The sequence below is a fragment of the Plutella xylostella genome, chromosome 17 (assembly GCF_932276165.1).
Source record: "Plutella xylostella chromosome 17, ilPluXylo3.1, whole genome shotgun sequence".
Taxonomy (NCBI): domain Eukaryota; kingdom Metazoa; phylum Arthropoda; class Insecta; order Lepidoptera; family Plutellidae; genus Plutella; species Plutella xylostella.
The window spans coordinates 8,911,175-8,983,263 of record NC_063997.1 but is presented as its reverse complement, the minus strand read 5'-3'; the positions used below and the strand labels follow the sequence as shown (position 1 = coordinate 8,983,263).

The window sequence follows — 72,089 nt, the reverse complement described above, 5'->3', positions numbered from 1 at the left end:
TGGAAAAGATAAAATGAATATTTCCATAGTGAATATTCATGCAATTTTACTTTTGAAGGTTAAATGGATATCATTGGCTATATATTATTGACTGTGACCATGACAACTTTTACATATTAAGTGATTAGTAATAATTTATTATACTTATTATTTTCCTTTAATTCTGCTAATATAAATAATTATTGATTTGGGTTTGGATAAGATGTTGATAATATTAAACAAAATTTATAATTAGGGTCATTGAGGCGATTGGCGACCATAAGAGTTTCAACTGTATTCTATTCTAAATAAAATTTACTAAGTTTTGAATAAGATAGGAAAATATTTTCATAGTACATGAGTTACTTACTACCGATAAATAAATTGAAATGACTTCTTATCAGCTTGGGTAAAGGAAAGCAGTTGCTGAACTGGATTCTTCTTACAAACTGACCAATATACATACTATATACAGGAGGAGATGATGACAGTTAGTTATTAATAAGTAATGTTGAGCTTGACTGTGATGAAGTTAATTAGAGGCAGGGAAACCACCTCGAACAACTTGTAGGTACCATGGTAGACACAAGCCAGCATCGATAAAATATTAATTGTCACATAACTCTGAGACCTACAATATAGAGATACATTTGAGTGATTGCTCTTGACACAAGCTGAAATGGGAGATAGTAATTATATTCTAATTATGTCCATTATTGGAAGACATTGTACTGTGACGATACATATGAGTAGACTCAGGAAATATCCGTGTCGAATAAATGTATAAGTAGACTCAGGGAATATCCGTGTCGAAAATACAAGAGTAGGCTCAGGAAACATCCGTGCCGAATAACTATTACACATTATGGATACATAAGATATCCGTGCCAAATAACCATTACACATTATTAAGTAGACTCAGGAAATATCCGTGTCGAATAAATGTATAAGTAGACTCAGGGAATATCCGTGTCGAAAATACAAGAGTAGGCTCAGGAAATATCCGTGCCGAATAATTATTGCATATTATGGATACAGAAGTAGGCTCAGGAACTATCCGTGCCGAATAACTATTACACATTATTGATACATTAAGTAGACTCAGGAAGTGTCCGTGTCGAATAAATGCATAAGTAGACTCAGGAAATATCCGTGTCGAATAAATACTTAAGTAGGCTCAGGAGATATCCGTGCTGAATTGTGAAGCTGAATAAAATATTATTAACATCATCCGGATCCCAATCAATAGATCCTTTCCTAGGGACTGACTGACAAAAAAAAACAGTTTGAATAGAGCCAGTGGGCTAGAGAAGGTAGATGGGTCTGGTGGACAGATCTGGTCGTCCTTCATAGGGTGTGCGAGGCGGGGCGCACCTTCTATTCAAATTAAAAACCCTTTTTTATAGATAATTTTGTATATATTTAAATTACTTTTGTTTTATTAAATCATGTATGTTTTAAGAAATAACTATTGCTTGAGCTTTGTTCTGTTGTCCTAACAAATAGATAAACTAGGGATTATGAACTAGGGTTCTAGGGATTAGTGCTAGGGTAGGGATTCTCTCAACCTCCTAAAAGAACTTGAGTTACTTCGGAAATGTAGAGTCCTAACCGCTAGACTAGACGATCACGTATTGGCCAAACGAATAATGCAAAACACGTATACCGTTACAAAACTTCTCTTCAGTTCCGTTCCAATTTATGTAGGGCGGAAAAAATACGTCTTAAATAGGTAGGTTAGAGTCTGAAGCGTCACTACAGGGGGGGGTATATTACAATTGATATGCCGTAGACCAGGATAGGGTGATCAGAATTATTAGAAACAGGATCGGGTTATTAGGAACGTTATTTTATTTGTGTTTTGCATTATTCAAAAACTTAAAAGGCTCTTAGCCTACAATTGTTGCCGTGAAACGGAAGGAGATTGAGAGAAAACGTTAATAGGAAAATCATATGTGTAGGCGTACAATAAAATAGGCATTTAGAGAAAAAAAAAACAATTAAAAAAAATATATAATGTGTACACTTAGGTAATACATTTTGTTTGAACCATTTAAAAGGTCAATAACTGGTAACTTTACCCTTTACAAAAAAAAAAAACTTAGCATAATAATTGTATACTTGTATACATTTTGCTTGAAACATTTGAAGTGCCGATATGTGGTACTTTTACCCTATTGTATACAAATTTGTTGCATTCAAACTTAGTGTGCTTAAAATACGTGTAGGTTGCCTACAAATGCATTAGTAAAACAATCAAATAGGTTATAGGTAGCGTCCTGTCATTATTATTTTGGTAAAGACATGACATTGTGATTTAGAAGCTGCGCACACTTTACATGGTTCATTTATACCGATCTTACCATGGTGCACTTGTAACTGGTAGGTTTGGCGCATGGATGTTGCGTCATTTTCTGTAATTATTTCATTAAATTAATAAAGGAAAATGGGTACCTATAGTAAAATAAAGTAGGTACCTACTAAGTAAACGAGAATAAACTAGTAAGGTCAAAGACCGTTCGAAGTTAGCGTGGTAGGTAGCTATAACTAACAGATGTTTTGGTGAATGCAAACTTTAGTAAGTACCTAAGTACTTGTTACCTATTTAATTTCTCTACGACTACGATTGTCTAGGGAATAGATTTTTTTTTATTTATACATACATATACACATATTATAGGTAGATAGTAGACACATTTTAATAAGTGTCAGTTTCACAGCGGCGGATGAGATATATCTACTCATGGCAAATTTATTTTGATTGTGTGCATCCGATTTTAGGTTTAATTCCAAGTGTACTGTCTGTCTACTGTTATTTTATACTTCTACTTACCTTTAAATAAAAGGTAAATAAGGATGCAACAGGAAAAAGTTAGCTAGCTGTATTTGATGTTCGAACCTGATTACCTGTAGATATCAATGATTAATTGCAGTTCAAGAGTTTTAACACAGGTGGCTCTGGTATACATATTAAAATATTTTGCATTGTATAATTTTCTTACTCATTTATTTAGGTAGTCCGTTATGTGGGTTTAATTAAACCATAAAGGAAGAGTGTTGTTATAGGTTTGGTGTATGTTTATATGCTGATATATTTATACTTTCAACGCTAGAGAAAGGGGTGTAATGAGAATTAGTTATGTATGACAAATAAATTTTGCCAGCATAGAAAAGATAGGATTAGTGTTGGGTCTTATGTCAAGGTGACTTTTACCCACGATAGAAGGGGATTGGTGTCATGAATTTGGTATGGATGTAGGTGAGTTCTAGGTACCTGACGTGTAGGTACCTTACGGACAAAGGAAAGGGCTGTAAGTATAAGTTTAGCGAATATTATTGTTATGAGTTTTGTGGATTTTAGTAATAGTATATTCAGCTTTCGTGGGGTTAACTGAATATGTATATAGTTACCGCATTCGTGTCGACAAAATTAAAGACTGTTTTGTACAGGTTCAATGACCTTCATGTATGTACCTATTTAATTAGGCAATGATAGGTAATGTTACGTCTTATTATAATGTCAGTGACAAACAGCTGTCCAGCTCCAGTGATTGTCACTAAGGTGTTTGTCACCGTGGTTAAAAGATTATGTAGTGGGATCAGTTGTCGGTGGCTGTTTGCCGATGCCGGAGGCACTGTTCGTGTGTTGGGTACAGTGGATATGTCACTCCTTTCGTTGTACCTACTTCAATGGCATGTATGTAGTAGGTATGCGTTTTGCTAATACGCAGGTATAGGTAATTAGGTATATAATTGGAACTAGGAGGGGGAAATCGATAGCATGTGGAGAAAGAGAGGTTATGATATTATGATCTTATGTTTCTACATGTATGTAGGTAAATACTTAGCTGGCTACACTACCGAATGTTGTTTTGGATAGTGACCTTGACTACTGTCTCGAGTTCGATCCTCGGGTTTTTGGTGTTCAATGTGTGTTGTGGTGTTAAATTTATGTGCATGGAGATTGTGGAGGTGGCTCTCTGTTGTTGGGGAATTGGAGGAGGTTCGTGTCCTGCAGTGTATACCTAAATACAGGCTGCGCGTGAGTGCGTGCTAGCTACATATAGTATAGGTACTGGATTGCTAATTGCGTGTAGGTGCGATTGAGTATGGATTGATATTGTGAATAATGTGCACGACATTAGGGACATTATGAGATAGAGGAATGATAAGATTACGGTGTAAATAAAATGAGCTAGTGAAGGAAACTATGTTCGTATTTACATACTTACTTATATCTGATTTTATCAATGTGTTAAATTAGGGTGGCTTGGGTTCATCATCATCATCGGCCGTAACATCATTAGATTAAAAGTTACACACAAATAGGTATTCATAGGGTTACTTCAATGTCGTCATCACATATAGGGGGTGTTTAGGACTGTTCCCAGGAGAGGAAGCTGGAAGGCATAAGATAGTGGGGGTGAGCCTAGTGAATGTATGTTACAGTTCTTTAAAAATAGCTTGATTAGAATGACAGCTGTCAAATCCATACATTTTATTTGTCACTTCTTCGCTTTCAAGGGAAACCCAACTTTATTTAGCAGGCATAAGTCAAAGTCAAAGTCAAATGGTTTCATCATCAGCCAATAATCGTCCACTGCTGGACATAGGCCTCTCCCAAGGAGCGCCACAACACTCGGTCCTCGGCCTTCCTCATCCAACCACTACCCGCCACCCGCCTAGGGTCGTCGGTCCGGCGGGCAGGAGGGCGTCCCACGCTGCGTTTGCCTGTTCGTGGTCTCCACTTGAGAACTCGTCTACCCCAACGGTTATCGGTTCTTCGGCAGATATGACCAGCCCACTGCCACTTCAGCTTGCATATTTTGACAGCTATGTCGGTAATCAAATGGTTTAGTCGACGTAAAATTTTACAATTATTTGTCGATAGTCATCTACCAGGAAGATCTGTCAATCAAACGTGGTATATTTTAAAGGGCTCATGCTATATTTTATAAACTATAATATGTGTATTAGATTATAATGATGTGTTAGATTACGTTGGCCAAGACTCATAATCATCGGGCGGTTCAACATAATATTAGGTAAATGTCACAGAATAGGTATCCTTAGGGCTGCTCCGATTTTATAATCATCATCATCATCACCAGTAGGGGGTGTTTACGAATAGGTGACATAAGAGAGTGGGGGTGTCTCTTAAAGTGAGTAAATATGGGCTGCTCCAATTTTATAATCATCATCATCATCATCATCAATAGGGGGTGTTTACGAATAGGTGACATAAGAGAGTGGGGGTGTCTCTTAAAGTGAGTAAATATGGGCTGCTCCAATTTTATAATCATCATCATCATCATCAATAGGGGGTGTTTACGAATAGGTGAAATAAGAGGGTGGGGGTGTCTCTTAAAGTGAGTAAATATGGGCTGCTCCAATTTTATAATCATCATCATCATCAGTAGGGTGTGTTTAGGAATAGGTAGGACATATGAGAGTGGGGGTGTGTCTTAAAATTTGTAAATATGGTTTAAAATGTAGGAATGTTTATGAATGAGAGTGTAGTGAGGTGATTGAATTGAGTCAATCAATACTATAAAATAGGAAAGACGGTTGTGATGTGAATGTGGGTTAAGTATTGTTCTGTTGTTACACACGTGGGGGTGAGAGTATTCATCTACAGAAATAGATAAGAGCTTAGGTTATTTGACCATTTGAATGCATTTTAAATTTGACTGTCTTGGAGTGAACGAATGTGCCTAACTTACCTAAGTATTTCATCAACATAGATAAATATTTTAGAGTTGTTTAATTTTGGGGGTGATACACCATTTAAATCATTGGTACTCAACCTTTTTTATGTAAGGGCCACAAACACGTTTAAGTCATGGTACGCGGGCCGCAGGTTGAGTATAGCTGTTTTAAATTCTCATTGCACTCCTTTAAATAACTAATTGATTTTGTAAAGGATTTTGGGTTAAACTAAAAGTTATGGATTGGAATAGGATTATTGTTATTATGATTAGTGATTAGGAGAGTGGATAAATTCTTAAATCAAGGGGGTTTGTTGTGTACTTACACAAGAGGGATAGTAAATAAGTTTCTACTTGGATTTAAGTTTAGGTACAGGTTATCTGAAGGTACAGTGACGATGGTCACACGGTGTAACCGTGTCATTTATTCATTGGCCCTGTAAATTTTATACTTTTGGGCGCGCTAATGTCGGTGACTATACTTTGGTATGGAAATGAAATGGAATGTAGTTTTGGAGTACTTCTTCCTATACTTAATAACTTTACCGTGATAGATTACATTTTATAATATATATATTTTTTTGTGAAGGTGATAAGTGATGGTTTTTAAATTCATACCTACTGCTGAACAATTCGGATAAACTACTGATAGGCATATAAGACATTTGCCGAGCTTCTATAAGGGGGCTATCAAATGAGTTATCTAGTAGCATTGCTTATTGGATAATGATATCTTTGTCGTTTTTATTGTCTCGACCGACTAAGACTTTCTGCGATGGTCTACAGTGCGGGCTTTCAACGATCTCATATTTGAGAAGGGAATAGTGTGACTTTGGATCTCAACTCAAATATTTTTCATTAATGAGTTATTATTGATTTGCATAAATCACAAAGACATTGAGGAGGAACTAATTTAAATGTCACTCAATGCGCCGATCGTTCTAAGAAAGTACTGTGAGACATATAGAGCGTCTGGTGAGCTTCTATAAGGGGGCTATCAGATGAGTTGTTCATTAGGCTAAAAATACAAGCCTCTTGAATAATGATACTTTTGTCGCCTTCGCGGGAGTGCTGGTTTGGTGGGGCGATATTAATCTGCAGTGGGGGATTCGAAGTTGTTCCGTGTTCGAGGTAGCGAAGGGCACAACGACTGTTATCTCGAATACTTTGTTTACGCTTACCACTGGTTACAATTTTAGTGTGCCGAAATTTATTAATTAATATTTACGTAACTAAGCTATAATTAAGAAGTACTTCCAGAGATGCATTTCTTTTCGTTAAAAGTTTCGTTCAGTTATTTGCTTTTCTTATAAACTTTTATCCTGTTGTCACTATAGCTTACAGGTTTACATAAAACTAGGTAGGTTTAGTAAATGCTGAAGGTGATAAGACCCAGGGATTCTTAAATTTACCTTACAAAATTCTGTTGATAAAGGTGTTGTGAAGGTGTTGAAGTGGAGTTAATTCAAATAGAAAAGTAAAACGATTCGGGTAAACCACTGATAGGCACATAGGGCATTTGGTGAGCTTCTATAAGGGGGCTATCGAATGAGTTGTTCAACAGGACTACTGATAGTGTAAGCCTATTGGATAATGATACCTGTGTCGTAGATGGTGTCTGCTTGACTGGACATTCGGTGAGGATCTACAGTGAGGGCTCTAATCGATCACATATTTGAGAGGGGATATGGGTCTCAACTCAAGTATTTAGTTTAACTTTGTTACTTAGTTTCTCTTCTTAATTGCAAAGACATTGGGAAGAAAACAGTAAGCAATTCACCCAATGCATCGATCGTATGGAGAAATCACTGAGAAACATATAGGGCGTTTGATGAATTCTTATAAGAGAGTTATCAAATGAGTTACCTGATAGGATTGATTATGTGCACGCCTGTCGGGTAATGACACCTTTGTTGTCCTCATTGGGTGCGCTGGCCGAGTGGGTGGCATCTATCTGCAGTAGGGGGCCTCGAACTCGTTGCATATTCGAGATAGCGAAGGGTACAGCGACTGTTACCTCGAATATTCTGTTTTTAATATTACTAAGTGACAATAAAACACTGGTTACAATACTATGAATTAAGTAAATTTAATGTGAGAGTATTGGGGTTTATCACCTTCACTAAGATATAGAGTTATCATTGTCTATCAAGTTAAGTAGGTAAATTTTTATCCAATGGCATTTCCTAAAAATTTAGGGGGTGGTTGTAACGAAACTTATTTGTATTGTAAGGTTCTGATATTAGGTTGTTATTTTCATGTACCGTTATTCATGTATAATGTATAAGTCTTAGATAGGTAAATTTTTATCCAATTGCATTTCCTAAAAATTTAGGGGGTGGTTGTAACGGAACATAGTCCGTCCGTAGCAGACTTATACATTATTACAATATTTATGTATAGATTGGCGAAATTTTTATTATAAGCAAAATAAGACTATACGCTGGTTGGAAAACACAACCATACCGCGATGTAGAAATGCCCCACTAGTGCCATCTAGTGGGTTGGACTCGATGACGCATTTCCTTATAAGGTAATGTTCGGGGGGTGTTGTGTCGTTCGAATCGACAGATACCTAGAATAAGTACAAGTCTTATTGTTGACGTTTAGAGTTTAAAGAGATATCATACTAGATTCGGTTATATTATGTTTCAACCGTTTATACGGCTCTGTTAATTATTGTTTGATTATTGAAATGAATGACGCCATAGTGATAAGTTATTATTATGAGGATCAGATTTGCACAACACTAATTTACGCGACACTTTACGTACTACGCCTCCTTGACGCTCAACTGAGTATCTTTTAGTTCTAATTAATCGAATCAGGACTTAAAATTAGTAAATACTAGTTAAATAATAATAATATTAATTATCAATAATTATAGAACAATAGTTCATCGGTTTATTACCTTAAAAATATTTAATAGTTGTGTTATTGTCTAGCTCAGTGGCGCCACCTGTAGTCTAGGATCGGAGGGATGGGGGATCGATAAAGTTCGATTGATGAAAAAAAAAAAAAAAAGAAAAAAGAGAGTCGATGGTCAGGGAGGCTATAAATAGGTTTCGGGAAGAAAACTCGCCCTTGGTCTTCTCGTGGAGTTTCGGGGGATAGGAGGGAGCGTTTGCATATGGGAGTGATAGTGGGAGTGTATTTTATGGCGGGGTGGTTTTGCAGCTTCGACCGGCCGGCGGCGGCGCCTCAGGATCCTCAGCTAAGTGTCGATAATATTTTGTCATAACCACTATTTAGAGGTATCACAGCATATCTATACTTCACCCCATTCTTTATATTAGAATATCTACCTACTTTGTTCTGGTTTCAAAATTAGAATATTTTTCATAACCTAAAAATCCAATTGTTCCCCATTATTTATTGTTAAGCTTCTTGGCCATTTTGAAATTGAAGGCTGCTAGGGTACCTAGGTTTATTAGGAGAGACCCAAGGAAACCACCTTTTACTTCATCAATCAGCCTTAAAGATTCTATCACATAAAACAATCAATTTACAAGCATAAGTACATTCGACTATGGGAAAATTACCCCACTTGTTTCATCAAGCTATGTTTGTTTACCTGGAAGGAATAAACTTAGTTACTTATATCAATATAGTACAGATATTGAATAGTATGTTCTATTGAGATGATGGCTAATGAGTCAAGTATTTAAGTATGTTACTTTTACTCACAGCAATCTATCTACCTGAAATTGTTTCACCCAGCAGTCTTTGCATACCCAGTAAAGAACAGTAATTAGCATAATACAGACCATTAGGTGTACCTATGTTTCATTGTGGTGGATCATAACCTATGTTCCAACATATTTGGTTTACAAACTTACTAGGCTTGCACAACAATCTGAATAAGTACCTAAGTAATAATAATGGATGATTCATCAGATATATAACATAATTATGTGGAATACTATTCAGTGATAAGTACTTGCAATCTAAGTAAATCTATTAGGTAACTTATTAGATCATTCTGAAATTGTTTAAGTTACAAGGAATTCATATTCCTAGGTAGTCTGTACTTATTTACTTATCTCCTGAGATACACAATATAAACATATTTCTACCAAATCCATCTAGTTCTCATGTAAGCATGTACTTATCTATTCAGTCTTGAAACCAGAATGAAGAATATGCTTCAGGTTATTCATACTAAACTATGAATCCATTTAGCAAAATTGTATTCTTATTTGAATGAGCATTTCTATTATGTACTTAATTAATTTAAAAAAAATCTTACAGCTAGCTCAATGTACTTTGATTCTCTAAGAGTGGTTATTATAAACATTACTTATTACTTGTATTCTTAATATTTGAAATGATTTTAAACATTTTTCCACCGGAATAAAAATGGGCCGAACCATATTTTCATAAAATACTATGTTTCTACTTGAATAATTACTGTGTGTACTTGTGTGATTCACTACTTTAATGATTCTCTATGGTTTTATTATGGATTTAGCTACACTTGGTAAATTTAAGTATTTGAAGTATTGTTCATCATCATACTTTAACAATTAGGCAGCAACAAAACTAACATACATTTAAGGGCACCAGTGTGGTATTGTTTGCAAAAAAAAAAATCTACTTTCAAAACATTAGTTCAGAACTAAGAAACCCAGATTCTAAATTTATACTTACTTACTAGGTATTTGATACTAGGTACATTGTGTAAAATGTGGGTTTGTATAAAATGCATTTCATCTTCAAACCAGTTAGATGCTAAGCAGGTAGGTTTGGATTGTGGGAGAGTAGGTTATTGAATTGAAAAACATGCTATCCTTTTGTATCTCATGTGTGGTGAATGTTATTGATGTATGTATGCTTAGTGAATCTAGGCTTCTTACTGATCTACATATTTGATAGGTATGATTGTGGTACTTACTTACCCACCTAAGTATGTAAAGTTTGTTTTATTGGAATTCAATAGGTATTTACTTACTACAATAACTAGTTATGTATCAGACAACAGAATAGAATTCATGTAATTATTCCTTTTATTCAATGGTTACATTGGCCATAACTTGTACCTGACTGACTGTGACTAAGACAATTCTTATATATTCAGCAAGTTAATGATAATTTATAATACTTAAAAACCTGCATTATACCCTTTTATTAATATAAATAAAGATTGATTTTGCTTTGGAAAAGATGTTAAGAATATTAAACAAAATTAATAAATAATAGGGTCAATGAGTCAGTTGCCGACCTAGTTGAGCACCACCTTTACTTTTACTAAAGTGATCTACTTGTCTGATTAAATAAAATAAATACCTTCAATTAGATACTTATACCCGTAGGGTCAATGTGTTGGATGGCGGCCATAGGAGCACTAACACTATTTTAAGTTAACTGAAATATTTGGAAAAGATAAAATGAATATTTCCATAGTGAATATTCATGCAATTTTACTTTTGAAGGTTAAATGGATATCATTGGCTATATATTATTGACTGTGACCATGACAACTTTTACATATTAAGTGATTAGTAATAATTTATTATACTTATTATTTTCCTTTAATTCTGCTAATATAAATAATTATTGATTTGGGTTTGGATAAGATGTTGATAATATTAAACAAAATTTATAATTAGGGTCATTGAGGCGATTGGCGACCATAAGAGTTTCAACTGTATTCTATTCTAAATAAAATTTACTAAGTTTTGAATAAGATAGGAAAATATTTTCATAGTACATGAGTTACTTACTACCGATAAATAAATTGAAATGACTTCTTATCAGCTTGGGTAAAGGAAAGCAGTTGCTGAACTGGATTCTTCTTACAAACTGACCAATATACATACTATATACAGGAGGAGATGATGACAGTTAGTTATTAATAAGTAATGTTGAGCTTGACTGTGATGAAGTTAATTAGAGGCAGGGAAACCACCTCGAACAACTTGTAGGTACCATGGTAGACACAAGCCAGCATCGATAAAATATTAATTGTCACATAACTCTGAGACCTACAATATAGAGATACATTTGAGTGATTGCTCTTGACACAAGCTGAAATGGGAGATAGTAATTATATTCTAATTATGTCCATTATTGGAAGACATTGTACTGTGACGATACATATGAGTAGACTCAGGAAATATCCGTGTCGAATAAATGTATAAGTAGACTCAGGGAATATCCGTGTCGAAAATACAAGAGTAGGCTCAGGAAACATCCGTGCCGAATAACTATTACACATTATGGATACATAAGATATCCGTGCCAAATAACCATTACACATTATTAAGTAGACTCAGGAAATATCCGTGTCGAATAAATGTATAAGTAGACTCAGGGAATATCCGTGTCGAAAATACAAGAGTAGGCTCAGGAAATATCCGTGCCGAATAATTATTGCATATTATGGATACAGAAGTAGGCTCAGGAACTATCCGTGCCGAATAACTATTACACATTATTGATACATTAAGTAGACTCAGGAAGTGTCCGTGTCGAATAAATGCATAAGTAGACTCAGGAAATATCCGTGTCGAATAAATACTTAAGTAGGCTCAGGAGATATCCGTGCTGAATTGTGAAGCTGAATAAAATATTATTAACATCATCCGGATCCCAATCAATAGATCCTTTCCTAGGGACTGACTGACAAAAAAAAACAGTTTGAATAGAGCCAGTGGGCTAGAGAAGGTAGATGGGTCTGGTGGACAGATCTGGTCGTCCTTCATAGGGTGTGCGAGGCGGGGCGCACCTTCTATTCAAATTAAAAACCCTTTTTTATAGATAATTTTGTATATATTTAAATTACTTTTGTTTTATTAAATCATGTATGTTTTAAGAAATAACTATTGCTTGAGCTTTGTTCTGTTGTCCTAACAAATAGATAAACTAGGGATTATGAACTAGGGTTCTAGGGATTAGTGCTAGGGTAGGGATTCTCTCAACCTCCTAAAAGAACTTGAGTTACTTCGGAAATGTAGAGTCCTAACCGCTAGACTAGACGATCACGTATTGGCCAAACGAATAATGCAAAACACGTATACCGTTACAAAACTTCTCTTCAGTTCCGTTCCAATTTATGTAGGGCGGAAAAAATACGTCTTAAATAGGTAGGTTAGAGTCTGAAGCGTCACTACAGGGGGGGGTATATTACAGTACCTACTGTCCTTACGAATCCTCAAAAAAAGTGAATGTATTAAATAACCGTAAAACTAAACTATTAGTTTTTTTTAACATTATTTTTATTTGTTTCGTTTAGAGAAGCTCTCTGTTATTGATTCCAACATATAATTCATTTAATTTAACTTGAACTGCACAACTTGCCTACAACAAGGGGACCCAAGTGCTTCGTATTTGTGCCTCTATTGACTTTCCATCGATCACAGAGCGTTCCAAACGACTGATGATTGACGTCTTAATTATTTCGCTGTTTTGCGCTCCGACGTTGTAGGGCTAACGACAAAGCCTGATAGACTGAAAATTGAACGATTTATTTTATATTGGTTTTGATTTTTTTACGTTACTTGTACTCGAACTTTAGTTAAAGTCAAAGTCAGTCTCATATACCTACAGACGAGTTACAGAAGTTTTTAGCTGTTGAACTGTTTTGTCCCTCTCTCTCAATAAACAAATTGATCTTTACAAACGTTCTGTAACTTTTCTATGAATAAGGGGGTTAGTATTTTCCATGCTGCCGGACTGTCGGTATAATAAGTCATCTAAGTAATGTAGGTAAGTACTTTATTAACGTAATACGAGTACCTAATAACAATAAATATCTTATAAATAGACCTGCTTAAAACTGTATAAGTAAAACTAATTACTACTATGTAAACTGTTCCTTCTTTTTTTTAATTGAGTACTTACCTATATTACTAAATAATAAGCTTTGTAGATTAAATTTAAACACCCGTTAAACGTCGAAAAAAGGTCTAAAAACTGAAAATTAATTCAAACAATACGCGACATGATACCAGGGTGGCATGGCGCGAGAGAGATACAGTTATCCTTCGCCGCACTTGACAGACGTGCGCCGGCAGACTTGAATACTAAACCCGAGCACCTCTGCTCCCGGGGGTCACTCTATATCACGAAAAACGGCACCTGGTTAAAGCGGTAGTGAAGCTGCTTCCGAAGCTGGGGGCCGCGGGTTCGAATGCCGCCCAGGGCAAACATTTGTGTGATGAGTATTTTTGTTTGCCTTGTGTCGTTTATATATTCAATATGGTATCTATATCTTATGTATTTGTGTAAATAATTTTATCAGCTGTCCGACACCCATATCAGCCTGGTTGTGCCTGGTTCTGCCTAGCTTGGGGTCGGATGCCGTGTGTGAGATGTCCCACATATTTATTATGATTATTAAAAACGAAGTTGCGGAACGCTGCTACGTGAGCCACGACTCCATCTCGTTGTTTTACTGTCAGTTTCTATAACTCTATCTACCGATGACTGGTAGTTATTTTCATACGATTTTGACAGGTTGTAACTTTTAATGTGTCAAAATAGTAAGAAAGTAATTCTACCAGTCATCGGTATAGAGGAATTGAAACTGGCAGTTAATCGAGCCGATTGCACAACAGCTCTTGTTCGTTAGTTTTTCGTCAGTATAGAGTAACCCTCCGGCTCCCGGTTACGGCATAACGCTTCTGATTACATGCTCCATGCTCCGTCGGGTGGTATCGTAGCTGAGCCACTCGGGACCTTAAGTTCTGCCGCATAAGTACGTGATTAGAATCTTTTTCAAATCTTGTAAGTAACCACGCGGTTTATTTAAACGAATCAGATAATTATTGCGCGCAGCTTAAGTGCCAATTTCTCCATAGTCGGTTAGAACATAACCAGGTATAGTGGATGACTTTTGACACATCTGTCAAGAATTTTATAAGGATGACGTATGTTGATGAACCAATCCTTGGTCGGTTAGATAACCGACTATGGAGAAATTGGCACTAAGTCTGAATTTGCGTACAAAAAACCGGTAATTTAAAATAACCTCTTAATTATTTAATTTAATTTAACCTCTCATTAAAAGACGTAAAGGACATTGAAATGACATCTAATTTTAATAGAATAGATTCATCCGTTTCCGATCAACAATGTAGCTCTTGATAAGTACTGTAAGAAATTTTACGTAGGTTTCGTTTCTGATCTTACTGTATTGTATAATTTAATATTGACAATGTTTTTTTACAAAATGACCTAGTTTAGAAGTCATATTTGAAAATTAAAAAAAACATTTTTGTATTTATCTTCCATTCTATTCAATGTTTTATTTTTATTCTCGTTGTTTCATAAATAAACAATTTAACTATTCAAACACAAACCGGGGCTGTGTGCTCAGTGTAACAAGTTCCATTTTTAATTTACTTTATTGGCAACACTATTTTAATTTTTTAAACAAACACACTCTGCGCTGATTGCATAATATTGCGAACACATAACACGAGTCGTTAGATTTTCAAAATGTATTTTTATTCTGAATATTTTTTTCACATTTGTTTGTTTATACAGAAAAAAACTGTTGTTAAAAAGTGAAAAACATACTTAAATATATCGGTGGAGAATTTACTATGAATTATTACTTATATGCTCATCAAGGGGCAACTGCAACTATGTTGAAATAGTGGTTTTTTTCTATGGATATCTTAGTACAAAGCTTTTTTACAAATTTCCATAATTTGTAGTGCATTTCTTCAGAATATAAACTGAGTCAAACCCTTTACTGACTAAACCACTTTTTCAATTTTCTTATAATAAACAAAAACTTTATTCAGATCTAGAAATAATCAGATTTTTATTCCATTTTTGTGTCGCAATCAAAATGATCTCAACAATGGTTAAAGCTGCATGTAAATGGGCGGGTTAGTAGCCAATTAGCGCATCTCGTTATGACCCTTGTGCACACACACCGAGGCAGCCATGTTGCAGCTACCATAACACTTCTATAGAAATTTACAATCAAGATAAAACAATGAAGTCACCCGCTAAAAGGATTTTGGGGTCATGAAATGAGTAAGTTTTGTTGTTTGTTTTGGCTGTTTGTCTTCCCTAATAAATAAAAATAAAATCAAATAAAAATAAGTAATTTAACGATTTGTTCACCGAAAATACACTATAACAAATGCTCATTACTGTATTTGCTATAAAAATTATTCAATTATAGTGTGCGGTTTTTTTTTTATTTTTGGGACATAGGGACAGCCCGCGTGGTGGACTAGGCGTAAACCCTTCCTTTACTGTAATGATGATGAAGGTAGAATAAAATTTCGTATTAAGGATATAGCAATCTGTAGTTTTACTTTCATTTTTACTCTATGCGTGCGAGTGAGTATGACAATGCAATTAGCTTTAGCTGTGGTTGCACCACTTGCTGTTGCTGGTTCCCGAGCTTCAATTAGGTATAAAAATACAAATTGTATGTATTTTTTTAATTTTTATGTACCTAGGCAGGTACGAGAAGATTCGTACCGGACATGTCAGGTGAGATTTTAAACTGAGATATACCTCGATACTTGAGACTACTCCTAGATCAGGAATGGAGCTCTAGGTGTAGAAGTAGACCTATATATCTTTGTTATGGCTATATAAGTATAATTTCACGTAAGTATATTATTTAGTTTGTAGATATTTATTAATAATTCTTATATAATAAATTCTTTAGTAGGTATACTTGACTCTATCAGCCCCCGTATTTTGTAACTTTTTGAGAGACACCAAAAATCTTAGTGAAAGAAATATGCAAGAAGCCTACCAATATGGCATTCTATTGAATATAAAAAAAACCAAAATAATGCACATACGCTCAAGCTATCTAAAGTCACAAAATGCGCAACCTGTTATTATAAAAGGTCACTCATTTAACTGTCTGCACGGTGACGTCACGTGTAGCTGCACAGTAGTCGAGCAAGTAATGAGCTATAAGTACATTGGCATGACAATAGATGAACGATTTAACTGGACGCTACACATTGACGACATCTGTACAAAAATGAGACAAGTACTGGGCAAGTTTCGCATACTACAATACTGTACACCTCGAAGTATACTATATTCTTTATACTACGCTCTAGTTGAATCTATTGTAGGCTATGGTGCGGGTGCCTACGGGTCAACATTTGTTACTCATACTAATAAGATTAAATCACTTCAAAAACAGTTCCTAAAGACATTAACAGATGATAAGACCCGGAAAGAATGTAAAAACAACTACGAATTGCTATTTAAAGTTTGTAAAATTGTACCAATTGAAAAAAAATATTTGTTATGTCACGTGCTTGAGGAGTATTGGCGTGATGACTATAAAAAACCACGCAAGTATAACTATCCAACTAGACAAGCTGAAATAGATAGCCTACTGGTGCCGAAAGTTAATAACTTCTATGGAAAACGGACCAAAGAGTACATTGTGCCTAAAATCTTTAACGAACTCCCCAGAGATCTAACACTAAAAGCTGATGTATCCAAAAAAGTTGTAAAAGAAAAATTAAAATATTTTTTTGTTAATAACACCATAAATATATGTAAACATTGAAAAGTACTTACATAGTGGCCTGTTACCTACATTAGAAATAAGTAATTTAGTGTAAGTTAAATATACCTACTTAAGATTATGCATATTGTTATATACCTAGCGAGTCCTCTCCCGCTAAACTATATTGTAGTTTGGGAGATTTACTATCTAAATTGATTGTGTATTTTTTGGGAAATAATAAAATAAATTATAAAAAAAAAAAATATATATCCTTACATTCAACATAAACGTTTGTGAAATCAGATAAGTCAGTAAAAAGTTATTAATTAATCATGTTCTAAGTTGTCCGCCATTTTATACCAACCAACCCCACTCGGAGTTACATAATACGGGGGCTGAACATAAATATTCTTCCACCCAAAGGCTGTCTTGAAAAAAACGCTTTTAGTGATAAGACCGCCTTTTTTGTACCTATGTGTTTGTATATAAGCTTAATAAAATCTGTTCTTGTGTACAAATAAAGAATATTCTATCTATCTATATTCTATCTATAGGTAGACCCACATTAACAGTTTCTCCACTAGTGTGGGCGGACATTGTGAACAAAACGTGATAGGTTTCAAACTAATTACTACTACTAACCAACTACGTATGAAAATAATTAGGACTGAAATTGCTTGCTTGTTTAGAAGGCTGTCAGACGTTAATTAAAACGTACTAATTAAGTTTGATAAACTTTCGTTATAGTTACCTATACATAAAACTTAAACTACGATTTCATTCCTAAAATTATTATTTTTCAAATTGGACGTATTACAAAGTACTTATGTATATGTTACTGTAAAAGCCCGAACAACGGTAAATCCTAGGATTTACCAGTAAATCTTAGGATTTACCAACATGAGTTGGTAAATGTAAGGATTTGTGAAAATGGGTCATTTTTTTCGGGCTTTTACCATTAGAATTAGGTAAATGCTAGGTTTTACCACTGACACCTAGTAAAAGTTGGTTTTGGGAACAAAACAAAGATTAATTATTACCTATTCATTTATTTCCATCAAAAACTTAAATTATTTTCTTTCAGAATTTATATTATTTTTTATGAACAGTAATTTTAAAACCTTTAAATCAACATAATTATTTTAACAATGTGTAATAATCATATATTTTTTCATTTTGTAATTATTATCCACCTCTAAATTATTTCCTAAATAGTTAAAATTAAAACTATTATTGGAAATTGGATTATTGGAAAATAACTTTATTTTCACTCATTCACTGAACGATAATTTAAACACGGAAACTGGAAGTAAAATAATTTTCACGTATTATTATTGTTGACGTCGAGTAAAGTAGATTGCAATAATAAATATTTCTTAAGTTCGGTTAGTTATAAGTTATCATCATCATCACGACTCATTACGTCCCCACTGCTGGGGCACGGGTCTCCTTCCAATGAAGGAAGGGTTTCGATCTAGTCCACCACGCTGGCCTAGTGCGGGTTGGTGGACCCCAACACAAGCAAGCTTGTGCTGAGCGAGTTGTCGGGTAAGTGGGCAACCTGACTGTCAGAAGTTTTAACTAGGCTTAACGACTGCTGCCGAAGCAGCAACCGGGACTCACGGCTTAACGTGCCGTCCGAAGCACGAAAGCATCCAGAAAAGAACCACTTGCAATCGGTCACCCATCCAATGGCTGACCATGCTGGTTGTTGCTAAACCTCAGTGATCAGTTACGATCACTGAAGCCTGCTCGACTACGGACGCTTTGTTCGACTACGGAGGTTATAAGTTATAACCTGGCTTTTTCAACATTTACCGTGCCTTAATGTAAATCCTAAGATTTACCAAGTGAATAGTGGTAAAAGTGCGAATCGCAAAATCTTTCGGGCTTTTACCATTAAGAGTTGGTAAATCTTAGGTTTTACGCGTAAATCTTAGGATTTACCGTTGTTCGGGCTTTTACAGTAACATATATATGCTAAAAATTTAATAAGTAGTTAAATTTAAAGGTTACACTTTAACTGCTGTTGTTTTCATTCAAACGGACAAACAATACCCTTTTGGATGAAAACAACAGCAGGTAAAGTGGGTACCTAATTTTTTATTTTAAATAATAATTTTACATTAACGTAATAGTGAATGGAAACCCATCTCAAACGAAAACACCTTTCATATAAGAGCGATTCTCGCGTACCGCCATATCCTGTACCTTCTGGAGGGTTACTCTACAATACCTATCGATAAAGGAACGAACGTGATCTGTCTAGCAATCGACACGTCTAATACAACGAGATAGAATCGTGGCTCTCGCAGGAGCGCTCCGAAACTTTTCGTCATATACAGGATGTTGCTAGAGTGACTCCCCTGTCCCTGATATTAACACATTCAACGAATGTGATTCAGGAGTTCGGGAAAGGGGAAATTGGGCAAATTGGCTCGAGCACCCTGTGATTTGTCCACTCCCGTGTGCTACATTCATTAGCCCTAGTTAAAGCTACCTTTAAATTGAAAACTAAATGAATGGACGCCGGTCTGGCCACCACAACATACGTACCTGTCTAGTTTGTGGTTTACACATGGGTGATTTTAATGTAATCGTTGGGATAATCTTAATAGGTACTTGTAGAAGGTTTTTTGTAAACCTACAAAATTTTCAGGAATATTCATAATACATACCTATGTTATGCATCTTAACTACAATTTTAATTAATGAGGTCGGATTGATATATTTTTATCCTTTAGCACCCTGTTCAACTAAATTGTAGATTATTTTAAATTAAATCCTGGCTTACTATTTCAACAAAAACTACCTACTTACAAAAAAAAATAGTAAGTAGGCACTTACTTATTTACACGAAGTCATTTTACAGGAAAAATATACATAACTACGAGTAGGTATCCAAGCAGTTATTCCAGCTTTGCACTTAAAATAAACAACAACAATTGTTCTTTTTCAACAAACAGACGGTTACAGCAATCTTGCGGTTCCTTTGTGGCAAGAAAATCTTTAAATGGGAAACAATGGCGGATTGGCATCACGAGCATTGCGTTCCCTGTCAAAGGCAATCCAGTCGGTATTGGGACCTCGAACCACTTTGCTGACGATATTTGTACGAAGCCTTTCTACGAATATGTAATCACATCACACTAATATTGTAATGGCGGTTTATATGTCGCCTAAATAAATCCTACAGGTGAGGAAATAAAAAGGACGAACATAATTTAGTTTAAAAAGAAGATTTATTTTAAATAAGTAGGTAGATAGGTCGTCGGTTAGGCCAAGGTCAAGGGTGTCACACGCGCACTGGTTCGGTCCAGAAATACCGCACTCTCCTTGGCTTCCTGTCGAAGTGCAGGTCCAGGTCCAGGTCCAGGTGTAGCATCCAGGTCCAGGTCCACGTCGGGGTCGAGGGATCCGACGAGGTCAGCTACTCAGGTAGCGGGAGGGGAAGCCCGGGACAGTCGCCCAGGGTGAGTCTTCCGTGGTCCGGAACTAGATTGGCCGATTTAATCGGTCCGGTAGTTGTTCCTGGAATCGCAGAGCAAGGAAGCGATTAGATTCCAGCAGCGATACGGATGGCAAGTTAGCCTTAGGTTCGTACGGGAAGTCTAGAAATACTGCTTAGCTTTTCCAAAGGCAAAAGGAATAAAGGTGGCTTTATGAACAGTAATGTATAGTACATGATGATTGATGAATGATTAAGTTAGGTAAGATAATTTACAATGTAACTAAAATATATGCAACTACGAGATTAAGACTATTCTCATAGTTCATTAAATCACTAGATCCAGTGCATACTTAGGTATGCATTCATACAAGAAATAGAAAACAAGCACTGTAATAAGCAAAAGGCAAGGCACTAATTTAACCAACGGTTATTTTCAATGACAAAAGGTCAACGGTTTTATATTTAAAAATGCACAGCATTAAACACAATGATACACAGCTAATTACTAACATAAGAAGGTTTGCACAACTTACCCAGATGGGAACAACGTATAAACACTTATTTAGTAATTATTAACGTCTAGATTTGACGAGTTAGGTACTCGCAGACAAGGTACGTATGATATTTATTATGAGCGGCTAGTTGCCAGAGCGGTGAGCAGAGACTGATCGCCGTGCAAATCAATGCGCCCCTCCCGTAGTCGGCCGGTCGCTTATCGCTAGATCTAAGGTGAACAAAGGGTGACGTCGCGAGTGGACGAAACTATTCGCTACTTATAATTGGAAACGGTTTGTCGGTTACAACGTACTTTAGAACCTACACTTTTATTATCACTTATCGTAATAGAACTAGATCACTTAATTAAAGTATGTTTATTTATTAGGTTTATTAAAATTAGGTTTTAGGTTTTATTTATTATAAGTTAGAATAGGTATAATAAGGTACTAAGATTAAGGCGTTTCGTAACGCTACGTTACATTACCCCCTCACCTACAAGAGTATTTTACCTCAGTAAAATACGATAAATAGACAGCTAAACTAAAATAAAAATAATGATCTATTTACAACTATTTACAATGATTACTAATAATATTCTTAAGTTTTTTTTATATGCAAAATCTATACAATTTATGTCATACTTTCAATAAATACAACAAGTATGACACAAGAAAAAAATCTAACTGCTAATCTAAAAATATTATTCTCTTAGCCGAGTATTTACAATTTTTAGGTCTTTAATATGCCAAACACCTAAATCCCGACCATTCATATCCTCGAGGATATAAACTAATGGTGAGCGCTTATGTTTTACGCGACATTTTTGATACTTGGGGGCCAACTTCTTAGCAAAATAAGCGTCTTTGTCACTTTGGAAGTAACAGCGCTTCCACACGATATCCCCTACGTTAAATTCAGCATCTTTACGACGTAAGTTGTATCGCTGACTATTCTTAGCATGGGCTTGCCATAGTGCAGCTTGAACTTCACCAAAAATACCAGCCAAGTGACCTAAGTTCTCAGCGTAAGCATCTCTTGGAAGAAAAACCATGTCCTTTGAGTCATCATTCTCCAAATAATGTGACCCGCAGGTTACCAATTCACGGCCATGCACCAAGAATGCAGGAGAGTACCCGGTAGTTTCGTTCACCGAATTATTGATGGCAAACTGAATTTGAGGTAAATTCAAATCCCATGTTCTGTGATCATTGTTTACAAAAGTAGACACAGCAGTAACAATAGTTTTGTTATATCTCTCCACAGTGTTTACTTGTGGGGTATATTTAGGGGTAAAATGTACATTAGGCACTTTATATTTTTTGAACAGCCTGTCAAGCTCATGGCTAATGAACTGACAGCCATTATCCAGGACAACAGTTTGAGGTATACCATGTACTAGGAAAACATCATTTTCCAAATGCTTGGTCACTAAATCCGCAGTAGCTCTACGGAGTGGGAATATAAAACAATACTTGGAAAAACAGCAAGTCACAACAAAGATGTAGTTGTTCTGTTTCCGAGTATTAGGTAGGGGTCCAACCAGATCGATAGAGAGTACCTGAAAAGGTCTAGAAACATCCTTAGGCCTGCCCATTTTACCTAAGGTGCCATGAGTAGGCAGTTTGTATGCAAGACAGGTGTCACACCGAGAGATAAAACCAACCACATCAGCATACATGCCAGGCCAATAAAAACGAAGTGCTAAGCGTTTATAGGTCTTAAACACGCCGAAATGTCCAGCTATAGGTTCTGAATGACATTCGTTAAGGACATTCTCTCGCTGTTCTAAAGGAACAACCTGCTTCTAGTCAAATTCCGAGGTTAAAACAATTTTGTTTTTCATATGCCTGTACAAGGTATTATTTTCCACTCTATAGTTAGGGAAACTGATGGGAGATTCTTGACAGCCTTTATAGATTTTAAGATACCAGGGGTCTTTTGTAGTAGGGGGAGAAGAAACTACATCATTACTACTGCTGGTAATGGCATCTGTAGGAAAGGCTCTTGAAAGAGCGTCAGGGACCACGTTGTCTTTGCCACGACGGTGTTTGATCTCGAAGTTAAACGAGGAAAGACGGACACCCCACCTAGCGAGACGCCCAGTAGGATTCGAAAGAGAAAGAAACCACTTAAGTGCCGCGTGATCTGTGAAAATACTGAAGGTACTACCATTTTCCAAGTAGCAACGCCAATGTTCTAAAGCGGTAAGCACAGCAAGGGCCTCTCGTTCAGTTGTGCTGTAGTTTCTTTCTGCTTTGTTGAGACTACGACTCATGTAGGCAACTGGGTGTTCGACACCATCAATGGTCTGAGCCAGCATCGCGCCGATCCCAAAGTTACTGGCATCAGTGTGAACCTCAAAAGGATAGTCAAAGTTAGGGCAGGCCAAGACAGGTGCTTGGACCAGCCGGGATTTGAGCTCCAAGAAAGCTTTATCAGCTTCAGGAGTCCACTGAAAAGGAGGCGAGTTCTTTTTCGTCGATGTCAGGCTGTTAAGTGGACCAGCAACCGTACTGAAATGCGGGATAAAACGCCTGTACCAAGACGCGGTACCGAGGAAGCGTTTTACCTCTTTCCTAGTTGTTGGAGTAGAATAATTCAGTATAGCCTCAACTTTCTCTGGATCAGTACGAAGGCCCTGAGCATCGACAATGTAGCCAAGATAACGAAGTTTGCTACGAAAAAACTGACACTTATCAAGGTTCACAGTAAGGTTAGCTGAGCGCAGTTTATCGAGCACGCGTTGAAGCAAAGATACGTGCTCTTCAAAGGTTTTACTTATGATGATAAAATCATCTAAATAAGCGAAGACTTTTAGTTCAAACTCGGGACCAAACAACATATCCACAAGTCTTTGCTGTGTAGCTGGAGCGTTAGTAAGTCCAAAGGCTGTTACTTTGAACATGAGGCTACCACGCCCAGGCACGTAAAATGCTGTCTTTTCGCGATCTGGCTCATCTATCAAAATTTGCCAAAACGATTTAGATAAGTCAATGCTAGAGAGGTATCTAGCATCTTTCAGGTTGTCCAAGATCTCACTTACATAAGGAAGATTATAAGCGTCCTTCTTGGTGACAGCATTAAGTTTCCGACTATCGAGGCAAAAGCGAGGTTTACCATCCTTCTTGCCAACAACCAAGACGGGTGAAGACCAAGGACTTTCACAAGGTTCGACCACGTCCAATGCAAGCATCTCATCAACTTGTTCCGTAATGATGCGTTGCTTCTCCGGAGACATACGATAGTATCGCTGTCTGATAGGCTCCGCATCACCGGTGTTGATTTTGTGAGTGATCAACTGAGTTCTACCTAAGCCTTTCTCACCAAAGGATATATCTTTAAATTGCTCCAAAACATCGTCAGCTATCTGTTTTTGGGCACTATCGAGGTTATCGTACGCATGAAGATGAACTTCAGAAGAGATTTCTGACAAGCCAGGATCAGTTTGAAACAAGTTCTCAGAGTTTGAAAGGTACTTTGGGCACAAGTCAAATTGAGTCCAGAAATCTATACCTAGTATAAGAGTAGTATCGATCTCGGGAACAATGTGAGCTTTTATGAGAGAAAACTTTTCCTCAAATGAAACCGGCAGAAGCATAAAACCTAGTGAGGTTATCTTCTGACCACCTGCAGCAGTAACTGTGATTATGTCATCAGTACACATATTCAAATCATATTGAAGAAGACGCTTGTGAGAATCCCTACCAAGAATTGTAACAGATGAGCCAGAATCAAGCAAACCGTACATATCAAGATCATCAGTATTGTTGATTCGTATTTTGACATAGGGACGTGGGTCTTCACTCGGTTTTGAATTGAAAATTGGGGAAATAGAATGAGTTGTAAAGAAACTCTTAATGGTCAACAGCCATTTATTCCATTCCGAGATATCAAAATAAGTAGCTGCTGGTTTTCCACAATTTTCATTATTTAGTTTTTTGACCCGTTGCATTTAGGGCATTCAGGTAGACGTACGTCCTTCATACCACATTTGAAGCAGAAGATTGTACGTTCAGCCGTACATTCCTTCATTGAGTGAGTGTTGACGCGACAACGCTGGCAATACTTCTCAGGTTTAGACACCGCAGCAGTTTCAGCGGCTTGAACCTCGAAAACCGGACTAGATTCAGGTTTAAAAGATTGGAAAGGCTTAGATTTGTTAAAATATTGTTTGCTCTGTGTATTATTGTATTTTTTATGTTGAGACTGATAGGCAAACTCAGGCGCTAACGTTTTAGAGCTCACAGAAGGTGGTTCCCTATAATTATCGGAGCGAACCTTAATATGTTCATAATTCCGACAAATAACCCTTAAGTCATCCACAGACTTTAAAGAAGGGCTCGCAGCAATTATTGTCGAGTAACATGGACGAATGTTGTGTAAAATTATTTCTAATTTATCTTCATCGCTCAAGGGATTGCTAAGACGCGAAAACATGCCTTCCATTATTGATAAATAGATAGTGATAGATTCACCATCCCCTTGGGTTCGATCCCGTATTTCAGAAGACATACGATAATCATAGTCTAGTATATCAAAATCAGCTTTGAGACGTGAAACTAGAGTGTTCCAGTCATGTATTTTACTTTTGACACTACGATACCAGTGTAATGCATCGCCAGTTAAAATATCAACCGCAGAGGCTAGCATTTTTGACTCCGAGATGTTTTTCGACTCACGGAACTCTTCGAGTCTTTGAATGAAAGAACGGACACAGGTTTTTCCATCATATTTCAATTGTTTGAGGTCATTAGAAACTCCACGATCACAGGTCACGGAGATTTTAAGATCAGATTGATCAAGTTTACTAGCAACTATATGCTCATTTGACGCGGCAGTGTCTTGCATAGTGTTTGGCTCACTAACAGTTTTCTGTGATAAAAGTGAGACGGCAGAAAAACATTTCTCGTAGGTTTTAAGAACACTACTTATTACATTCTTTTGTTCAGGTAAGTTCGGTTTCTCTATTCGCTGTAATCTATAAAACACGTGATTTAATAGTGATCTAGTTCTATTGAGTAGCGATTCAACATAATTTATGTTCAAGGACTCGATATTCGTTTTTATTTTAGCAAGAGTTTCTTGTAAACCCTTAACGTCATCCTCAAAACTATAAACCGAATCAAGAATATCATCAGGTGGATATAATTGAGTTAATTTGGTAACTTGTTTGCGTAAACCCTCTACTTTATCGGATGGATCTTCACCACGTATAGCAACCTCATACATTAATTCCGACTTTTGTAAGAGTAAAAATTTTATAGGATAAGCCATATTATCCAGTAGGGACCTTTTAGTTCTAGCGCAACAAAAAAAAATTATAAGCAGTAACTAGGTATGTTGTGCAAAACCAATGAACAAATATTTATAATACACAATATAAAAAAGAGAACAAAAAAGTATATATGAGAACACAATCAAAACACAAAAAGAAAACAAACAGAACACCAAAAAAAAAACAGAAAACAGCAGGAAAAAAAAATTACGGTACAAACCGCTCTACAAAATATGTACCTATAAAATACACAATATAATAAAGAAGAGAAAAAAAAAAAACTTAAAAGTATATGTACAAAAACCAGCTATTATTGTAATTTTTTTTTTTAAGAGGAAAAAAAAACAATAATAGTACACCACGACGAGTGTAGTAATAGTGCAATAAGGAAAAAAAATAAAAAAGGAAAAATCACAAAAAAATATAATGGACAGGCAAAGACAGGCGAAACAACATATATCTCAACTAGTGTGCCGAAACAAACATACCACAATAAAAGTAAATTTTGTGGTACTTAAAAAAAAAAAACGCGTAAAAACGATTAAACCAAGGAAATGAAACTAGGGTTTTCGTAGGGGTACACTAGTTGAGGAACAACAAAATAAAATAACAGCACACCAATGAAATCCAACACCATGAATAACTAAGAGTATACCTACGCAGTACGGTATGACCCTCTTGACCTTAAAACCACGTCTATGGGCGCCATTGTCGCCTAAATAAATCCTACAGGTGAGGAAATAAAAAGGACGAACATAATTTAGTTTAAAAAGAAGATTTATTTTAAATAAGTAGGTAGATAGGTCGTCGGACTCGTCGGTTAGGCCAAGGTCAAGGGTGTCACACGCGCACTGGTTCGGTCCAGAAATACCGCACTCTCCTTGGCTTCCTGTCGAAGTGCAGGTCCAGGTCCAGGTCCAGGTGTAGCATCCAGGTCCAGGTCCACGTCGGGGTCGAGGGATCCGACGAGGTCAGCTACTCAGGTAGCGGGAGGGGAAGCCCGGGACAGTCGCCCAGGGTGAGTCTTCCGTGGTCCGGAACTAGATTGGCCGATTTAATCGGTCCGGTAGTTGTTCCTGGAATCGCAGAGCAAGGAAGCGATTAGATTCCAGCAGCGATACGGATGGCAAGTTAGCCTTAGGTTCGTACGGGAAGTCTAGAAATACTGCTTAGCTTTTCCAAAGGCAAAAGGAATAAAGGTGGCTTTATGAACAGTAATGTATAGTACATGATGATTGATGAATGATTAAGTTAGGTAAGATAATTTACAATGTAACTAAAATATATGCAACTACGAGATTAAGACTATTCTCATAGTTCATTAAATCACTAGATCCAGTGCATACTTAGGTATGCATTCATACAAGAAATAGAAAACAAGCACTGTAATAAGCAAAAGGCAAGGCACTAATTTAACCAACGGTTATTTTCAATGACAAAAGGTCAACGGTTTTATATTTAAAAATGCACAGCATTAAACACAATGATACACAGCTAATTACTAACATAAGAAGGTTTGCACAACTTACCCAGATGGGAACAACGTATAAACACTTATTTAGTAATTATTAACGTCTAGATTTGACGAGTTAGGTACTCGCAGACAAGGTACGTATGATATTTATTATGAGCGGCTAGTTGCCAGAGCGGTGAGCAGAGACTGATCGCCGTGCAAATCAATGCGCCCCTCCCGTAGTCGGCCGGTCGCTTATCGCTAGATCTAAGGTGAACAAAGGGTGACGTCGCGAGTGGACTTTTTTTTTTTTTTTTTTTCTAAATGAAACCTATTTACTGAAGTCGGCCATAAGGGACTTATTCAGCTTTACCCTAACTGTGGGGGAGGCGCCGATAGGCGCCTTCACCCAGTTAAAAAGAGAGACCTACCTAAATGACCCGTCACCAGATGGAGGTGGTGAGAACCGGCCAGGGATGTACCTGACGCGGGTATAGTACCTGTTTTGGTGGAGAAGGATCCTAGCCCTACGATTCGGACCGGCAAAAGGCCGAGACCGAGTGTGAGTCCCTCCCCCGGGTCTGGGGCGGGGTGTGTAAAAGTTAAGTGGGACAGTTGCCGAGGCAGGGGTCGGGGAGTCAAAGGTTTGCAACTCCCTAATACGGACAGTGATCTCATCGTCCGGGTCACAGAGAACGTGTCTCGGACGACGTCGCCTCTGTTTGAACTCAGGGAAAACGTGATAGTTAGCCGGTTGGCTAATTAGTGGGTTCGTGTGATTAACCGCTTGGTCGAAGTAGCGGTTTGAGGAGACTTTGAGATACTGTTGGATAGTAGGGATTTGCAAATCTTTGTGCAAGTTGAAATTGCGGACGTACCAAGGCGCGCCTGTCGCCCTGCGCAGAAATCTATTTTGGATTGCTTGTAAAGAATTGATATATCTGTTCGAAGCATGAGCAAACACTACGCTAGCGTAGGTCATGACGGGTCTTATGCAAGTTAGATAGAGTCTCACTTTGCTGCGTAGTGAGAGCTTTTTGCTTCGAAACAGAGGAGTTAGTCTTCCTAAATAGAGAGAAGCTCTATTCCTAACCCTACGTATATGACTAGCAAAAGACAGTCTGCTGTCGAAAGTGACACCCAGATATTTGACATGGTCGGACCAAGGGATAGGCTTGCCGAACAGAGTGATGTTGGGTTGAGGAGCAGTGTTGGGCCGGCGGAGAGCCCGTGAAAAGTACACTGCGGTACTTTTCTCCGGGTTCACCTCCATTCTCCATTTGCGAAACCATTCGCCGAGGGCGTTGGTTGCGCTTTGGAGATGCCCGTGCTGGACTTTGCCTTTAAACCTATCCCTTAAGTAGATCGCTGTGTCGTCAGCATATAATGCTAGCGACACATGCGTATGTCTGGGGATGTCACTTGTGTATAAGGAGAAGAGAAGAGGAGCTAGAACTGACCCTTGCGGGACACCTGCACGAATCGGATGAAGAGATGATCTGGAACCCTCGACCCGAAACTGGAAGTACCTGTGGAGCAAGAAACTGTGGAGAATAAGCACTAACCGATCCGGGATGCCTAACGTGAAGAGCTTAAAGATGAGGCCGTTGTGCCACACCTTGTCGAAAGCCTTCGCTATGTCGAAGAAGAGAGCTGCAGTGCCTTTCGGCCTCTTCCTATGGAAACCATCTAAGATGTATTCCGTGATACGATGAACCTGGTTGACGCAAGAGTGCTGGGCCCTAAAACCAAATTGTTCATTAGGGATGAGTCCCTGAGCGTATGCTATCTTTTTGAGCCTGTCGGATAGCAGCCGCTCATAGACCTTACCTAGGGAAATTAAAAGACTGATGGGGCGGTAACTAGAAGGTAAATTTCTAGCTTTGCCAGTTTTATGTATTCCTATGACGTCTGCTATTTTCCACAGGTCTGGAAAATAGCAGTTCGCCATAGCTGAATTAAATATGGTTACTAGTAAGAGGATAAGCGAGGCTGAGAGGTTCTTAAGGACTCTGTTGGAGACGCCATCAGAGCCAGGAGCCTTCTTGCAATGAAGGTCCTTTATGACTAACTTAACTTCGGATACCGTCACGAGGTCGAGAGAATCTAATGGAGGTAAGCTAACCCTACGTCCTACTTCCTCGTCTACGACTTGGATGAATGTGCTATCGGGATGCTCTTCCGAAGGAGAGCATTGCGCCTCCAGACTTAGGGCGAGACATTCAGCCTTTTCATCGTCGTCGAAGGCGAGGGAGTTATCAGGTTTCGACAGGGGGGGCATGTCTACTACGGTATCCGATTTAAGCGCGCGTGTAAGACGCCAGAAAGCAGTGTGGGTTGGCCTAATATCATCCAGCAGGCTATCCCACCGCTCTGAACGTAGAGCCTTCATCCTAGATTTGCATTTGAGATGCAGAGAGCGGAGCCTATCCTTGTTTTCCCTACTTGGAAAGAGGTCGTGTGCCCTAGTGGCGGCGTGCTTTGCCCTGAGCAGGGCCTTCATATCATCAGGCAACCTCCAACGATGAGGGGTCATCGCAGGAACCCGCCTGGTGCAGTCAGTGATGACTGTTTGAAGGTGACCGCTCAAGGCATTGATCGCCGTATCTATCTCTACAGTGGAGTTAATTTGAGAAGGTAAGTTTGCTATGTCAGAAGGACTAGCCGAACCTAAACGCTGACTAAGCCTATCCCAGTTAGTTATGGTTTTGGTAGGAGAGAAGAGGGAGTTGGCATCTCCGAGACCCAGTATGACCGGTCTGTGATCGGAGTCAAGCTCGTGTATTACCTCTAGCTTATTTAAAGAAAGAGAAATGTTCTTTAAAAGTGCAATGTCTAAAATGTCTGGCTGATGCTCAGGATTGAATGGATAATGTGTAGGCTCCATTGGAGCCACCACATCAAACATGTATTCATCCATGAAATTAAAAAGAATATAACCGTTTGGGTTATTGACTCTACAGTTAAAAGATTTATGTTTACTGTTAAAATCCCCTGCAAGTATGACATTATTCCCCATATCCAAAAGTGACTTAAGGTCCTCAGTTTTAATTACTTTTCCTGATGGCTGATAGCAAGAGGCAATATACAGATCCGGATGTCCGGTCATAGCCAGCCTGCACACTGAGGCCTCGAGGCTGACAAGCTCCGGGGTATTGACACAACAGACATGAAGTCCACTACGGTAGTAGATAAGTGTACCACCGAGGGTGGCCGACAGTCTGTCATGCCGTATGATTTTATAGTTACTAATGTTGGGATTCTTCATGTGAGGCTTTAGAAAAGTTTCCTGCACAAGAAGGATGTCAATGTGATGATCGTTGAGGAACTTGTGAATCTGTTCTTTTTGATCTTTAAGAGAGTTGGCATTGAAGAATCCCAACATTAGTGACCTAGGTTTAGTTCTACAGGTGTTAGAAGTCATTGCGAAAGTTTATTGGAAAGGGCGGAAAGTTCCGAGCTTAGATGGTGGAACTGAGCGAACACATTCTGTTGGATCAACAGCATGCGTTCACTCAGTTGGGTTATCGCGAGCTGAAAGTCCCTGTTTGGATCACCGTTGTCCCTCCTCGGGGATGGAAGCGAGGACTGAGACAGCGGTGATGGTCCTAAAGAGGGCGGGCAGGTCGCGGGAGGCGGGGGAACCACCCGAGAGGGTGCATTCATCCGACTCGGCGACGGTGCCTGCCTTGGTCCTTGTGAGGCTATGGTTGGGGGTCGAACCCAAGCGTTAGGCGGGGTGGCTACCGACGCGTCCGCAAGGGCCGCTAAAGGCGCTTGTGGACTAGGGTTTTTCTTTATAGATGATGATGAAGTTTGCTGTTGACTGGGCTTGGATTTGGGAGCCCTACGGTTACGAGGGCGCTGGGGGCAGCCGCCATATGAGGCTGTGTGACCCAGCGTCCCACACAGAACACAACCAGGGGCCTCCGTACACTCCTTGGGATCTTTTGGGCGCGGGCAGTCGTGGGTGTGATGGTCGCCCAGACATTTAACGCACCGCGCCCTGACGTGACAGTTCCTAGAGGAGTGCCCGTAGGATTGGCAGTTGTGGCACTGCGTGGGACTCGACTTCTTGTAGGGCTTCTCAATCTTGAGCCCAGAGATTTGGCATATGGCCGTTATATTGAATATCTTTTTCCCCTCAGGGGAAAGGTCAAGGATGACGAGGATCATGTCGTAAATGACCCGCTTGCCTCGCCCGTACATGCGGTGAACCTCATGCACCGGCAGAGACTGCGCCTTCAGATCCGACATGATCTCCGCAGAGTCGAGTTCCTTGGGAACTCCCCGGATCACTACCCTTAGACGGCGGTCCTCTGGGAGCTCCCAGTGGTAGTACTCGACCTTGCGCTCGTCGAGAAGTTTGGTAAGAAGGCGATGATCGCCAGAGGTGGGCACCTGGACCAAAATACCATCTCTGGTGTTTTTGGCCTTGGTGAAACCGATTTTGTTTGCGGCAAGGGCCTGGGAAATAGAGTTCCAGGAACCTTTGTCGCGGAGCATCAGAGATGGAGGGGCTCTCGCCTTCGGACCTTTCGGAACAGCGGGAGCAGAGGGCGAGGGAGTAGGAGAGGAAGGGGGGAGCTGGGTTCTGACAGCTTTCGCTGCCGGACGAGGGAGCTTCGACTTCGCCTTCCGCTTGGCTCCAACGACGGTGAAGCCGTCGTCAGGGTCAGCGGATGAAGCGGAGTCCGAGAGGTCCGAAGGATGAGCTACGTCCATAGCCTCAGGCGATGACGACCTACTGTGCTGAGCACATTGGAGGGACAGAGATACTGGCGATGTTGGGATGACCCGGGGCACACGGCGAGCAGGAGACGCTGAAACGATTTCATCTGGTGACGCAGGCGAGAAGTCAGCGTCAGGAGATGACGGACATGGCTCCACAGGAGAAGCCGGAGGGCTGATGGCGGCAGGCGAAGCAGGATGGCTGGATGCAGGAGCGGCAGGCGACGCAGAACTAAGCTGAAATTTTGTGAGGACCTTCTGGAAAAGCGAAGGGTCCTCACGTTGTATGAAAAGGAGCAGCTTTTCAAACATGGAGTCCATAGTGGAATCCATGTTGAAAAGAGGTTAAGTGTTACCTCCCTGCCTTGCGGCAGGGGGGCAGATAGAGTACCTACTGCGTACCTGTAAAAAGGTACGCGTGCCTGACTGACCCTAACAGTCCCTAGGCAGGCGCAGGTAGTGCAATTGCGCCTGCGTGTACCTGAGTTCAGGTAGTTGTCCCTACCGGTACCTGAGTTCAGGTCCTAACGGTCCCTACACTAACAGCCCAAAGGACCGAGAAGCCGGGCCGTAGACCGACTCCAAACAGTCCAATGGGAATAGGAAATAGGGATGAGGAGGGGGTGGGAGGGAGACAACTGGAGATCAACTAGGAGTTCCCCCAAGGCTGATGGTTCCAGTCCCGTCCGGTAAGTTGATATTTCCAAAAGGGAAATATCGGGCAGCCGGGTCAGTGCCCCGTAATCGTCGCGAGTGGACGAAACTATTCGCTACTTATAATTGGAAACGGTTTGTCGGTTACAACGTACTTTAGAACCTACACTTTTATTATCACTTATCGTAATAGAACTAGATCACTTAATTAAAGTATGTTTATTTATTAGGTTTATTAAAATTAGGTTTTAGGTTTTATTTATTATAAGTTAGAATAGGTATAATAAGGTACTAAGATTAAGGCGTTTCGTAACGCTACGTTACAGTGTGTGTATTTGTTACTTTTTCACGACAAAACTGCTGGAAAGATATTGATGTGGTATGTTGGTTGCTCACACTCACAACGTGGCATAACGATTAGAGGCCGAGTCCACAGGCGAGAGAATCGCGAAAAGTCCGATCTTCTATGGCCGGGACATTGGTACCGATTCTGAAGGGCGCACTTCCTAATTTTAAAATGAGCTAAAATCTCTAAATTTAACTGACAGCGCTAATTTTTGCTATTCTGAAGGCAACGATTTTAGCGGCCAACTAAATTTAGAAGGCTGATTTGACGTCTTCAAAATGAGTGTGGCCATATACGTAAGTATATTACAATCGAAAATATCGACTAACTTTTTTAACCTTAAAGTACTCCAAATACATTTAATTATCCTAAATAGTAGTTAAAAATAATGAAAAGGATTAAATACCCGGCATTTATATTGGTTTTCGTGATAATTTCAATTATTTATGTAACATATTCATAATTAATTATTGCAACTGGTAACTCTGACTACAAAAAATATTCATAATGCTTCTATGATGATCTATGGACTTTTCCAAGTGATTTAAAAAAATATAACAGAGTAGAGATGAGGTAAGTTTATGAAATAGTGATAGTAATCGAATATAATCGATTATTGAACTTTAATGAATTAATTGAATGATTTTTATTTTTAGTTATAGCTTTTACGTTAAGTACGTAGTTCCTAAGTTCTACATCTAAATGTTTTCCACGATATTTATACTTACTTACTTAAATGTTTATTACTTGATGATACGTAACATAAGTATGTATATGTATAAGGGATGATATTCATATAAAAATATTAAAAGTATTGAATACTTACATACTTACAAAGACACAAACCTTATCAGTACAAATATATTTACCAAAAACTAATATGATTAAAATAAAAGTGCCTACTCGGGAATCGATCCATCATCGATTATTTTTTAATTTAAGCATAGGTCGGAAGCAAGGAACATTGCACTTGGTACATCTCTATGGCGCATGCGCGCTGGACAGCAGCGGCGCCAGCGACAAGCGCCATCCGCCATCGCGCCGCCATTTTCAATTTTCCGCAGAAAAGTTTGCCGCTATTCTTTTAAAGTATTTTTGTTAAGTCTTTACAATACAAAACAAACATCTATTATTAAATTATTATGTTTGTGTTTGCAATTGGAAAATCGATAAGGTAAGCTTGTGTGTTGAAGTTTACGAATTATTTTAGAGAGTTACGCAAAATGGAAATATTTTAATGTTTTATCAGTAATTATAGGCATCAGTTATTTACAAAAGTTTGTGTTCTAGTCCTTTTATTTGTAAACTCTAAAGTTTTGTGAGTGCCTACCTAATAGGTACCTACTTATAAGGATAAGCTTAATTCTGTCAACTATCCATACAACAACTCACCTAATTACTTAATTTTTCAGTGACAAAAATAAAGAAAATGAAATGTCAACCACACCCATAAGCCAAATATGAAATGCTGGATACAGGACATTCATTTTTCTGGGACAACAATACTACAACGGCCATCGGACCACCTACCTACCTACGAAGAAGAAGAATAATGGAAATAAAAATATACAGAAATGAAATCAAGCAATTGTGTATTATTGGTGTTATAAAAACTCAACCAGTGTGTGTCGTGTGTGCTATTTTATTCACCCAAATAAAGTTTTACTTCTACAAAACTTCTTTCTTCTTTCATAAAGGGTAATAGTAAATAGTAGTCAGTATTAGTTTCGTAAAGTCAGGCATATTTTTCAGAAAACATAGGCAAGTACTGGTTTTTTCCTGTAATCAAATAGGTAAATGCAGTTAAATATTTTGAGTTATGTAGGGACCACTTTGAGTAAAATATTCTTACAAATTGAAAGGGGTAAGTAGTGAGCTGGATAGGTACACAGGTAGGTGAGTTTCTTATGTATGTAGACTGTAGAGCCGGTTTGTTTGGAAGAAGACAGCCGAGGACAGAGTGTTAGGGCTAGGGTAATTCCTGAAGAAGATCGGTAGGTGTGTTGATTAATTATTAGATCTAAAACAAAAAATTAAGTTGTTTTTAAGCAACCCGGTTCATGCCTACCTTATAATTAACACATTTTTCTGTCAAAATATCAGAAATAATATGACAAAACAGAGTCACTTTCACATCGTAGTTTCGCAAAAAATATTAAGTTAGCGTCGTTGCAATTAGCTTTACATGCTTAAACAACACATCAGCTATAAGTTAAATCCATATTTATGCACCTACAACAACAATTTCCCATATATTTCACGGTTTTACTTTTAGAAATTTTAGTATAATTTTAACAGGCACCTGTTTAGACCCCTTTTAAATTTAGGAAGAAAGTTGCTAATTTTAAGTTGACAGCGCTAAAAATGGCACCTTCAGAATACCAATTCGACCATCTAACCTAAGTTGAATAGTTTTAACGCTGTCAGATTCAAAATTTAAAGTGACGTCTCTAATTTTGGAGATAAACGGTGCCTTCAGAATGCCAAATAAATTTAGAGAGAATGTAAGCGTTTTTTGACAGCGTTAAAATTAGAATGTGCCCTTCAGAATCGATACCATTATACCTATAAATTATATAAGTACATACTATACACAAGTATCGAAAACAAGTGTAACCGACAAAGTTCAGGTTCACAGTTCACATACTCACGTAAATAAAATAACTACAACACCACTAGCAAACGTGTCCTTATTAACAATATCCGAAATAAATATTCGTTAAACTCGATTAGCGACTAGACTAACTATTAATAGTGCGGCCAAATTTAATTAAAGGTTTATCAGCCAGACAGGGAGTAGCCTGACCTCAGTAGCTACCCCCTCCCGTCCCACCCCTCCCCTTGGTCCCGGCAGACCCTGCACAGTTGACCCGGGGGTCGCATGTCTGTGTTGCATATCCGGGGTGTTTGTACTACCATACGTCCTGTTAACAGCATGCGTAAATAGTTACATAATACGCTACGGGCAATGAAAAGGTTCCACTGAGAAAAGCACCAAATTACTCCTAAACTGAAAAGGCTAGCTTAATGAAGCCTTCTGCAACGTTTAAGTAAATTTAACAGGGCATCAGGATATTACCAACTAAAAACGCTAATTTTAAATTAAATATTTGAATAAAATGGCGTTGTTTGGTGTCGGCATTTTGTAAGTGGAACTTTTTCATTGCCCGTGAGTGTACTCATTGATGAAACTAGCTGTCCTTGTTATATTCTTTCTAAATATTGCATTCTGGTGACAAATACTAGGTTTGTCAGATAATACCAGAGTTTGTCACCGTCCATATGGTGAAAGGCATGTCAGATTAGCCTCATTCGCAGACTAGAGTCAGGTTGCGCTGGATGGTGATGCGGTCAGGATTAAAATGATAACGATAAAAACACAAACATCCAAACAATTAACAAAAACATTTCAAAGAGTCCTTCATGTGTTAAATCTGCAATCGTCATCATAAGGACAAAAGATCAATCCGTTCCCACAGTATAAATGGACTAAAAAGTAAGCCCTGGAAATCTTTAAGCGCAAAAAGCAAGCGGAGGCAGATAACAAGTCAAAGCAAAGCTTTTATATCTTGTAAAATATTAACGAGAATACAAAGAACCGCTAAAATGTAATAAAATGTCGCCGCGTGGCTTGTATAAACATTTCCAGCGAGCGCCGTGATTTATGCCGGGACTATTGGATGCGGTATGTTGCCTTTTAATGTTTAAGGAATATCGGATACAAAATAATAGAATACTTGTAATATTGTGATATTGCATGCAAATAATAGATGATACATGCACAGGAGGTTTTATGATGCCGCTTCAAGCGATGTCTTCAGACAAAGCTAACGGAAGGTACATAAGTATTATTTTACTACATTGAACTTGCAAATATATTTTCGTAGGGTTCAAATATCTGCTTCATAAAGGATTTTATTTTGACGATTAGTATTAGTTCGGTCCTTACCAAATCGTCAGCCAATGGCAAGACATACAATGGGGGCTTAAACCGTGGACATATGCTCTTATCATGAAAACATTCATATAAGTATTTACTTTTTTTTTTTTTTTTTTAAGATTTTATTATCACTCCACAGACTTTATGTCCGTGCCTTTTTGAGAGATCAATATATTGTGAGAGTTTGGTTGTTTGAGTATTTACTTAGTTATGTATTTGAACGCTACGAAAATATTTTGGCGAGTTTAATGTAATAAAATGATACATTAACACTGTCTTTACTTATGTAACTTCTATAAGAGATCGCCCGTAGCGATATCATACTAGACCTCAACTTATCCAAAAATGTGTGTTCATCTCTTGCACGTAACTCAGTAACTCAGTGCCCTGTCTATTCTATTCTATTCTATTCTATTCTTTGTGGGGGTGTAAGTACCTGCACCTGGCTCTCTCGAATGGAACCTTTGTGCATATCCCCAAGGTCTAAACTGCCTTCCTAAGCTTGGACCATTTCCCACCACGCTGGTCCAATGCGGGTTGGTGGGTTCACATATCTAGATTGATGTGCTAAATCTAGATAATTATGCAGGTTTCCTCACGATGTTTTCCTTCACCGTAAGAGCGATGGTATACATTGTACTTAAATTCAGAAAAGAACTCATTGGTACATGTCAGCGCCGGGATTCGAACCCGCATCTCTTGATTGAGAAGCGGGCGCTCACCCGACTGAGCTACCACCGCTCCAGTGCCCTGTCATATCGATGTCATACTCATATTGTCGTAGGCCGCCGCTGCGTAATAAAGCCATTGTTCCGGCTCGCTCGCTCAAAGCGTATGCAAATGTTGCCATCACTGCACGGTATTCAATATTATGACAAATTCAAGCTGAATCTACATGGAAAATTTTGCGCGTAATATAAATTGTAATGTAGGAATATGATTTGTTTAGTAAGAACAAAAATAATTATGATGCTTTAAAATAAATACCTGTATAGGTGCTTTTGTGGGTTTTCTCCTAAATGTCTATGTACTTATCTACTCTAGTAATAAGTATGTAAGTAGTAAATAATTATCTTCTATTGGAGTCAATCATTGCCATCGCTTTCTGACAATACTTACTTCATTAGCTACTCGTAAAGGCAACATCTTGATTCAGCCCAAACTCGGTAGGAAAAACTCGCCATACTCAGCATAATGTACGGCTAGGGACCACTCTAGCTTACGAAAAACTAAGTTTCGGAGCGCTGCTGTGCTAAATACGACTCTATCTCATTAAACTTACAGATCGTATGACAGCTCCCTGTCGTTTACTTATTGTTAAACTAGATATATGTATAATGCTTATTATAGGATGTTGAAAAGTGGTAGGTATATTGCAGCCGAATGGGGGTGACCCCTTTCAGCTTTAGTATACCACTTTTCAGGGGGTCATTCTTAATAACATTGAATCTAAGACTTTTAAAAATTCGCATAAAAAATGCTTTTATAAAAAAAAAACTATAGAGATATTTTTTTTAAACTCGCCTACTTTTTTTCTATTAAAAGATTCACAATGATCTCCGAGTCACTCAGCTTAGTATACCACTTTTGCGACACCCTGTATATTTGAACCCATCGTATTTCCAGCGAGCACACATCACTCACTCGGTGCGTATTGATTAATCTGTTTAATGTCGATAAAAAATATGTTTTCAGCAAACCTGCTCCCCCTGTCGCAGTTGATGGCCTTTGATAAATTATGTGCTTACAACTCGCTTTTAAAGATTCTCGGGGGGCCGAATGTGTGTCGTATTTATTTGAGGATTATATCCCTATGTATGTTTATTATACCAATGTATGTTTATTATTGCATAATTATTGTTTATTCAGGAGGTTGACAACGACATGCATGCACATTGGTCACTTGGTACGGGGTATGTATTGGTGACAAGAAGCGGTATTCTATTTATTTTCTGTGAGGGTGTATGTAGAGTAGATATTTTCAAGTGTCTACAATGTTACTATCAGTGGAAACTTTAATTGACTTCCTGTTACTTTAAGATAAAGCTAAGGTCAACCGGGGCCATTGCGCCACAATACTTTGACTTTCATATTCATTTGATCATAACAAACAGACTATATACGCCCTATTAAGCTATAACTTGTGATACATATTAGGAAATTTTATCTAGTTTCATATTTTGATGAAATTTTGTAGAATTTTAAAAATCTTCTACGTGTAAACGACGTTTCTACAAAAAATGGGATTTTTAGGCGCAATAACCCCTAGTGGGGCTAATGCCTCTTTCACTAGTTTTGTGTGCTTGGAAGAGGTTTTTACAAGTTTAAGTAGATATAATTTATAGAATTACTATTAACGTAGCTAATTATTAGCTTGTAAACTAAATACAGCGCTTAGTTAAGGAGAATCAGTTGATCAAAAACTTTTGGGGCTATGGCGCCTACGTAGCCTAATTTCTTGTAGTGGCATTTACCCCATCCAAGATTCCAGGGGTGCTCAACATTTTATTTATGAAAACTTTATTGGACTTAAAAAAGTATAAATACTTACGTGACAAATTAAAATACAGTATAAAAGCATACTAGGGCATATTTTTTTGAATTTGCAATCAAACCACAACTTTAAATTAGTAAGTATACCATTTTTAGAGTCTGACGGAATTTTAATCATTACAAAACTATTTAGAGTTTAAAAAACAAGTGGGATCATTCTGTTAATACGACTATTTTTTATTTATTATATGATTATTTTCTATATACCGTGTTAACAACATTATAATATCGAGACCAAATGACGCCAATTTTTTAAAATATTTAGTTTATTATATATTAAAATTATTTACGTTTTAGTTGGATTACCAATCTAAGAATGTTAATTCTGATACGCCGTTAAATGTTCTTCAATATTGCAGAAGGCGTCATTAACCTAGTATTTTTCGTTTAGGAGTAATTTGGTGCTAATGTCACTGGAACTTTTTCATTGCTCGTGAGTGTATTAAATACATTTATCATAACATAAAATTTTTAGAACCTCTGAAAATGGGGCTATTGCGCCGCAATAGAGGCAATAACCCCATCAGCCCAGAGGCATTTACCCCAAAATAAAAGCTAAACCTACAATTTTGTAATTGCATATTGTGTCCGAATCTTACGTTATTTCAATAAAATAATCAAAACAATATGTAAAGCAACAAAACAATAACAGTATTTACAGTTAGGAAACATAGATTCTTTTAAACAAACACACATTTGGAACGATTCAACGAAAGAGGCGAAAAAATTAAAATGGCAGATTTGTTAAGAAAATTTACCCGGATACGTCATCTATTGGTCAGAGGTAAAAGTTTCAGTTACAAAGATAGATAGCAGATGACTCCAGTAGTTCTAAAGTATGTGGTTCGGAAGATAAATGGATTCGAGGCATTAGCCCCGTAGGCGACTTGGCCCCGGTTGACCTTACATACATTGTTATAAGTCTCTAGTTTTCCGAACAAAATAAAATAAAAATAAAATAAAATAAAATACCTGCACCGTGCCTGCACCTGACTTTCTCGAATGGAACCTTTGTGTATGTCTACAAGGTTTAAACTATCCTTCTTAAGTTTGAACCATTTCCCACCACGCTGGTCCACTGCGAGTTGGTGGGTTCACAATCACATGACGTAGATGTGCTTAATCTAGATATACATACAGGTTTTCTCACGATGTTTTTACCATAAGAGCAATGGTATACATTGTACTTCCAAATAACTCATTGGTATAAAGTATAAGTATAATGTCATCACCGGGATTCGAACCCGCATCTCTGGCAAGAAGAGCGCTTACACTACTGAACTACTGTCGCTCAAGAATGGGTATTACTAAGGTTGCCTGTAAGAGATAGCTCTTGGCGATAAGGCCGCCTATTTTTCATTGTTTCTAGTTTATAAGTATTGTCTGCATGTTTTAATATTTATGGTGACCAATAAAGTTATATTGTACTAGCTGTTCCCGCGCGCTTCGCTTCGCCTTAAAAAGTTTTCCCGTGGGAATTCCGGGATAAAAAGTAGCCTATGTTCTTTCCCAGGGTCTAAACCGTATGTATACCAAATTTCATTCAAATCCGTTCAGTAGTTTTGGCGTGAAAGAGTAACAGACAGACAGACAGACAGACAGACAGACAGACAGACAGACAGACAGACAGACAGACAGACACAGTTACTTTCGCATTTATAATATTAGTTAGGAAGTTAGGATTAGGATAGGATTAGGATTAGGATTAGGATAGTATTACAGGGTATTTCCGGGTTCTCAGTTCCGCGCCTCACACAAGCTCCGCACCACTGGAGCTGTCATTACTAGCGATTTCTTCTGGACACAAGACTTATTAAGATAATGGAGCTCTGGTTTTGAAGCGCGTGGACGGCTGCCTGGCTCGACGCCAGTCGGGGCAAGAACCAGCACTTGCCGCCACAATACAATACTTGGAAATTGGTGCCCAATAAATTATTGTTCCTAAAATGGTTTACTACAGATACGACAGCCTCTATACAATGTTATATGTTTTGAAAGATTGTAAAGTTTTATCTGTATTCGATCATTCACCCACCTATTGACCGAAGGTTGAAATCGAATAAGAAACTACCAGTCATCAGTAGACAGACTTATATAAACTGAATTTTAAGGTTTGGTTACGACCAAATTTTTTCTGCAGTCGCTAAGTTTTTAAGCACACATTGCTCTATATGTGTCAGAAATGGAATTCCAGAGAGAAATCGAATTAGTCGGCACTTGAGCGCTCGGAGCTCGAGAGCGAATGCTCTCCTGTTATTGTTACAACTCTCTATGTACTAGCGAGGAAATACATAATCCACAACGTTATGCCAACTTCGTGTGTATTTACAGTGAATTCCAGCGGTTCTAAGCTACCGACTGATGGCTCGATAGTACTGACGGTAGAATGCAGTATAAATGTAACACTTGTCTCTAAATTGACTCTAACGAGCCACGAATCAACAATGGTGTGAAGTCTGAAATGTTGTGTTTAGCGAGTCGAGTGGTACCATTCATCTTTATAGGCATAAAGCTACCGAGTACTGTTATAAGCTTTACCTTATGAATTACTTACTTAGGTAGCTTTTACTCGTATTGGTAGGTATTATGTTACTCGTATACATAGTACGTTAAGTCTTTCTTGATTATCAGTAAGCCCCTTTATAATTAAACTACTATAACATTATTACTTATATAAAAGCAGATACCTACAACGTGTCAGCGACAGTGTAAATTATTATTAGACGCCCTATTGGCTCCGAGGATCCTATTCTATTCTCTGTGGGTACCTGCACCTGGCTCTCTCGAGTGGAACCTTTGTGCATATCCCCAAGGTCTGAACTGCCTTACTCCGAGGATACTAATGCATGAAATATGAAAGGGTGCCTGCTGAAAATCAGCGCTGCAGTTACATTTCTGTACGTGTAGCATATGCTGAGCTCCGGGCCTTTTTGGAGCTGCGCTGGTGCACCACCGAAAACAGACTGGCCATGCTGGGTATTCTGTTTCTTGTTTTGTCCTGTTGTTTTGTGTTTACTTACAGGTAAATTCTATTTCTGTGTATTTGTTATATTGGTAACGAGAATTCGAAAAAAATAGGTTGGAGATTTTATATCTTCTCTTCATAACCTGCCATTAGGTACTAAGTCTAATAATCTTATACAAAACATCCATCATGAGTTTGAAGATATTTTTTATAAGATAAGAAAAACCCCGTAATAATATATTTATATTTTTATTTACAATTTTTACATCGTTATGTGTATTAGAACATAGCATGCTAATGGACTTGAAATTAAAGTTATTAATCGTATATACACATTGAATTCTAATATTCTTCTAAATATTAAAACACAGCCATAGATCGTTTATTTAAGAAAAGTGCATCGAAGAAAAGATTGGACTTACCTAAAATATTTACATATCCTTGGATAATATCTAAAATTGCACCTTAAGTTTAATACATTACTATTATACTTACCTAAATATGTATCATATTAAAATAACACGTTATTAAACAATCTTTATCGCTTACAAACACCTAATTACATAAAAGTATGTAAGTATTTATATTTCGATAAATAGGTAATTATATCTGCACGACGCATTTTCACCCAAAACTAAGAAATAACGCAACTTTTAAAACTTTTGCTAACTTTAGGCATTCCCACTCTAGTCTGTCAATACATAATTTAAACATTTATCGCTACATTCATTTAATAATATAATTTATTTTCTTAATTAAGTATATTAATTATCTATTTGTTTACGTGTATTACAATTCTATCTTCGCATATCATTACATTTAGGTACTTCTAATATCACCGCCCACAATACCCAACTGTCCTCATAAGCTCATGTACCTGTATATTTCCATAAATGTCCAAATTAACGACAACTTTAATAAATGTAGGCTTAGGACTGATGATTGACCTGTAACAAAGATAAATTATAAGTAAGTATTAATTATTAATGTTTTTATGAATTAGTTACATACATCGAGTGGAGATACGAAAAATCAAGCGTAGCGTGGAACACCCTGGACTGATAACCTTAGAGAGGTTATCAGTACTGGGCATATGCCATATCATGTCAGCTATCTATCGTCCACCAACCCGCACTAGGCCAGCGTGATGGACTAGGTCTAAACCCTTCCTTCAATTGAAGGAGACCCGTGCCCCAGCAGTGAGGACGTGATGGGTCGGATGATCAGCTATCTAACGACGTCTTTGTAGCGGCCCGAAGATTACTCCAGTCACCTGGGGCCCTACCACGATCGCAAAATATGTGATGTAATTAGTGTCAAATTCAATACATTTTAAATCCGGAAATGGTTGTCATAACAAGTTCGCGATATTATACTCTGTCCATTATATTATTGTTTTTTTGACATTCGAAATCCTGGTGACTGCAATTCAATTCAATTTTTGTTTTTGTGGCTCTCTGACTGTGTGTGACTAACACTGTCAATTCCGCCAATAACATGTGTTGGAGATTGCACGCTGGTGACTGCAAAGGAAAACCACTTTACTTACCAGACATAAGGAAACGTCAAAAATACAATAACATAGTGGAAGCTTTATAACCACTTTTAAACAACCCCGTACCTCGATTAGCGACATATTTGTCAGGATGCGTGTGCGAGTGCACTGTGATGAGCACAGAGGAGTCCCGCAGCAGTGGCGGCTCCAGCGGCAGCTCGGCCTCGCAGGTAACGCGCAAGGCCCCACTGCCACGCGCCGGCGCTGTGACGCGGAGCACCCGCCAGGACGCTCGGAGCCCGCCCTCTCGTGGCGAGCTTACTACTGCTTGCTCCCATGGCTCCGGCTGGTAAAGACAACAATATTTAATTACTAGCTGTACTCGCGAGCTTCGCTTCGCCTTAAAAAGTTTTCCCGTGGGAATACCGGGATAAAAAGTAGCCTATGTGTTAATCCAAGATGTAAACTCAAACTAACCAAATTTCATTACAAACGGTTCAGCCGTTTTGACTTGAATAAAAAACTTTCGCCTTTATAATACTACATATTAGTAGGATTCTTCATAGCACCAAGGTGGACTTAATGCTAAAAATATTTTCCATTAGTCCTACTACTCCTACTGGTACTTACTTACAGGAAAATCAGTAAGTAAATAGTTTTCAAAAAAGCAAACAATTAGTTTTTTACTTATTTCATTGATTATTCATAATTTTAATTAAGTTATACACTAAATATGCAATTAAAACCTTTATACATAATTCATAATAATAACACACAATGTATACTATACTTCTTATATACACGATAATGTAATTTGGGTACAAGAAATTGCTATCTATTTATCGGACTTGCCGATGTAGTGAGTACGGGTAAGACGTTGCGAGAAGGAGCTTTTCTAATGGGTTGTGGTAGTTTGAATAAACGTAGAAAAGTTTCTGCTTTCTCGCATCAATAGAGTGTAAAACTACCATGAAACTTTTAAATAAAAGTTTTTGTCTTCTTAGCCAAATGTGCTAAAGGTTAAATGAGGGTAGTCAAGTTCGCTTCGATCGCAAGGTCTATTTAGCCATCAACAAGATAATTTAAATTAGGACTCGTGTCCAGTAACTTTTCCAGGCTGCATCAATAATGTTTTCATTACAATAATTACTTCGGGTAGCTAAATATCCAAACAAATACTTAATTCTGCTGTCAAACCTGCATCGTTAATCTTCACTAAACGGTTACGGCTGGCTTAAAATCCTGAATTGTGAGACCGTTAAATGGACTTAAAGATTTATAGAACCATTGTGATTTTATTTTAATCAAAATAAATTGAAATACCTAACTACCTACTTGTCCACATTTCATAGGGTATAACTTAAAGTGAATAGTGGCGCTAAGATGATGATTATATATGCTATTACCAAAATCTCTAGGGTTTCATTTCGCAAAACCGAATCAGACTATCAACAAAGTAGACAAAGGATACTCATCAGAATCTTAGTGTAAGATACCACACAAATAATTCAACCCTTACGATCCACGAATCAAGAACTACATATTAAGTTTAGAGAGACAGTCAGACGAATCCGCCACTGTACTACTCGAATTGATTAGACCTCTCAATCAAGATTATGATGAGTAGTTGGATTGAACTCGCTATTCGATTACTACCGCAGTGTTGACTATTCAAATCGAATTCAGTTTGGGGGCAGCTGTTCGACAAATATCTACATAGTTAACACTGTGGACGGTGTCTATTTGGTATTAGTTTAGGTATTATACCTTTACCTGCTTTCAGAAATTTACTACTTACATTAATTAATTGGGTTAATTAAGTATAAACCTTTAAAAATAGAAGGTAACGAGGCAGCTAATTAATTTTATTAAAACATTAATTTTGTTGTATTATTAAGTACTTCCATAATAATCATAAGAGAATACGGTGCTAAAGATTCGCACTGATAACTCATTTTTGAGATATTTAGGTATTATACTTGTCCACCAATCGAAAGTTGGCTGGAAGAAATTTCCTAGTTTGTAAGCCTGATTTGTATAATAATTATGACTGTTTTGTGTTATAATAAATTATACCTAATTACATAAATAAATAACACCATAAGTCCATAACTCTATCTCGTTGCAGTCAACTCACCAATTGCATGAAAGCTTTCGTTGTAAAGCTAGAATAACCCCAATAACTACACGCACGGGCAATGAAAATGTTCCACATGCCATTAACGTTCCATTTATTACGTTACTAGAACATACTTATTGCTTGGAACTTTTACTGGAACATTTTATTGCTTGCGATTGTAGGTATACACAAGTTTACCTTCTGCAGTTCCCCATCAATGTACCAGTTGATGTTGGACGGTGGTAGCGAGTAGTCGGAGGAGCAGTTCAGCATCAGCTGGTCGCCCGGCCGCACCAGCGGCGGCGCTCCGGATATCACGGGCGCGCGGTCGCCCATCGCTGGGGGGTAGAATAAAATATCATTTTATTGGTCACTAAAGCCTGTTACTAAATTGACAAATTGTGAACGGTTCATCAACAGTCGATTGTCTATTTTCTATGTTCTATTGGCAGGACAATTGACTGTTGATGAACCGTTCAGAATCTGTCAATTTAGTACTTACCTAAGATTAATTCAGACTTTACAAAAAGTAAACCCTACAAAAAATACTTATAAACTAGGAGCAATGAACAATACCTAGGTGGCCTGATCGCTGAGAGCGATCTCTAACAGGTAACCTGGGATGAGGTTTATGTCTTGTCAGGGTGAGGCCTCTTTGATGCGTTCGCATGCGTCCGATGTTCGATGCGGCAACTACTCAACGCAACGCACTAATAGGGCCTCGCCCTGAACACTTTAAAACTACTTATACAGAGTGTTGCCAAAGTAATATAGTAAGCCAAAAGAGGGTGACTACGGGGTCATGAGTCATGTCATTCTGAACAACTTTTATTCTACGAATATTGTAAATTCGTTAAAATAACAAAATTCTACGGAGAAACCTGTAATAATTGCTTTTCGCTACTTCTAGATCATGATTTTATCGGCTTCTTCGTCGACTTCTAAACTTAATAAACTTTCTAAACTGTGTTTATTTATAGTCCATTGATTTCAGTATTAACAAAACTTTAAGAAGCTTTTTGTAGGCTTGGTAGTTCCGAAGTTCAAGTTCGATTTAAAATAGGCTCGTTTAATATAACCACATTAATTTGGTGAATAAGATGGAAATAACAGTGTTAACTATCTATAATATCAACATTGAGTATGGGGAGTAATTTGAATAGTTGTGCCAAACAATGGTAACAAATATACCTTTTGCTAAATGTTACGATCCCATGAAACAAAACTTATGAAATAAGTGCTACGGTAACTTATAACACCACTAATCAGAAACAGTCATTTGTACTTTGTCGGCCGAGCATCCTTGCAGTGAGGAACTCGGATCCTTCAGTAACGATTTCACAGGTGTATGCTGCCCTGGTAGCTACGGACACAGACTAAAATATTAGGGTAAACTACCCAATTATTGACACTTTAAGACGAGTCGTCTGCAAAACTGGCCATAAATACGCATAAAATATTAGTATTGTGGTATTTTTTCCGTAGCGGTCTCAGGTGTATATTCATTTATAATATTTTTGACAAAACAATGACCCTATAGTCTTAGTTTTTTATTATCAGCTATAAATTTGAAAGAACCCCTATTTCCCAATTATTGACACGGGTTTTCCAATTTATGACACCTCCTGTACCAATTATTGACATGCTTGATATTAGGTAATAAAAACCGTTTTAAACAGGACTTAAACCTTTGGGAGGGTACCATGGGTCCGGTTCTCTATTTGGTATATCACGGTGATATATTGAAACACCATAAGTGTCACATACCATAAGTCATCAGCTAGTGATCTGACATACCATATATACTGCATCTAATGCTAATGCTAGCAGACTAGTCCCACTGAGTTAGAATGCTTCGTCTCATGATCCCCTGGGCATTTCTCAAAGGTTCCAGCTAGTGCGTCCTGCTCCTGCTGCTGATGCCATATGGTTCAGAAACGTGGTCACAGCTGGGCTAATAGGTCCACCGATGTAAAGTCGTAATGCGGACTGAACTGGTGTAATCAATCCATCAGAGATCCAATGTGAGATGCCAATAGGCCAGCCACCCAAGAAGAAAGACAGTTGGAGTAATCGAGTTCTCGGGTGGAGGTAACGAACAAGCCAGCGTGACATAGCATGCTTTTTGGCCGTCAGGACCGAGGCTGATCTTAGACCTGGTAAGTACTTGCTGGAAGAGAAAGGCCAAAGAAAAAGTGTGGTGTAGCTTTGTCGCATCTTTATTTTGATGAAGAATCATGAATATGCCTCTGGTATCTCCAGTTTATGCTCGCAGAACTACACGTAGCATCCTTGAGGGTTGGCCTGTAGATAAACATGTTCAAGACTAAGGTAATGTCCAGTGTCCCAATCGAAACGAACGATACAGCTGGATATCATTAAATTTTGTGAAACTTAACACTTATCTTGATAATTGTTTACCCGCCGGGTCAGAATCCCAGTTTTAACAGATTAAGAGGTGGATTCAGCTGGGTGGGAAGTGTGCAGGACACTTTTGGCCAGGCAAAATGATGACAGGTGGACGTAGAGCAGTTGGCAGGCCACCTGATAGTCAGACGACTTCAGAGGTTCAGGTTGCAGAAAGGCAGTGAGAAGTGAAGCAGAAAAAGTTTTTTTTCTGCTTCACTTCTCACTGCCACTTTTATGGTAAGCTTCCATAAAAATATTTATCGTTTATGAGCGTAATTATTGACACTTTGCCTATATATAGACATGTCAATAATAGGGAAATAGATTACTGACACTATGTCGATAATTGGATTTCACTGTATTGACACTGTGTCATGAATTGGAAATTCGTGTGGGATAAATGATTAAATAGTGTCAACGTGATCATTATAGGATATACTACCGGAAAAAGCTAAAATATTAGCATGAAAACAAAAAAAAATCCTTCCAATTATTGACCCAATATGTCAATATTAGGAAAATATACCAAAAGTGCTACCTATAATTGACACCACCTAAATCCGAAGTTAAAACCGAAAATAAGTGGTTTTTGAGGTAAGAAATGGAAAAGGAATTTTGTTCCCTTTTCAGTCCAAATAACAAATTTAACCATTTTTTTTAAGAAATACTAGCAAATTTATTCCTAAAGTAGCCACTGTCCTTTGCAAAAAGCGATCCAAGATGGCGGAATGTAAAGAAGCAACGGAGAGGCACGAATTGTCTATGTTTTATTGGTCAGCCATTGCTGTAAAAATGACTGCCGAGTGTTACCATTACAGAATAACTATTACTGCTGCATTCAAAGATAAATATAACTAAATAGAACGAAGCGTTGTCTTGTTTTCTTTATTTATTCTGCGCTGTGTCAATAAATGGAGGGGTGTCAACAATAGGGTAGTTTACTATACGGGCGCCATATCACGAAAAAAATTAAACCTTCCCTTTGTTAAGCCGTACATAACATCACTTACCAGAAACAGTCATGTACTTGGTCTGCCGTGCAATCAAGAACTTGGGTCCCTCCGTGGAGATCTCACACGTGTATGCGGCCCTGGTACCCAGCTATGGGTATCACGCGCGCAAAACTAAATACCTGCCCTTTTTAAGCTAATATCACTTGGTATATATGTCGCAGGCATCTGGTTTAATCTCCTGTTTGATTGAACCGCTAGCCCGTTCATTGGATGACGCTGCTTAGTTGTATGACTAGGCCGAACGTTGATTGCACAAGCGTCACAAAACGTCCAACTAGTTAGCTGACTTAAAATCAGTCAGGTGGTGAATAAAACAAATATGGCGTCTAACAGCTAACAGCTGACACAAAAAGCACCTATATTGTTAGTTTTTTGGAAATAAATTAGCTTTAAAGTGCGTTATTTGTGTTAAAATAGTGTGACAACATGGATTTACCTATTATTACGCCGCGGGCGGATAGTTTCAAAGAAAAAATTGTGGCGTAACTGGACAATTATAAACAACAATATGAAGGTACGTTTATTGTTATTGTTTAGTTAATTTGTGAGATAAGAGCTTTGTAACATATTCTTTCTGTTGACTCATGTCTGGTCATGTTCACCCTAACCAGACATTATAAAGTTGCTATACTATATCCCAATCAACGACTCCGCTGAATGACGTTACAATCAACGACTTGACGAGTTGTCCTTTAGTCATACAACTGGGTACACTACAGAATTTCGAATTACTTTTTTACGAATATGAAAATAACGATTTTCATAATTACGAATTTCGTAGTTCCGAATAATTCACAATCCCGAATTTTAAGTTTCCGAATAGCGAAAATCACGAATAGTATAATAAACGAAATTTTAAACCACAGATTAATTAAAATGACGAAAGTCATATTTCCGAATATTACAATTTCGATGTTTCAAAAGTACGATTATTTATTATATCGAATTGTTAAAATTACGAATTCCGAATTTTTAATATTCCGAAAATACAAATTCCCGAATGTTTTTAGTGAACAAGAAATAGTCATATATTACGAATAGTACGAGTATGTTTATTAACAGCATAATCCGTATACAAACAATATTTTTTAAGCTGTATTATATGAAACGCTCCGCTCCGCTTCGCTGCGCTCCGCTTTGTTTTTCGATATCTATGTGCACCTAACACGCTCCTCCTCGCTTTGCTCGTCGTCGCACCTATCTTTAGGTTTGGGTCCTAAGCTTTTTAAGGTTAACCACCGTAAAAATCCGAGCAATTGTATTGCAATTATTTTAAATGGTACAATCTTATTTACTTTTCCCCAAATCAAAGCATAAACCAAACCATACCGCGATGTAGAATGGTGACGACAGCGCCATCTAGCAAAAATCCATGGGAAACTAAATCTTTTACACAATATATTTTTAAGCTATATTATGTGAAACGCTCCGCTCCGCTTCGCTGCGCTCCGCTTTGTTTTTCGATATCTATGTGCACCTAACACGCTCCTCCTCGCTTTGCTCGTCGTCGCACCTATCTTTTGGTTTTGGTTCTGAAGTTTTAAATACGTTTATTTATTTTTGTCAAATGTAATCAATTTAGTAAAATTAATAATGAAATTATCTTAATTTAAATTAATAATGTAATAAAAATAGAGTAAGTACTGATATTAATTGGTTAAATTAATAAATAATGTATATTTAGTTTTAGAAATGTAATCAATTTAGTAAAGTTAATAATTAATAATGCATCATAATGAATTTAAGCTAATTGATAAAATTTTTATATAGAATGTTAAATTGTAAAATGTTAAACTATATAAAATTAATACTTAAGTCACTTTAGTTTGGAAATAAATGGCATATTATATGATTAATTTTTGTCAAAATCACGAATTATCATATTTCCGATCGGGATTTTAATTTTTCGTGATTTTAATAAATCGGTATTTTATTTTTCGTATATTAAAGTATTCGTATTTTTTCACGTTCGTATATTTAATAATCGTAATAACAATATTCGTGATTATAATATTCGAAATTATAATTATCGTAATTTTTATAATTCGATATTTTAAAAAATCGGTATTGCAATATTTCGTAAATTACATATTCGGAATTATCAAATTCGGAAAAAAGTTTTTCGGAATATTTGGGTGTTCCCCATACAACTGAATAGCGCCATCCAATGAACGGGCTAGTGGTTCAATCAAACAGGAGATTAAACCAGATGCCTGCGACATATATACTATAATAGGATACGCAGGGGCGTATTTACCCTAGGGCTAAAAGGGCTACAGCCCGGGGCGGCAGGCGGTGAAGGGCGGCCCAGGGGCGGCCGGCAGGCCGCCCTTGGACTTTAGGTTGAAGGATTAAAAAAGAACAGAACAATATTTTAGGACGTAAGCCTAGAACGGCCCTGAGCCATCTTTGCAAATGTTGATTTCATGTCTTAAGAAATCAAAGTCTTATCAAAGTATGAAAGCCGTCTTCGTTCTTTTCTGAACTGGTGGAATAGTCTAATTTTTTTTCCGCCTTGGTAGGTATTTTCTTGAAGGAAATCTAAAGTTTTTTTTGGATAACTCAGTCGCCCGCCCTGCACAAGTTTATTTCTAAACGTTCTAAAATGTACTCGTCTATCCAGATTTTTTTTCTTCGGAAGATATAATTTTTTATGCAAATCTATCACCACAATGTTCCTATACATATGTAGGTTGGTAGGTACTCTAAACTTCTTCATCTTTCGTGTCAGTGAACATGCGAATTTTTTAATTTGTCCAGACCAAAACGAAGCAACTTTGATAGCATTCTGGTTGGCCTGGAGTAAGTCTTCCCGAGTTCAGGTGGAAGGGCACAGGGGGCGGAGAGTACATGCTCCATAGTCAGGGGGCGGTACCACAGTCGCATAGGTAGATTGGTACCAACGGTATAGCCCCACTTGCAAAGATTGTCCTTGCAGCAGCCTACCTCTGTTTGCAACCGATTTAGAGTCTTCCAAATGTGCCAGGGGAGACTGATACCGGGAGCAAGTTTTTCCTCAAAAGGTAGGAAAGGACCCTGGGGCTGCTTTTCCTACCAGAGCCTTAGTCTTGCGTTCTGTGGGTTTTAATCAGTTAAGGACACCACACTATTTAGAAACGCTCTTAAGGCGAGAAGGTGCGGCAGTATGTGAGTAAAGTGTATGTCTGTAGTCGCATTCTTGTTTGCCTTTCTCAACAGAACATGCCACTTTTCGCCGTATGCTAGGGGGTGCTATCCCAGCCAGAGAGTAGACCTTGTAGAAAGGTGTCGGTTTGAGGCATCCCATTACTATACGAACTGTGTCGTTAAGAGCAAAATCTACTTCTCTAGCATGCGCGGACCTTGTCCATATCATCACACACACACGCACTCACGCCTTGTACTAATGTACTCCCTTGCGGGGTAGGCAGAGGTGCATTGCTGCACCCACTTTTCGCCAGAGTGTTATGTTAGTCCCAATGTAATAGGGGGCGGGCCTATTGCCATTTTACGGGCACATCCAAGACCTGAGAACAAATATCTGTGTTTAAACAAATATCTGCCCAGCCGGGGATCGAACCCGGGACCATCGGCTCAGTAGTCAGGGTCACTAACCACTATGCCATTCGGTCGTCATGTCCATATCATCATCAGCCAATAATCATCCACTGCTGGACATAGGCCTCTCCCAAGGAGCGCCACAACACTCGGTCCTCGGCCTTCCTCACCCAACCACTACCGGCTCTACCCGCCTAAGGTCTTCAGTCCAGCGGGCAGGAGGGCGTCCCACGCTGCGTTTGCCTGTTCGTGGTTTCCACTCGAGAACTCGTCTACCCCAACGGTTATCGGTTCTTCGGCAGATATGACCAGCCCACTACCACTTCAGCTTGTATATTTTGACAGCTATGTTGGAAACCTTAGTCCTATACGTAGGCTAGGACGGATAACCTCATTTCTGATACGATCCATCAGAGAAACCCCAAGCATAGCTCTCTCCATAGCACGCTGAGCGACTTTAAATCGGTGGACCAGTCCTACCGTCAGTGTCCACGTCTGTGCACCATACGTCATCACTGGCAGGACGCTGTGTCACTCCGGGGTATTTTGGTGACGAGCAGTGCTGGATTTTTTAAGTATGAAAGCCGGCCTTTGTTCTTTTTGAACCGGTGGAATAGTCTATTTTTTTCCGCCTCTGTATTTTTTTATGAAATTTAAAAGAAAAAAAATGTCTTACTCAGTCCCCAAAGTTTAGAAAGAAAGAAAGAAACATTTATTTGACACACTGAACAATAAAAACAGAAACAAAAAGAAAAAAAAGAATAAGGTAACGGGTCCATATATCGCGGTATTCAAAATGGCGTCCTTATTTCGAGTTATATTTATTTTCATGATTATTACTCATTTTAATAGGTTTGGATACTCTAAAATTACATTTAATCGTTCATTATCTTTAACTGAAACTACTTGATGTAGTAAATATGTTTAAAATTGCCTAAAATTACTAAAAACTCATGTAATGTGCCGTGAGGGCGACGCCGCCATGTTTTTCATACAAACGCGACTCGGCTTACGTAAGGCCAGCCATATTTAATAATTGTGTTTTTTAATATTTATACGACGTTCAACTTTGTAAATAGTTTATATTTAGTTTATTATATTCTTATACTTACATTAAATTTAAATTTTAACTCTTTTTAAACTAATTTAACCCCTTTAAACTCAAAAACAAAATACCTCGGTATAAGGGCCTGATTTTTATACGTTGTTCCTAACTCCGAGTTACCCTCGGTATAAGGAAAAATACTTTGTCATGATTTTTAGCTTATAACTTTACAAATAATAACATTTGAAGTATATGCTTGATTACATAATAATAATGATGAACGTGACAAGCTTATAACCTAATTCGGCGGTACAAAATATCCTCTAGGAATCTTAATATGACACGATAATTGTTGACCCAAAAATCATGGTTACATAGAAAACCTTAACTTAGTATGTATATTTGAAATGATAAAAAAACAGTGTTATTTCATCGCTATTAACGTAAGTGATACATAATTTTACCAATATTTTATGTATGATTTGAGTAACAAATCTATGTTGTTTCTAAATCGATAATTTGATAACTCGGAATATGGATTATTAAAATACTTGCTGAACCCCTAACATGGAGTATGACATTTTACATAGGTAGGTACCTCGGAAATCGGAATATGACTACATCACACCTTCGCAGTGTCATCCGATGCCGTCATCAAACCATAAAATCAAGATGAATTAGCGACTTTCTTCCTAAATATAAAAGGGGTGTGGATAGATATGCCTGACTTTACGAAACTACTACTAGATACTACCTACTTATTACTCTTTATAAAAGAAGAAAGAAAGAAATTTGTAGACGTAAAACTTTATTTGGGTGAATAAAATAACACACACGACCGTGGAGTTTTTATAACACTTATATACACAATTGCCTAATTTCATTTCTGTATTTTATTTCCATTATCCTTCTACTTCGAGGTCTGATGGCCGTTGTAATATTGTTATCCCAGAATTCCCAGATAAATGAATGTCCTGTATACTGCATTTCATGTTTGGTTAAGGGATCTGGTTGATTTTTTCATTTTCTTGTTGTTGTCACTGAAAAATAAAGTAAGTAGGTAAATTGTATGGATAGTTGACAGAATTAAGCTTATCCTTATAAGTTGGTACCCATTTTCACAAAACTTAGTGAGTTTAGAAACGAAAACGCTAGAACAAAAACCTAGGTTAGTAACTAAACTGATGCCAAATTACTGATAAAAACATAAAAATATTTCCATTTTACGTAATTTCCTAAAATAATTCGCACACAAGCTTACCTTATCGATTTTCCAATTGCATATTGCAAATACAAACATAATAATTTAATAAAAGATGTTTGTTTTCTAATGTAAAGACTTAACAAAAATACTTTCAAAGAATAGCGGCAAACTTTTCGGCGGAAAATTGAACATGGCGCCGGCGCGCCTCCAGTCCAGCGCGCATGCGCCATAGAGATGTACCTAGTGCAATGTTCCTTGCTTCCGACCTATGCTTGAATGAAAAAATAATCGATGCTGGATCGATTCCTGGGTAGATACTTTTATTATAATCATATTCGTTTATGGTAAATACATTAGGTACTCATCGGAAATTAGTACTGATAAGGTATTTGGCTTTTGTAAGTATTCGATACTTTTCCTCATCCCTTACACATCTACTTTTATTACGTATCATCAACTTTTAAACATTTAAGTAAGAACATAAAATATCGTGGAAAAATTTTAGACCTTACTTAGATAAAAACTATAGTAAAAAATGTTTAAATCATTCGAGTTCAATAATCGATTATATTCGATTACTGTCACTATTTCATCAATTTACCCCATCTCTACTCTATTTTTTTTTAATCGCTTGGAAAAGTCCATAGAACATCATAGAAGCATTATGAATATTTTTTCTAGCCAATGTTACCAGTTGCAATAATGAATTATGAAAATGTTACATAAATAATAGAAATTATCACGAAAACCAATATAAATGGAGAGTATTTAATTCTTTTCATTATTTTCAACTACTATTTAGAATAATTAAATTTATTTGGAGTACTTTAGGGTTAAAAAAGTATATCGATATTTTAGATTGTAATTTCCTTATGTTCATGGCCACACTCATGGAGCCACTGACAGGACTAACTCGGAATATGGAACAGGCTACCTCGGTATATGGAAGAAACCATAATCCTACCTCGGTATAAGGGCAAATCGACATGTGTAATAAATTATATTTTTTTAAGTATAATTAATGTGTTATCAATGAATCTGTGTTAAGAAATATAAAATTTAACGTATATTCTTACAGAAGACAATATTTCACATCAATATTGATGGTTACAAATGCTTATTTTTCTTACTTACTTTCAAATGTTGTTATTTACCTCGGAATATGGACCCGTTACCTTACTACAAAAAATATATATGAAAAAACAGAAAATAATACAATATAAACAAACAAGGTTGCTGTCCAGAACGTCAAAAAGGCACCAGCTCAGCGTGTGCTGTGGCCAGAGAGGCCACAGCGCTGGTTTTCAGCTGGCCCTTAGTGTTGTGACCTCAGTCACGAACGCGAGGTATATTAATTAGGATCGGTTGTACATTAAGTAAAATATATACATTTATAAATAATAAGACGCATAATACTAAGTTTATTAATAAACGATAAATAATAGAATAGGTACAATATAAATGCATAACATAATATGATAAGAGTTTAAATAAAAGTACGTCAGTATAGTAAGTAGGTAGCCGGTCCGGATATATAATACATTATATACCTATATTATGTAGGTGGGTATAAGCTATTATGAAACGGCAACCACAGCCTGCAGCGGCGTAAAATATTTTTTTCAGTATCCGGGCGCGACCCGTTCAGTGCGCCCGCGTCATCCCGCCAGCCGTGCGTAGATAACGGGACGAGGCGGCGACCGCGCACCCACGCCCGGATACCGAGCACCCTACGAACAGCTAGCAACAACCAACATTAAACATTTATTTGTAAACGTTCTGGTTATTATACATATGTAGGTCGATAGGTACTATACACTTTTTGTTTTCTTTCAATCCTTGATGGGGCGGAAAACTACAGGAGCCCAGGGCGCACAATCTTTAAATACGCCCCTGAGGATACGGTAAATGGCGTGACATGATGCACAAAGCCGACTCTAAATAAGGAAAAGTAGGAATAAGAAGACGAATATTACTTACCAGAAACAGTCATGTACTTGGTCTGCCGTGCAATCAGGAACTTGGGTCCCTCAGTGGAGATCTCACAAGTGTATGCGGCCCTGGTAGCCACGGGGGGCGGCATGACGCGCACGGCGCACCACTCCGCCGCACACTCGCCGCTCTGCACCATGATGCCGGATACGTTGAACAGACGGATCGGCGGCTGTTGGCATTATGCTGAGTGAGAAACCTTTTGCTAACATGATAGATATATAATTATGTTGCTTGTCTATATCTGAACGTCTCTGCACCATGATGCCGGACACGTTGAACAGACGGATCGGCGGCTGTTGGGGTTGTAATAGTGTTAGCATTATGCTGAGTGAGAATCCTTTTGCTAACATTGTAATACACATGTTGCTTGTCTATATCTGAACGTCCCTGCACCATGATGCCGGACACGTTGAACAGACGGATCGGGGGCTGTTGGGGGGAATTATAGTCATAGCATTATGCTGAGTGAGAAACCTTTTGCTAACATGATAGATATTGAATTATGTTGCTTATCTATATCTGAACGTCTCTGCACCATGATGCCGGACACGTTGAACAGACGGATTGGGGGCTGTTGGGGGGAATTATAGTCATAGCATTATGCTGAGTCAGAAACGTTTTCATAATAAGATAAATATACATGTTGCTTGTCTATATCTGAACGTCTCTGCACCATGATACCGGACACGTTGAACAGACGGATTGGGGGCTGTTAGGGTTGTAATAGTCTTGGCATTATGCTGAGTCAGAAACCTTTTGCTAACGTGATGAATACGCATGTTGCTTGTCTATATGTGAACGTCTCGGCACCATGATGCCTGACACGTTGAACAGGCGGATCGGGGGCTGTTAGGGTTGTAATAGTCTTGGCATTATGCTGAGTCAGAAACATTTTGCTAACGTGATGAATACGCATGTAGATTGACTATATATTAACTCTTACTGTATGTCTGTTATATTAGTATAATGTCTTGTGTTTATCATTATCTAATACCTGTCCAGTGTACATACAATATATACATAGGTGGTATAGGAAAGGATATAGTTGATACGTTAAACTATGTAGTTACACACAGAACAACAATAGAAGTGCGAGCGAGAAACCCGATACACTTGTAAGTGCAAGGGTAATTCGGATGGTAATATTTATGAGTCGTGTGTACTTTTAATTGTTTCAATTGAAGTAAGTAAGTACTCTGTTGTGGGGAAGTCGCAGATCTGCATTGCAGCTCCCACTTCGTGAGATAATACGATGCATTGCTACTATTTTCCTGAGCGTGAACCTTTCATTTCTCCCAGTGCCCAACATCTTACAATGATAACGTTATATTGAATTATGTTGTATTGATAGGTGTGTAGTGTGTCAGACTAACAGATAGAAGGTATAGGTATGTATACCATTCATAAGCCCACACTTCATGGGGTTAAAACATAAGTATAGTGCCACAAACTTATCTGTTCCGGTGACAGCGAACTAAATTGATCCATATCTCATTACTTACTAATGAATTGTATATTTTAAAACATTACATGGGTTTATTAACACCGCAAGAGCGAAATAACAATACAAGCAAACGTAAAATCTTATAGAATTAAGAAATATTAGAGATTTATTTGAGCTGTCACCGGAACAGATAAGTTTGTGGCACTATAGCAATTTTTTAATCACTGCCTGTAAAGGGGTTAAGCCTTTGTAGGTAGTAGGGACTTGTGATTGGTCCAATTCGTCTTTAACCTCCATGTATTTTAGGTAACCTATTCTATTTCGATTAATTTTCATAATGTAGGCCGTTGGGGTCAGCCTAACAACCTACTTACTTGACACAGCCTTTGCATCGGGGAATTCAATATAAATTAATATTTTATTTTAGACATGACATTCTTCTGGGAATTTTAACTGTTTCTGTGTCATGCAATTAGGCTATGCTAATTTAATTCCTAGTTATCTTCTTTTTTTCGTTTTATTAGGTTAGTTCAGGTCTACGAATATGAATAAGTAATAAAATTTGAAGCGTCCGTAGTGGAGCGGGCCTCGGTGATCGTAACTGATCGCTGAGGTAAAGCAACAACTGACACGGTCAGCCATTGGATGGGTGACCAATTTCAAGTGGTGCTTTTCTGGACGCTTCCGTGCTTCGGACGGCACGTTAAGCCGTGGGTCCCGGTTGCTGCTTCGGCAGCAGTCGTTAAGCCTAGTCAGAGGCCTTCGGGCGGCTTGAAAACATCTGACAGTCGGGTTGCCCACTTACCCGACAACTCTCTCAGCACAAGCTTGCTTGTGTTGGGGTCCACCAACCCGCACTTGGCCAGCGTGGTGGACTAGGCCTAAAACCCTTCCTTCATTGGAAGGAGACCCGTGCCCCAGCAGTGGGGACGTAATGGGTCGTGATGATTCATGCATATACATACATATTAATGCAGTTTTTAAATATAGGTAAAAAGGTATTAAACCTAATAAATTCAAAGTATAATTACTAGAGCTGTAGCTTGTCTGGGTAAACTAGTTGTTAATTGTCGTTTAAGATAGCAATAAAATGACATAAGTGGACGTTTGCAAGTGTGTAAACTAGTGCTACAAGCATACTTCTGCAAGATTATCATTAATTATTTGCAGTAGTCGGGTTCTGCAATTTTACTGATGCTAAGCGGGGTCTACACTAGCATTAAATATTTCAGAAGTTATCTTCTGCTAGTTTTTCATATAATAAGTACCTATTAAAGTAGGTATGCTTGTCACATCTTTTACACCAATGCACAAGTCACCCTCTCCATTTTTATTTCCAGATGTAACCACCGCTAGACAGATTTATCTTCTGTTTCCTCACACCCACCTTCTGCGAGGGGTTATACCGGAAGATCTCGTTCATGTCTCGGTACCACTTGACGGAGTGCAGCCGGTGCTCGTCCATGGTGAAGTGACAGCTGAGCTCGGCGGCCCGGCGAGGGTCCGCGTGAAGGGGGACCAGGAGCTGCGTGATCTCGTATGCTGATGTTATAGCTGTAAGGGGAATTTTTGAGGTTATTGTTTTGTTTTGTGCCAGTATTGTAGAACTTACAAAGGGTTCGTTGATAGAGAGCGTCCATCTATCGGTATCGTACATCATCAACATCAGGTATCGCATACAACGGATTTCATAAAGGTATGGAGAAATGGCGTTGGTAATGCTCGTGAAGTGGACGCACTTTATGTGAATTTCTATACAAAGAATACTGAATGCGATGCGTCCGTTGTGTACGATGCAGAAAGGTGGACTTACCTTAAATTGATTATTGAAGGTTAACGCTTTGCAAGCTGCTTGTAAAACGACAGTCCTATAAATTCAGGGGTTAACAGTTTTATAAACTGAGTAGAGTAATAGAGAAGATGGTCGTGAAGTGGCGCGGGTCGGCGTGCAAGGGCACTAAGAGCTGCGTGATCTCGTAGGCTGATGGCTGAATAAATACATTATAATCGCCCGATAGTGCTAGAGCAGAAGTAGGATTTTTACTAATACTAATAAAATTTAAGTACGTATAATAATGTCGGGACATCCCCCACACGAAATTAGACCACGATCTATGCACAGCCGTCATTACTTTGAGTGTCATGAACCACGTAACAAATTATAAAAGATTTTTTTTGTTACCGAACTAACCAGTAAAACTGGGTGAAGCTTATACATTTTTGTTCGCAGTTATCAAAAACTAGCACATAAAAATATAAATGCGACAGTTTTGACAGATAGCAATGCATTCACATGCGTCGTAATCCGAAAACAAATCCATTATTTACAATATAGCTGTCCGCTGGTACTTTTTCAGGCGCAATTTAAAGCTCCATATTTTTTATTGTGAGTCAGCGAGGCACACAATATGGTGGTTATAAATTGTATCCGTTTTGAGCGTGGTTAATTTAGCGTTGTGTACTATTAATTATGAATACTATTATTCTACAAAATACTAACTATAGTTAACTATAGGTTGGTCTAGAGTCTGTGAATCATGAAATTTTCAGATCACATGTTATTTAGATACTTAGTAAGTACTTATGTAAAATGCAAACGCACATCCCGTAATAATATCCACTGCAGGATATGAGCCTCCAAAATTGTAGCGTTATTGTTATAATCTCCACACTTGGCAGGCTGGTTGGAGATAGATTAGCTTGGTTTACAAATTACGTTCACAGTTATGTAAAAACGTGACGGTTTTCATTACGTTTTTACAGAACCTACTAGGCTGGCGTTTGGCCCTCGGCCAATGAAGGCGGCAGATTCACTGGCTGATGATCTGCTAACGACCCGTTTTATGTCCATCGCACTATTACATACTGTCTATGCCATCGGTCACTGTTTGCAAACTAGCTATGTATACAGTCGGAGTAGCTTTTAGTGGATCAGTGAGGGGGGAATTGATTTCTAAATACCGAAATGCAGGGCTTTTTGTGTACTTCTGTGTATTACAATAACTGACTATTACAATAGGTACTCTCAAGCAATGGAACAGTTCTCTTTCTAATTGCTTACGAATGTTTTTTTTTAAATGATCATCATCAGTCCGTGATCGTCCATTACTGGACATAGGCCTATGTCGAGCAGCAACGGAAGATAGAGTGTTGTGGTACTCCTTGTCAGATAGACACATGACCTGTATTCTATTCTATTCTATTATATTCTCTGTGGGGGTGTAAGTACCTGCATCTGGCTCTCTCGAGTGGAACCTTTGTGCATATCCCCAAGGTCTAAACTGCCTTCCTAAGCTTGGACCATTTCCCACCACGCTGGTCCACTGCGGGTTGGTGGGTTCACATTTCTAGATGTGCTAAATCTAGATATGCAGGTTTCCTCACGATGTTTTCCTTCACCGTAAGAGCGATGGTATACATTGTACTTAAGTTAAAAGAAGTCATTGGTACATGTCAGCGCCGGGATTCGATCCCGCATCTCTTGCGTGAGAAGCGGGCGCTTACCCGACTGAGCTACCACCGCAGACCTGTATTTTTAAACACAATAAAATTCATCTACAATTTTATTTAGCATTCATAATGCGGATACAGTGTGTCTCATAATCATAAATCACATCATAATGTCGAAATTTTCAAAGTCACCTCTTTGTCCTGTATATTACCTTCGTTGAAACTAATTAACTACTCACAGTCAACTAGACAGTAGGTATTCATTAAGGCTCGGATCCCTTTGAGACCTTTTTGTTCGGCTGGAATTGTTCATTTTACCTATATTAAAAGCTATATAGTCTTTCGTTACAACCCAAATAATATTTCAATAGAAGTTATTGTTCTCAAGGGGAACGTAATTCAATTTAATTTAAGGACACAAGAGCGTGTAACCTTGAATATATCTACCATTTATATGGAAACAACAATGTAATCCATAGAGCGAAATATGAAATATAAACGAAATAGCTTTAACAATAGATGTTATAAATTATTGGTAAGCGAAGAATTTATTTAGCCGGCGCCCCACTGAAAAGAGGCTGGTTATAAAACACTTCTATATAAATATATCGTCTAGTAATACGTATATCGTTAAATGAACGAGACGAATCGCGCCGTATATCGAAGTCGTTGCCTGCAGGCGTGGATACGGCCCACCAATGGGCGTCATTTCAATCGCGCCAGCACTCAAATCTTGTGCCACAGTCATTTCAAAGCAGTTTGAATAGTGCAGCAGTAAAAATTATTGCCACAGTAAAGTTCAGATGGCGACTGGAAGCTAGCCAAGCTATCGTCAAGGCATCGGTTTTATAGCGAAAAATACTAAGACTAACCGAATGACGGATATTGTATTTTTATGTCCTAATTCCGTCATGTGAAATATTAGACATTTTAAGTTAGGTTGGAGATTGGTTGGAGATACTAAGCAAACATACAGAGTAGAAATGGCCTGTTCTATTGTGTAGTATGTTGTGTCCACAGTCTGACTTTGACTGTGGCAAATAAGTTTTTAATAATAAAGTATTTGGTAAGAGGATGGATGATGCAACAGATATTTTAACTCTCGGTCGGGGGTTCATGGGTCTAACAGACATGACGTTACCCACCTCAGTCATAGGCTAGAACTAATGAAGTTAGTCCACAAAGCAACTTAGATCTACTTTGGAAAATTTAATGGACATATAATCTAATATTAATGGAGCGAGGAGGCAAAGACCCTAACCAGGACGATTGGCTGCAGCTGAATATACCTAACATGTACTAAATTGTAATCAAACTCCTTATATATTTGATCGTATGTATATCAAATTTACTGGTTGTACCAACAGGACCTCAAGTTGAAACAATGCGCTCTGTTCGCTGCATAGCGGCGGATATAAATCAAATAATAAAAGTTTTATAGAACGCCTCCCAGTTCTAGCAAGATTTAATATGAACTATTGCTCCTTTATGTGATACTGATGGCCTCCTCGTCGTATCCGACGACAGCGACCCTGTCTATCTTCTCGCATGTGCTCTGATGTGGCTGGAGAATCCGAACTTGTTTTTAAACACCCGCTCCTTTATGTACACTATCATTATATTGTTGCTACTGCAATGATTATTTACTGTGATGTAGGTAGAGTATATACCTACCTATATAGTTAAATGAAAATAAAAACTTTTTAATTTTGTTTTCACTCGAACTATGCTAGATTTATCTGATAATAGGTAATTTACCTAATATATAAAACTGTATTGACTAAATATTGTTAGTATTCTACTAGTACGACTGAATCACCCCTTTAATTTAGCCTTCCGCGTGTTATTTCTTTATTATAACCGTCGTTGTATTGTAATTTTCGACCCGACAATTAGTTTGTGTGGGGTTGACAGTTATTAGAACGCTTCATTTTACCCTTTCCCTGGCACATTGTCTTGTGTCGAAAGGTAAATGGAACAAAAGGTACTAATACCTGAGTAGCTTCCCACCTTATGCCGTGTGTATATTTTGATAATTTGGGTACTTGATCAAAAGGAAAGGTTCTAGTTTACATCTGCCAAACACAACACCTTATACCATTCACATTAAATTTCATTGAAGGTATCGGTTTCGTACGTATCGGACCAAACGGATTTTCCACTCACAGCTTTAGTAGGTACTTCCAACATACTTTCCTACATGACAATTCTAACCTTCTGGCTTACTTCACACCGGCCTGAATGGTTAAATCTCTTAGGTAAAGGTTGCTTATGTGAATTTTACGTTTAGGTTTTGTGCCTGTATTGCAATAAACTTTTAACTAAATCCGTTCTGTATTTGCGAGAAATGTAAACAAACACTTTCGCATTTATAATACTTTAATTGTTTCTAATAAATGTAGAAAAATATAGAATTATTGTTTTTGTACTTAAATATCAATAAATATTCTCTTCCAGGCACCAACGTTTAGATAAATACATTCTAAGAAAATAAAAAAACAAGTACAACTTGTAATACACTTTTTCCGAGGTGCAAAGTTACTGTAGTGGAGTTGTAAAATAAAACTTGGCGAGCTGCCAGCCGCCCTGAGTTGTCAAGAAACGACAAACTTCATTTAATTTTGCTGACAATTGACAACATTTAAATGAAAATTAATTGGAAGACGTCGTCGTCAGCGCTGGTTGACGACAGTTTAAGGTAATGCAATGAGCAGCCAACTTTATATTCAACCAAGTACCTAGCAAGAAGAGCCAAATTAGGAGTTTCCGAAACCGACGTGCGTGTATGAAGAGACTTATGAATGTGGAGGAAGCGAAAGAAGTATGTCAGGATCGTGGCACGTGGAGATCCATAGTCTCTGCCTACACCTCTGGAAGACAGGCGTGAGTATTATATGTATGTATGTCAGTACCTAGCATATTTACAGGAAGTCAGCGGTGGTAACTCAGTCGGGTAAGCACCCGCTTCTCAAGATGGGGATTCGAATCCCGGCGCGGCGCTGACATGCACCAATGCGTTGAGTAAGTGCCTACAATGTATACCATCGATCTTACGGTGATGGAAAACATCGTGAGGAAACCTGCACATATAGATTTAGATGTGTACCCTAATAAGTGCATTGTGCTCATTCCAAGACGGCGATACGGCTTGCGACCTATCACGTGAGTACAAATGTACATTCAGTGAAAAGCAGGTGACTCGCTTGCGAGTAATGTCCGACTACCCTTTCGGGTATTACAGTCGTGAGCATATGTATGTAGGTATTTATAAAAGGTAATACTTGCTGCGCGATGTGAGTGAGCGCGATACAAAACTCTTGTCACGTCTTAAATGCGCCCCGTACTAGCCCTCCTGAAGTAGCCTATACAGGGTACAAGTGGTATACATTCCAATAGGGAGTGACTCATGGGATCAACATGAACAATTTGTGTTCTACAGCGAGTTTTGGAATAAAAAAGTGATCGTCGTAGTAAAATATCACGTGACCGACTAAGTTTCTGAACACCCCCTGAAACACCCTTGTTCGGCCTAGTATACACCACTATTACAACGAACCTCCTGTATACACTACATATCAAGAACTATATCGGTGAAATGTAAATTCAAATTCAAATTCAAATTCAAATTCAAATTCAAATTCAAATTCAAATTCAAATGGTTTAATCGACGTAAAATTTTACAATTATTTGTCGATAGTCATCTACCACCATTTCACAAAGGCCCCGTCATTGAGAAGGAAAGAAATGGCGAAAGAAACTCCTCGAGCATCTTTTCAACTTTTCCTTATAATCTATTACAATTTTTACTTATATCTAGTACCTACAATTTTACTTAAGTACCAATATCCATTTCACTTTTTCAATAACCTTAGCTGAGGTGGACAAGACCACGCGTTTTTGTCGTTTGTATGTTTATAAATATGTAAATCCGTGGCTGGATGAGGAAGGCCGAGGACTGAGTGTTGTGGAGCTCCTTGGGAGAGGCCTATGTCCAGCAGCAGATGATTATTGGCTGATGATGATAAATAAATTCGTGTGTGAAAAACAATGCTGGTTTCGGCTTAGTATACCCTTTTTGCAACAGCCTGTATACTTATTATACAGACGTTTTTTTTCTTTTTAATTGATTACTTTTCGTCACATCCATGGGACTGGCATACTCTGTATGCGATATCTGATAAGTTAAATGCTGATGAAGAAAGCAACAAAAATAAAAGTTTGTTTAAATATTAACTTTTATTTCTTTTAAGTTTTTGACCTTTGATAAACAATATACGAACAATATGAAGAGTAAAGGGATTGATATTTTAACTTGTACATTATTAAAATGTGCTCTATAATATTTGTGTAAAAGATTCGAAAAGTTTTCGATCGAAGCAACTTACCAAACAGCAACAAAATACATAAAAACTTCATTTTGAGCAACGTCTTTCAACACATTCCTTGATTTAGTTTTTACGTAGTACCAACTTAATTTCCACAGTTCACTTTTGCCAGTAAACTATTTTAGTTCACATTCTTAAGTCAACCTTTACAATAAAATTAAACTACAGTCTCACAATCTCTTATTACTTAAATCGTAGCGCACAATTCGGGGTTACCAACCGGCGAACGGTTCCGTAGTTCATTTTGCCAGAGCCCGGCGCGTGTGCTGGGTTGCTCTCCGCGGGAACCACTGGCAAGCGTCCTTGATTCTCCGTGAGGGCAGCCGCGGTGACATGCGCAGAGATCACGGGACCCTAAAAGAATAAGTTGTTAAACTTTAACATTTGATGGAAAGACTGAGCTGGACGGAATAGTGACGTTTCTGTAATTGTCCTTGGATATCGATACGGGTGTATTATCGTGATCAATTAATTACTGACAGTTTTAATTATTAAATCTTCAATAGAATTATTACTTACTTTAAAGATTTTCCTCTTGTACTAATTTCGGTTTGTTCTTTTCATGATGTAGGTACTTATTACGATCGAACGGTCTTGTTTGATTCATATCTACCTCACTTTTGTAACATTAGAATATTTAGAATAACTTTTGTCCGCTAGTTTTAAGGATCTAATTAATTAAGTATTAAATTGATTTGTTAAGTAAGTAGATTAGTTTATTAACTTATTGGGTGGAGAGCGTTCATCCCTAATACAGGTTCTGAGAACTTAAAATGGATGCACTTTAATATAGATTATGACTATTTACATCATAAACAAATTTTTGATTTTGATTTTATTAAACTTCTACTTTATTAAATTATAACTTTCATAACTTATTAGTATAATCTATTATAGTTACGCCTTATCCAAATAGTAATGAAACATTTTATTCTGTGTAATTATTACAAAACCTCAATAACTCAAAAAAATATTCCAATTTTTATACCGCGTTTTTTATCCCAAAACTTTGATAAAAAGAAAACCCTTCCGACAGTAAATCAACCCTTGTCATATTATAGTGCTATTATCACACAAGAGTGTTGTGAGGACGTTTCACGTGACTCTCCTCCCAATGGGGGGGCAGGGACGCTGTAACAATGTATCGAAGAAAAGTGATTTCAAAAGGAGTATCAGGTAAAATTCCTCGTAGATTTCCTTCGCTGACTCGGCAGATTTAGATAGTAAAGCTAAAGTTACCTTCTGGCCTTTGGTAGCTTTTAGGTAGCTCCGGATTAGGATGATTTTAAGCACCTGGAGAAACGTAAACCAGGTGTTAGGCATCTGTCAAACCTTCGTTTGGTTTAATTTATATTAAGGGCGACTTGCACAAACATATTAATTCTAGATTTAGTGTTAAATCTCGATTTAAGAGCGGTGGTAGCTCAGTCGGGTAAGCGCCCGCTTCTCACGCCAGAGATGCGGGTTCGAATCCCGGCGCTGACATGTACCAATGAGTTCTTTTCTGAATTTAAGTACAATGTATACCATCGCTCTAACGGTGAAGGAAAACATCGTGAGGAAACCTGCATATCTAGACTTAGCACATCTAGATATGTGAACCCACCAACCCGCAGTGGACCAGCGTGGTGGGAAATGGTCCAAGCTTAGGAAGGCAGTTTAGACCTTGGGGATATGCACAAAGGTTCCACTCGAGAGAGCCAGGTGCAGGTACTGACACCCCCACAGAGAATAGAATAGAATAGAATATGGATTGACGTTTCTTAAATCGAGATTTGACACTAAATCTAGATTTAATATGTTCGTGCAAGTGGTCCTTAATGTAGAATAATTTATGAAAGTGTATTTTTACGTCACAATCATGAGCACGTTTGTAATGTCCAGGATGTTTAGGACCACACATTAGAACGCTTACACCGGTTACAATTAAACAAAAAAAACCGGCCAAGTGCGAGTCGGGCTCGCGCACAAAGGGTTCCGTAGCAGCAAAATTACAGTTAAATCAACCTATCTCAAAAACTATAAGAGATACTTTGATCAAACCAAAAATCGTTGAAAGAGTTAATTAGCATGCATCACCTCTATTTTTTTTAGAATTTTATACCCCGTAGTTATAAAAATAGAGGGGGGGGGACATACTTTTTACGACTTTGAGAGCTGATATCTCAAAAACCGTTCACTTTAAGAAAAATGTTTTTTAGAAAACTTTATATCATTTTAAAAGACCTTTCCATTGATACCCCACACGGGTATGTACATCGAAAAAAAAAATTTCATCCCTCAGTTACATGTATGGGGGGCCCCACCCCCAATTCTTTTTTTTACTATTTAGTGTCATATTTTTGTAGCGGTTCATACAACACATATTCCCATCAAATTTCATCACTGTAGTACTTATAGTTTCCGAGTAAATCGGCTGTGACAGACGGACAGACGGACAGACGGACAGACGGACATGACGAAACTATAAGGGTTCCGTTTTTGCCATTTTGGCTACGGAACCCTAAAAACGGATTCGAATTAACTTAGCCCACTCCCTCTTTGCACACACACACACACACACATTTTATCAGTAAGGGGGGTAAAAAAGTTCATTCCAAAAGCGTGGGTAAAACTCCCCTAAACCCGTAACTAAGTGGGTCGTATGAAATAAAGCGGTGATGCATGGCCAGTGTGATTAACCCTCACAATTTGGCACTGAATTCTCGAGTTTCTACAACTTTTCTTTAGGTGATGAACGCTTACTAAATTACCCACATTTGTTGCCCAGAGTTAGGTCTTGGTCTCGTTAGACCATACTTTATACCTACATGCGAGTGTGTGTAATTGTGTATGCTCTATCTGGTTCAACGAACGTTGTATGACATCTTTATAAGCGGTCCTGACAGTAAGGTTCGTCACTAATAAACGCATACAATATCGAATAAGCTTTAAATTAGAAAAAATATAGGTAAATAAAATTATGGAAATTAAGTTTGTTGTCTTAAAAATAGGCGGCATCATTTAGCGTCATTGAATTCATCGAAAATATAAAATCACACACATTTGAGGCGTTTCGTTACCCGAAAATGCTACAATAAATGTGGGCTCAACTCTTAGTGAGATGAGTCCTCGCCCGGCCGTCAGCGCTGATGTGGGCTGGAACAAATTCCTCTTTATGAAACTGCTCGGGCACTCATACAACCACTTATTTAAAGAAAACTCGCGTCTCTTTTTAGGTTTCCGTTGCCAAAAAACGGTAGTCTTATAAAATTGTCATGTCTGTACTTCTGTCTGTCCGTCCGTATATGTCTGAAACTACATTGTTGCAACGTGAACTACAGAATAATCATAAATACTAAATGCATGCAGCGAATACATTTTAACCACAAATCTAAGATAAGAAATGAGACGAAACAGCTCATAAATAAAATTTTCCAATTTATCAACGAGTTTGTTACTGAGGGGTCACTCTCTAAAATTCTAAATCGAAGAACGAACGAACGAAAATGGTCACGCAATCCGCACGCTTAATGTGTTCAACGAGATAGAGCAGTGGTAACGCTCCGAAACTTCGAAACAACAAATATGCGGCGTTAACCTCGACTCTATCTCGTTACATTAAGCGTGCCAATTCCAGTTCGTCCGTTCGTCGATTTAGAGAGTGAGCCCGCAGTATTGCGCGTTCACCGTTAAATAAAAATTTTCATCCCCGATATCCTATATCCGATATCTCTTGCGAGATGACAAGATGACCCGGCAGCAACATTGCAAAAATATGCGAATTTGCCTCTTCCTCATTCCTGCCTGATTATCAGAAAGTAAGAAGTATTAAATATGCTATTATTATTGTTTTAAACAGTCGGTAAATGGTATTACAGAGCAAGCCATAGACGAGGCCATAATATGACTTTAATAAGGTTATAAGTGCTATAAGGTTTGTAACTATAAAAAATTTAGCCTGTCAGTATTATAGTGAATACTTATAGAATAGCAATTTCATGGCCGATTAAGGATTATCAAAAACAAGGAGTATTGATTGCGCTTACAGCCAACCAAATATAAGTTGTTCATAAATACCATACCATCGGATCGAGTTACAACTACAATAGAACAGTCAACATAGTAACTTGATTTACTTCACTCGGGAGACAAGCAGCTATCCCAATATTTATGACAAGTTTTCCGACGGAATACAAACATAAACTTCACTCGCTTAACCCGCCAACAGGGGGCACGTCTGCTGTTTAAACATCATCCCGACACGCCACTGCCATGCGACTGTTTTGAGAAGATGTTGTGTATCTTAGGCAGTTTTTAACCGCATGCAGATTTCATCCCGCACGCGGGATTGCACGCCATTTTCCCGCGTCTCGCTTGCATATTCCACACGTTACAAGCAATACTTCAATGAACCCGTGCGGGACATTCCCGAGTGCGTGATCCAATCCACATGCTGTTAAAAAGAGATTGAAATATTAATTCGATCTGAGCTTATAAAAATAATAATGTATACATAGAGGTAGGACGTATACGTTTTTATTTGACTGATAACTTTTATTATGTCCAGCGGTGGACCATTCTCTTGACTGATATTGGTAATAATGCTCTGACTAGTTTGGTTCAAACAAGTTGATAGGAATGAAGTTGTTCAGTGTACCCATAGACTAATACACTAATTATTAGTCTATGCTGTATCTAATTTAATTATATTATTTGGTTTCGCTATAATTATATAAATAATATATTTAGCAGAATGTCAGCCGGGGCCTCCCATCTGGGCGGAAATCCCAACAGTTCGCCTCTCGAAATTGGATAGTTCAGTTATTGTTTAGGGTTTTGTTAGATTTAATAGAAAATGAAATTGCTGCATCAGAGTCAGTGCGGATTTAAAGATAAAGATAAAGATAAAAGATAAAAATTATTTATTCGGTGACCAGCACCACACACCAAAAATACACAAGGAAATACACACAGCAAACAACAAATAAAACAAAAGAACTTATATGACT

The 72,089-nt window shown here is 37.9% G+C and overlaps 2 protein-coding genes across 2 annotated transcripts; both read right to left on the bottom strand.

The window, feature by feature from the left end:
- Nucleotides 1-20,526: 20,526 nt before the first annotated feature.
- Nucleotides 20,527-22,816, bottom strand: LOC125489767 (uncharacterized protein K02A2.6-like). Its single transcript, XM_048626742.1, has 2 exons — nucleotides 21,121-22,816; nucleotides 20,527-20,667 (listed from the first exon to the last, which is right to left on the bottom strand). The coding sequence occupies exon 1, from the start codon at nucleotides 22,761-22,763 to the stop codon at nucleotides 21,786-21,788; it is 978 nt and encodes a 325-aa protein (XP_048482699.1). The 5' UTR covers nucleotides 22,764-22,816; the 3' UTR covers nucleotides 20,527-20,667; nucleotides 21,121-21,785.
- A 20,435-nt stretch (nucleotides 22,817-43,251) lies between these two features.
- Nucleotides 43,252-67,425, bottom strand: LOC105390644. Its single transcript, XM_048626984.1, has 6 exons — nucleotides 67,099-67,425; nucleotides 60,651-60,817; nucleotides 57,805-57,988; nucleotides 46,815-46,954; nucleotides 44,624-44,843; nucleotides 43,252-43,949 (listed from the first exon to the last, which is right to left on the bottom strand). The coding sequence occupies exons 1-6, from the start codon at nucleotides 67,127-67,129 to the stop codon at nucleotides 43,864-43,866; spliced, it is 828 nt and encodes a 275-aa protein (XP_048482941.1). The 5' UTR covers nucleotides 67,130-67,425; the 3' UTR covers nucleotides 43,252-43,863.
- Between the last annotated feature and the right edge of the window lie 4,664 nt (nucleotides 67,426-72,089).

Bases quoted from the DNA above. Each gene is read 5' to 3' on its own strand.
- LOC125489767 (XM_048626742.1), bottom strand. From the start codon at position 22,763: ATGTATGCTGATGTGGTTGGTTTTATCTCTCGGTGTGACACCTGTCTT.
- LOC105390644 (XM_048626984.1), bottom strand. From the start codon at position 67,129: ATGAAGTTTTTATGTATTTTGTTGCTGTTTG. The intron at 46,955-57,804 runs GTAAGTAATATT...TCTACCCCCCAG, and splicing joins CAAGTACATGACTGTTTCTG to CGATGGGCGACCGCGCGCCC. The intron at 44,844-46,814 runs GTAAACTTGTGT...TGTCTTTACCAG, and splicing joins TTGATGGGGAACTGCAGAAG to CCGGAGCCATGGGAGCAAGC.